Source organism: Nicotiana tabacum, chromosome 9 (assembly GCF_000715075.1).
Source record: "Nicotiana tabacum cultivar K326 chromosome 9, ASM71507v2, whole genome shotgun sequence".
Taxonomy (NCBI): Eukaryota; Viridiplantae; Streptophyta; class Magnoliopsida; order Solanales; family Solanaceae; genus Nicotiana; species Nicotiana tabacum.
In genome coordinates, this window is record NC_134088.1 from 2,025,143 (window position 1) to 2,097,231 (window position 72,089).

Below are 72,089 nucleotides of genomic sequence, written 5' to 3' on the forward strand. Positions count from 1 at the left end.
ACAATCAGGAGCGCACTTGAAGAACAAAGGAAAAGCATCTCAGAATGCAATTCAAGTCAGCAACAAAGGAATCTCACTCAGAGAGTACAAGTCAGCAGGGCAGCAGAAACTGCAAGTTCAAGATATAGATAGGATTCTTGTAATTCGTATATCATAGTTTAGTCTTGCTTCTTTTATTTTGTCACAGTGTAATAAGGAGTTCAGTAAGCAGAAACAACAACAATAGCAGCAAAATCACAGCTCTTCGGTAGTACCAGCTACCAAAACTTCTTGAACTACACGCAACCTGATTCCTCTATAACCCGAGATATGCAGGCTGTCCAAAACCAAGACTTGGTTGTACCCTTTCTCTTTTCTCTTATCCTTATTTCTTCCCTTTTGAATAAAAATATGTTCAAAAATTAGTCACATGGCTCACCTTATCTTTGCTTGAAAATTCATCATGTTTCCAAACAAAGAGGGGCAGCTGTGCGCACCTAATTTTTTATAATATTTAATTTTTTATAACTTCTTTTATGTAAATATTTTAGGGGTTTTAACCTATAATTTTTAGCTTTATTACACTTTTTATTATAGGGTAAAAATACAAAAATTAAAAATAATAATTATTTTTATTACTTTTTAAGAATTATTACTATTACTATTATTTTATTTTTATTTTTATTTTAAAATAATAAAAACTTCCGGAAAAATATTAATTTTTTTTTAATTTTCAGGAGTGATTTAAAAAATAAGAAAAAGAGAAGTATTGAACAAAAAAAATAAAAGTAAAAGTAGGTGGAATTCTCTTTTAAAAAGTAAAAGAAAGTAGAAAATTAAAAAAATAAAAGTAAAGTTTTTGGAAATTTTAAAAAAATAAAAAGTAAAAGAAAATTGGAATTAAAAAATAAATATAAAGGTATTTTAAAATTAAAAAAATTTAAAGTAAAAGAAAGTAGCATTTTTAAAAGAAAAGCAAAAGAAAGTGGATTGTTTTTTTAAGAAAAGTTAAATAAGTGAAATTCTCTTTTAAAAAGTAAAAAAAAGTGGGATTTTAAATAAGATAAAAGTAATTAAAATTGGAATTTAAAAAATAAAAGTAAAGAAAGGTGGGATTTCTTTTTATAAAAAAAATAAAAGCAATTTGTAAGTGGGATCTCTTTTAATTAAAAAATAATAAAATAATAAAACATTTTCAAAAGAAAATCTCAAAAATTTTGCTATAAATAGAAGGGAAAATTTGAGAGGAAAAAAAAAAGAGAGGGGGAGGAGAGAAATTTAGGTTGAAAATTTTCATTAAATTTTTCTTTCAATATTTCGGGCCTTGAATCTTGGGTTTGAAGAAGAGTTGATAGAGATTTTGTTGTTGCTGCTGTATTGACTCTACAACTTTCAGATTTTATTCATTTGAATTCACTCTCTTGTAGGTATGTAATTCAAGCTCTTGAGTTAAAAAATGTCGGAGCATCTTTATTGAAGCAGAAACAAATTGATTTGGTTCTTTTGATAAAGTTTCCTTCGTATTTAATCTGTTCGCATGAATGATATTTCTTTGATTGAGTGAATTGAGATTTGCAAATGTTAACGTTATTTTAGTATGTTCATGACTCTGTCTCGTATTTTTTTTCATTTTTCTTGGCTCGTGACTTGTAACCAGCAGGTATTGTTTTGTTTACATTTAGATTTCAAGCTCATGTAGCACCATGTTCATATTTTGAAATTCAAAGAAGTATGTGAAGTTGAACAATTTGTCAAAATTAAGATGTAAAAAAAAATAGATTGCGTTAGTGGAAGGATCTTATCTTCAGTTTATGTTATTGGCTGCATATTTTCTTAAATTAACCATGTGAAGATTCAACTTCCTCTGCTTCAAAATGGTACTGTAGAAGTTATAGTGGTGATACTACAACTTTCTCTTTAGTATATTGTTAAATAAATTAATTACTTTAAGTGTTTTTTGTTATAATCAAGTTTAAAATGCATTTTTGTATGTCCATGTTTGTTTTGTTCCTTCTGGTTCATCCGAATAGTTCTCAGCATGGTTTTTTTTTGTGCTCATATGGTCATTTAAGATTCATTATTCTGTTATAAAATTTTGTTAGTTTCTTTCTAGAATTTGAAAACGAAAGTCGGTCTTTTGAAGATGATATGGAGATGAACCCAAAGCTGGCACCTGTCTTTTGTTATTTTCACATAAATGCTAACTCCACCTTTCTGAATTGTAGTATGCTATAACAAAGGCTCCAGTGATATACATGTAGCTAACTCATTTCTTTAGGACTTTTGTACTTATCAATTTATACCAATCCATCCACAATAAAACATCAAAACTCATGGCCCTCATTTAATTAATTTTAAATCCTTTGAATTCGAGGCATGCCATTTAGCGAATTTTCTATGGCCCTCGCAAAGTTGAAAAATGCGTAGTTGCTTTAGGCGTGTAATTTGAAACTACCTTCCTAAACTCGGGTGTGCATTTCATGTGACCCAAATCCAAATCCCAACAACGTTAAATAAAATGTGTCGTGGACTGCGGGTGCATTTATGTGACGTGGTTCAAGACATATTTTAAATGACGTTGCAATCTTCCTAAAAATGAATAAGAGCAGTTAATAAGTTAAAATTGAACCATAGGCTAAAACATGTATTAAAATCAGATAATAGGCCAATTATAACAGTTGAGCGACCGTGCTAGAACCACGGAATCCGGGAATGCCTAACACCTTCTCCCGGGTTAACAGAATTCCTTACCCGGATTTATGTGTTCGCGGACTTTAAAATAGAGTCAATCTTTTCCTCGATTCGGGATTTGAACCGGTGACTTGGGGCACCATAAATTATCCCAAGTGGCGACTCTGAATTTTTAATAATAAATGAATCCCGTTTCGATTGTCACTTTAAGTTGGAAAAAATTCCCTTATACCCTTTCCGGGGTGTAGGAAAAAATGAGGTGTGATACCCTTATGGTCATGAATTTCGAGGTCGAATTCTTACAACAGTAGCACCCAACGAATTAGGCGCGGCTTAGACTCCTTTTTCTCAATTAGGTACTTGAGTGCTGCATGGTCAGTGTATACAATTACCTTTGAACCAATCAGATATGATCGGAACTTGTCAAACGCAAACACCACTGCCAACATCTCCTTCTCTGTCACTGTGTAATTGAGCTGTGCACCGCTTAGCGTTCTGCTTGCGTAGTAAATCGGGTGCATCAGCTTATCTTTTCGCGGCCCCAAAACTGCTCCTATAGCATAGTCGCTGGCATCACACATGAGCTCAAATGGTTGCTCCCAGTTGGGTGCAGTGATCAATCTCTTCTTCAGTTCCTCAAATGCCAACCTGCAATTATTAGAAAACACAAAGGGCTGATCCTTTTCAAGGAGTTTGCATAATGGGTTAGCAATTTTGGAAAAATCTTTTATGAAACGCCGGTAGAATCCAGTGTGTCCAAGAAAACTTCTCACCGCCTTGACTGAAGTGGGCGTTGGTAACTTCTCAATCACGTCAACCTTAGCATGGTCGACCTCAATTCCTTTACTGGACACTCGATGCCCCAGGACTATACCTTCTTGTACCATAAAATGGCATTTCTCCCAGTTTAGCACTAAGTTTGTCTCCACACATCTTTTAAGCACTCTCCTTAAGTTGTGAAGACAGTCTTCGAATGAATCTCCCACCACGGAGAAATCATCCATAAAGACCTCCATAATATCCTCCACCATGTTTGTGAAGATAGCTAACATGCACCGTTGAAAAGTCGCGGGTGCATTGCAAAGCCCAAAAGGCATTCTCCGAAAGGCAAAGTGCCATACGGACAGGTGAAGGACGTTTTCTCTCTATCTTCGGGGGCTATTGATATCTTATTGTACCCCGAATATCCATCCAAGAAACAGAAGTGTGATCGCCCAGCCAGCCTGTCCAACATTTGGTCAATGAAAGGTAGGGAAAATGGTCCTTCCGGGTGGCTGTGTTCAATTTCCTGTATTCCATGCAGATACGCCACCCTGTGATTGTACGAGTTGAGATCAACTCATTGTTCTCATTTTTTACAACAGTCATTCCCTCTTTTTTCGGCACACATTGGACAAGGCTGACCCAATTACTATCAGAGATGGGGAAGATGATTCCCGCATCTAACCATTTGATTATTTCTTTCTTTACAACCTCTTTCATGAACCCCTGGAAGGTCTTTGCCCCTCTTCCAGGAGAATCTTATGCATACAGAAGGCTGGGCTGATACCTTTTATGTCTGCCATGGTCCAGCCAATGGCAGTCTTGTTTTCCTGCAGTACTTGTACGAGCCGTTCCACCTGTACATCTAACAAACCGGATGATATGATAACAGGCAAGGTCGAATCAGGGCCTAAGAACACATACCTGAGGTGATCTGGGAGTGGCTTCAGTTCCAACTTGGGTGGTTCCTCTATTGATGGCTTTGTTGGAGGAGTGGCCCTTTTTTCTAGCTCAAGGGACTCGAACTGAGGTTCCGTTGACCAAAATCCTCGACCTTCCAGTGCCATGACCCATTCAGCTAACCCTTCACCATCCATTTCTTCTAAATTCGTCAAACATGCCTCCAATGGATCTTTTACAGTTAGGGTCATATCATCTTCTTGCAGGATTACATCCACTGCTTCCATTAGAGAGCAATTAGTGTATTTACTGGGTCTCCTCATAGATTGCTGAACATTGAATATGACTTCTTCATCATTCAATCTCATTTTTAATTCCCCAGTTTCATAGTCGATCAGTGCTCTCCTCGTGGCTAAAAATGGTCTCCCTAAAATAAGGGGTATCTCTTCATCCACCTGACAATCCAAGATAACAAAGTCTGCAGGGAACACGAATTTCCCCACTTGTACCAACACATCATCAAGAATACCAGTGGGCCTCTTCACTGTGCGGTCAGCCAGCTGTAGCAGCATCGAAGTTGGCCTAGCTCTACCAATGCCCAGTTTGGTGTACACAGCCAGCGGCATCAGATTTATGCTGGCTCCCAAATCACACAACGCCTTTGCAAAGGCATAACTTCCAATTGTGCATGGAATAGTAAAGCTACCTGGTTCTGACATCTTTTGAGCCATCGGTTTTGCCACCACTGCGCTGCACGTCTGTGTTAAAGTTACAGTGGATAGATCCTGAAAATCAAACTTCTATGACATTAGATCTTTCATCATCTTAGCATAACCGGGCATCTCCCTCAAGGCATCCATCAAAGGAATATTCAACTAAATTTGACGCAGCATCTCCATGAACTTCTTATATTGGTCTGCCTTCTTTTATTTGACCAGTCTCCGAGGGAAGGGTGCAGGTATCACCCTTTGTGCATTGCTTGCTGGCTTCTCTCTGTTAGAATTTTCTGGCACAAGAGGATCCACCTGTTCTGCAACTTGCTCATTCATCTTTTCTTTGCCTTTTTCCTGCTCAATCATCACTTCAGTAAGTTCTGTTGGTTTCTCTACCTCTAATTGAACTGGAGTAGCTGGTGTAGTGTCCTTGCTGTCTTGTGCAATTTCCTGCTCTCTATCTAAATCTCTCCCATTCCGGAGACTTACTGTCATCAGCTGATTCGGGTTTTGGTCCTTGGGGTTTATGTTTGTGTCTGCAGGCAAAGTTCCATGAGGACGGTTGTTCAAAGCCATGGACAACTGACCCAGCTGCGTTTCAATATTCTTTATGGCTGAGTCATGCACTGCCAATTTTTCCTGCACTTTATTATTTGTTCCAATGAGTTGCTGAAGCATACCCCTGATTTCCACCATGTTGTTATCTTGCTGCTGAGGGAGTGGTTGGTATGTCAATTGTTGCTGATTTTGCTGTGGATAGCCATGTGGTTTCTGATATGGTACTGGCACCAATTGATTTTGAGGGTGCATACCCCTAGGCTCCTGCATATTAGGCCTGTACTGCTGATTTTGCTGCAATCTCCACTGTTGTGCTCCTTGCCTCTGACCCCCATAGTTGTTGACATAATTCATATCTTCCCTTGCCCCTTAATTTTCACCTTCTCCGCTCCATGAACACACATAAGACTGATTAATACAAGGTGTACACAGTCCCCCATTTGTTGTATCAACAATGTGCACCTGTTTTGTACCCATCTCATCAATCTTCATTGTCAATATGCTCATCTGGGTCATGAGTGTGGCCATGTTCTCTGCATGTGAATTATTTGGGTCAAGAGGAACTGAATGCACTATGGGTGCCAGTGTTGTACCTCTAGTCATCCACCCCGAATTTTATGACATCTTATCGAGAAGGATTTTGCATTCAGTGAATGTTTTACTTAAAAATGCACCTCCAGCTGACGCATCCACATTTGCTTTCAAATTGTCAGCTAGCCCCATGTAGAATCTCTAGCCGAGCATCTAGTATGGAATGCCATGGTGAGGACACTTCACTAACATCCCTTTAAATCTTTCCCAAGTTTCTTGCAAGGACTCAGAGGGTTGCTGCCTATACTGCAATATGTCATCAATTTGTTTTGCAGTCTGGTTAGGCGGATAGAACTTGTTGAGGAACTGCTTGACTAATTCCTCCCAGGTGGTAATAGAGTTGATAGGGAGCGAATTTAGCCAAGTCTGAGCTTTCCCGGTTACCGAGAATGGAAATAGTAACAGCTTGATAGCTTCCAGAGTTGCATTTGGCTGCCTTTGGGTCATACAAATTGACAGAAAATTCTTCAAGTGTTGTTGCGGGTCTTCAATGTGTGACTCGGAGAACAGTCCTTTATTCTGCAGCAGATGCAGTATGTTGTTGGTGATCTGGAATGTCTCCGCTTGAATTGCGGGCACAGCTATGGCAGTGGCCAGATTATCAGTTGTGGGTTGTGCCCAGTCATAAAGTGCAGCTTCGGGCACAAGAGGTGCTACCCTTCTGACATTTAAGTCAGCTGGCTTATTCCTGACGTTTCCGTTGACGTTATCTACGTCACCCATGTCAAATTCGAGTTGGTGTGATTGTTGAGATTGTTGAAGTCTTTTGTTGGCACGGTTCAATGCCCTGAATGTTTTCTCGGGGTCTGAGAGTCCTTCTAGCAGTTCTCCAGTCCTCGAAAAACTTCTAGGCATACACCTGCTTTCCACAAGAGTTCAAACGTTAGAATTTCAATGAAAAGATTGGGTATAGAGAAAACTAACTACACTTAGAATTTTTGTACTTCTCTCAATTGTAATTGATAACACCGTTAATTCCCCGGCAACGGCGCCAAAATTTGATAACGCCAAACTATGCCTTATACAAAGACACACGCGGACGTAGCAAATATAATCTGAGTAATTCTGCCCAAAGTCGAACCATAGAGAATTAACCTATCAATTACTTTTGACTGATTTACTAAATTCACAGAATCAATTTCCCCAAACTTTGTAATTCACAATTGATGATATTTCTAACAACTAAAGTCTGAAAATAATTAACAACTGAAAATTAACTATGCTTGATGTGTAAACAGTTGGAATAAGGTCTAAGGTAATGGTTTCCCTCGTTGGTGATTTCCTTGATTGTACGTTTCTTATAGCGATGCCTTAGTTGTCTCTATCAATCAAGAACTCTCCGGCTATCATAAATCTCTCTCAAGCAATTATGATAATTTACTAGACGCACTCTCTCAAGCTACGCTAACTAGATTCACATTACCGTTCTTTTAGATTGCACTCGAGGTATCGTTATCTCTAATTCAATCTCTAAACCCTCGGTTATGACTCTCGTCTATACTCCGGGAGTGATGTTGTTCAAACAACTACCTAAATATGCACTCTCTCTCAAGAAGATACATAATAAATAGGAACGGATAATTGAGGGACCTTTCAACTAACCACAATCAAAACGTAGATGAACAAATAGAGATTAACAACCAATTCAAACTATATTAATATAACAACCAAGTCATCCCCAACGGGTTTCACCAAAACTTTAGATTAAAGCATTTAGCTACTCATGACAACGTAAGAATAAACTACGAAAATATTCATAATGGAAAATCGCAAAAAAAAAATAGAAGAGAATAAGAACTATGATGTTTTGGGTGATCTCTCACACTTGTTCTTCTTGCCAAAATAATCTCAAAATAAACTCTCTCCTCTCTTGGGCGAGTTTCCTACATCTTATAAGGGTTTTACAAAAGTTTTCCCGAATTGACACTTTGGCCCCTTAACTTTCTGGACTGTGAACCTGCCGCCGCGGCCGCCGCGTCGACCGCGGAGAACACTGACTCCAATCGCGGCGCGGACTGCGGTGAGTATGCTCGGCCTTTTTGTCTCCGCGTTCCTTCTCTTTTTGCTCTTTTGTGTTTGGGTACTTCTTGAGTGGGTGTTTTCTTCACGTTATTGCCTCTAAACACTTCATGTTGCTTCCTCGCATCTTATATTCCCTGCGAAACCAAATAGCATTAATTAAAGCATTTTATTGGCAACTTACATTATAAAACAACAACAAAGCATGGACAATTATGGTGTAAATAACAACTATATAGCCTATTATCACTTCACACGGTGCAAATTCAAGTTAGTCAAAACCTCAATACGAGTAACACTGGATGGAAAACAAAAAGAAATCACTATAGATGCTAAAATAATTCAAAAGGATTGATCTTCTCAAAATTATATTTAAGGTTTACAGTCCTGTTTTTGTTTCGCCCAAAAACGAGCAAGAGATGCATCAGCAACATTAACAAATCAACAATCTATAGTTGATTTGAAGTACCTAAACAACAACAGCAACCAAAAATTCCGTATAATCCCATAAGTGTGGTGAAGGTAGTAAGTACGCAGCCGTACCCTACCTTGTGCAGGCAGAGAGGGATTTGAAATACCTAAAATGGAAAAGAAAACTTTGCGACGTTCTTTTACATTGTAGTGCATTAAACAAACTAAAGATGTTACAAGTAGAACAAAGTTTCATATATCTCCAATGAGTATAGCACGTCGATAACCACTCATGTATGGAAATAATACAGCGTAAAACGGATCCCAAATTTAAATTTGATGGGTTCAACATTTAAGTTCTTATGGCGGAACCCATTACACTTTTGAATCTAATGGTTCAAAAATCAAACTCTTTTGAAATCTTAGTGATTTTTCACAAAAGATCTATATTCTCTGTTGAAAGTGTTGGATTCAGTAGAACCTGTTGATTGTATGCTCCATCCGCCACCGATGCAAAGGGCTGTGAACGTTCTCGGCTCTCATTTCAAAAGATTTGAGCTCCATTCTCTAGATTTATGGCCTCATTTATGTTCTTAGCCAAATCTGCAGCTGTTCCAATATAAGTATGAGGTGTTAAGCTCCATTCTCTAGATTTATGGCCTCATTTATGTTCTTAGCCAAATCTGCAGCTGTTCCAATATAAGTATGAGGTGTTAAGTTCAAGAGAGCTGTCTTCGCATCAGCCGGTATGTCCAATTTTTGTATAAAATCTCTACAAATTTCTTTGGTCACTGTTCTTCCTCGGGTTAACGCCTTCAGTTTCTCATACGGCTCTGGCACACCATACCTTCGCATCACCTAAACACCAAACAAAAACAGAACAAATAAACTCTGTAAATTTCATCAAGTTCTATTAAGCCGGGAACATTGGAGGGGCTCAAGAATAGTGGGCCGGGGCTCGAAGATTTCTTGAAACATATCCTAGCAAACACTATCAGCATTACTACTATAATATGTTTCATCGATCATAAGGGGAAACTCAAGTTTGGAATCTAAAACAATTGCATACACACAGCAGGTTGACTAATACTAACAATGAGTCCAGATAAAGCAAAAGCTGCATACCGTTTGTATTGGTTCAGCAAGAACCTCCCAACATTTATCTAAATCTTCACTCAGAGCAGCTTCATTCACCTAGATTAAAAACCGATAAGTCAGAACAAATTAATAAATTGATAATTCAGCATGAGTGCGTGGACATGTGCAACGCAGTACAGTAAGGGCAGCCCGGTGCACTAAGCTCACGCTATGCGCGGGGTCCGGGGAAGGGCCAGACCACAAGGGTCTATTGTACGCAGTCTTACCCTGCATTTGTGCAAGAGGCTGTTCCACGGCTCGAACCCGTGACCTCCTAGTCACATGGCAGCAACTTTACCAATACAGTAACTTCTCCAAATTATCTGCATCCATATTTTACTCATTGTCATGTGAGAAAATAGGAGATGTACATTTTATAGCAGTTGGCTGTCCAAGCATCTCGAGATATACAGGAGAAAGGATAAGAAAGGAACTTATACGACGTGCAGTTTCAACTTGTACTGCTTACCTGAAGCTTATGAATTCCCTGTAGTGCACTTCTGTAAGCAAGAAGAGAATGTCCTAGTCCTACTCCCATGTTTCTCAGAACAGTTGAATCTGTCAAATCCCGCTACAAAATGACAAAATTTGGATTAGAGAAAAATTACGAACAAGATAGATGGAACTGAAACAATCAGAATAGCAACAGAGCCTACAAACTATCATGCTCTAAATATGTCTTGCCTTCGCTACACTCAAGATAAAGATAAAGACAAATATGACCGGATTAGACATACCTGCCAACGCGAAATAGGTAGTTTAGTGCTCAAATGGGATAGATTTCCATTAGCTACTCCAAGATTGCCTTCACTATTTTCAAAGTCGATTGGATTTACTTTGTGAGGCATCGTCGAGGACCCAATTTCACCAGCTTTAGTTGTCTATGGAGCATAAAAGAATTATGAACTCCATTATCCGGCAAAAGAATAATAATAGAAGATATCCAAAATGTTGGACACTCACCTGCTTAAAGTAACCCAGAGAAATATACCCCCAAACGTCTCTATCAAAATCAACCAAAATGTTGTTAAACTGGACAATCGAGTGAAAAAGCTTGGCCATATAGTCATGAGTTTCGATCTGCATTACAAGGAAATCGAGTCAGAAGTTGAAGAACAGGTTCTAATTCGGTAATGCAAAATTATGCACTCATTCAGAAGGAATACAGAACTCTAATATATAGTTCCTCCATTCCATTATGTACGAACACAAAGTTTCCTTTATTGTCCATTTCCAAAAGATCAATGCATTTCTATATTTGGAAACTCTTTGATTTTAACATTCTCATTTTGCCTAAATGACATGGTTTTATTGTGCCATGTCGAAGACCACAAGATTTGTGGGTTATTTTAGTATGTTATATATATTTGGTTTAAGTCTTAAAAGTCTTTCTTTCTTAGTCTCTGTACCTAGTCAAATACTATCATATAAACTAAATCGGATGGAGTGCCTCAAAAACAGCTATAAACCTCCCTCTAACTAATGAACAAAGCTCAACTATGAAATGAATTATGCAGCATCCAACAGAAACAATTAAAGAAATGGCACAGTAAAACTAATGTAGTGCTGAAGAAACGAAAGGAACTTATCTGTAGAACAAACCTGAGGAACATATGGATTGAATTTTAATCCAAGTGACATTACAAACTCCTCGGCAATTTGTGGCCAGTTTACTTCAGGATATGCAGCTACATGCGCATTGTAATTTCCTACAGCACCAGCAAATTTCCCGAGCATCTCAATTTGAGAAATTTCCCTTCTTTCCCTGCTTAATCGATAAGCAAAAATTGCCATTTCCTTTCCAAGGGTTGTTGGTGAAGCTGGCTACAAGTTGCAAAAGAATGAGCAATGCTTTGAAAAGAAGTGTTCAAAAATTATTAAGAAGCAAACTACATTTTGCAGTCACTAAGCATATATATGAATGACCAAGGCCGGAGCTAGAAGCCCTTCTACGGGTTCGGCCGGACCCGGTAGCTTTTGTTCAAGTAGTGCATTTGTGTTAAGAAGTTTCATCAAAATATGTACAAATATTAAATTTAGAACCCAATTATTAGCACTTGAAGTCATCATTCTAAAATCCAAAACCTATAAAATTGAAATCCTGGCTACGCCTCTGTAGATGACCACCATTTTCTCAGAGGTTAAGCTTCTCGTATCAAAACCTATTCAAAGTACACCTAACTAGAGTATGTATGGGGGAAAAAATTATACCTGCCCGTGGGTGCGAGAAAGCATGGGAACAGAAGAATATTTTGTGGCCATGTCACAGATCGCTCTAGTCAATTCATCCATGACTGGCAAAATGACCGTGTTCAAAGCTCCTTTTAGCATCAATGCATGGGCAAGATTGTTGATGTCCTCAGATGTACAAGCAAAGTGAAAAAACTCGAGCACCTACCACAGAAACAAGATAAATTCAGAGTTAGTTACATCACATAAAGATTTTGGGTCGATAGTTTTCACATAAATCTCTTTAACTCTAATTTCCTACTTAGAAAGAAGATGAACGTGTAAAATATGCCAGAGATTTATCCATACCTTAACTATCTCTGGATGTGATTGACATCTTTGTTTCAAGAAGTATTCAACTGCTTTCACATCATGGTTCGTGACTCTCTCAATCTTCTTAACTTCCAAGGCGTCATTCATACTAAATTCATCGATCAAGTTTTGCAAAAATGTCTGAGCTCCTTCAGAGAAGTTTGGAACTTCAGAGATTTCATGTATTTGAGACATTTTTAACAACCATTTAATCTGACAAAACAGAGACATCAACAGATTAGTAGAACTTTGTATCTTTTTGAAAAATTCCAAACGCAAATGATCTTGAAATTAGACTTTAGTGACAGATGGTCAAGGGGGAAAAAGTAACAACCTCAACCAAAACGCGTAAACGAATTAAGCCAAACTCGCTCATAAAAGGAGCCAATTCTTTGACTTTACCCCAATAACGTCCATCCAATGGGCATAGAGCTGATAAACTTGAGAGTTCTAGATCTTGAGAATGATCAGAAGACATCCCTTTGACCTGAGAAGTTAAAAGGATATGATGTCAATAAATCATATAACAACAACCCCTGCAAGAAAAGAAAAGATCCATCGCTCCAGAAAACAATAATAAGAAAATGAGTTGAGTACTGATGCACCGTACACCAAATATGAACTTGTCAAAAGGCACTCATACAGCAGTCACGCACATACAAAGAGCAACCTTATGCCTTAGGTACCGTAATGAGTGTGCTTAACATTGCAGCATACTCGAGCAGGTGATACTACTCTTACATTATCAATTACCCGAGGTGTAGCCTAACTGCCAGTGAAGTGGGATGAAAACTATGAAAGGCCACAATTCAAATCCCAACAGAGAAAAAGAACTTTAGATGATTTCTTCCTCTCTGGCCACGCTTTGGTGGGCAAAGCTACTCGATACCTGTGTTGGTAAGAGTTAAGAGGTACCCAATGAAATAGTTGAGGTACACACAAACAGGCATGAACATCACCATTATAAAAAGAATTACCATAGAGCACATGCTACAAGATAGCCAAACAAAGTCTGTTGATATAAGTATCTACAAATATGCAATTCCCTTATAGACACCAAATTGACTAGTCTCTTCCATAAACTGCAGAAAGTTTAAGAGACATAGGTTTCCTAGAAGCACATGAAGAAAAACACAACAATGGTCAATGAACTGTGGGGATGCAAGAACACTAAGTGATTTCTTACCATCTGTCCAAGCTTTGGCGGACACACTTACCCAGTATCCGCGCCTGGTAAGAGGTAGCGGGTCGCCAGGTACCCGTAGAATGAGGTGCGAGCAAGCTAGCTTGGACACCAGGACACTCAGCCCAAGGAGGAAAAAAAAAAGGCCAAGCAAACATCCATAGAAAACTAATTTTCACCAAATCGAAATAACTATTTTACCCCACCAGTGCCTGAACTTAACAATTTGCTAAAAGCAGAAACGTACCCGTATACCAATATACCCATTGACATCGTAACTAACAAATATATACATGGGCATGGTTTTTTCGTCCAGATTCTTCAGTAAAAGCTTGCTAAACATAGAATCCAGCACAAAAACTAAAAGCATAAAAAGAATATTTTTTTGAAGAAAAAAAAATAGAAATGTCAAGTAGAGTAAATAGCATTGAAATTTCATCTAAAAAACAAGGAACCCAAAAAAAAAAAAAAAAAAAAAAACCTTTTCTTGAGTTTTCAAGGAGCTAACGATGGACCCTTTAGCAATTGCTCTGCAAGAACAGTTTTTTATAGTTGGGAAAGAAAAGTTAAAGGGATTGAGCAAAGAATTTGGAAGTAAATTGGATTTTTGGGTAATGGGGACTGATAAAAACATTGTTTGATTGATATTTGAAGAATTGAAACAAGTTCTTAGTTCCATTTTTTTGTTAAAGCTATAACTCCATAGCTGGAGTTAGGGGTGTTAATGGTTCGTTTGAGATCCCTTTTGTGGATTTTTCAAATATTAGAACCAAACCAAACCAATTAAGTCGGTTTTTTATCGATTCGGTTTATGTCGATTTTTCGATTTTTTCGGTTATTTGTCGGTTTTTTCTTAAATATAAGACATACATTACCAAACACACATTTTCAACGTAACACTATCAAATCAATTGCCTTTTGAGAAATCTATTATTTACCAAGATATATTGATGATAATTGAATTTAAGAACTCAATTAAAAATATATTATTTTTAACATGAATAGATTCTTACACTTAACAAAAAAAAACTACCAATCAAACTAGAATGTAAAGGTAAAGAACTGTTCTAAAAGTGCAAACGATTAACATTTACTATAAAATTTTTGAAATTTTGTATAAAAGTATACATATATATATAAGTGTAATAATAAATTTAAAATAGTTACTCCTATATTCGGTTTGGTTCGATTTTTTTTTTGATTAAAACCAAAACCAAACCAAACCAAATTTGATCGGTTTTTAAATTTCAAAACCAAAACCAAACCAAACCAAACCAAAAAATATCGGTTTTTTGGTCGGTTTGATTCGGTTTTTCGGATTTTTATGAACACCCCTAGCTGGAGTGGTCGGAATATGGCAAAATAGAGGAGTGGCGTCAAAGGTATAGGGTTTTAGCACTATGGTAGCGTGGTCTTAAACCACCAGTGAGAAAATGTCAAAACTAGTCCCTTATATTTAGGGGTTGATTTAAATAGTTCTTCAAAAATGTACCTTAACCAATTTTAGTCCTCTATGTTTTATCAAATATGTATTTTTAACAAATTTAAAGGACCAAAAATACTCAAAAAATTATTTTAAACTTACCCGCAAACAAAGAGACTATTTTGTCATCTTCTTTAAAATACGTGAGGTGAAAAAGAAAATCTTATTGCAAACAACCATTAACAGCTTGTTTGGATGGTTGTTACCAGCTGTATCGTATCGTATTATTACTTTAAATACAATGTTTGTTTTGATTGTTACTTAAATTTTAATGTATCGTATCATTAAATTCGTCGTTACATAACAATAAAATGTGTCACTTTATGTTACGACATTTGGTGTGGTCACGTCATTTTTTTGTGTTTTTCTCTCAATCTCACCCTTCATTATTATTAAATAATTTTATTTTATCATTTACCCTACCTTTTTATATATTATCTCATAATTTGTCTTTATAATATTGCAAGTTTATTCATCATATTACTGGTGCATGATTTCTAGCGATGTCAAAAAATATTTTGTGGAGCTAAGGGAGTTTGAACCAAAGACCTTTTACATCAAACTTGAAGATATCAACCGCTAGACTATTGAGCTATTTCGATACAAGTGGTGTTACTTTTAATGGTTTTATCTTATATATATGTATGTATGTAGTAAAGAATTTCGACGAAGCGATGTCCCGTGACACCGCTTGGGTCCATGTAAATCCGTCCATGGCACTCCATAATAGAAAGTTTATTATTTATTACTTTCATAAGGGAACCAAAAACTTTTAACTAACATCTTGTTTGGATTGTTGTTACATGTTGTTTCATGATATATCGTATTGTATTGTATTATATTGTACCGTATCAGCATTTGTCACACACTAACAATATGAAGAATAAACTTACAATATTATTTAAAAAATAGGATACAGAGTAGAATTATTATTATTAAAAAAAGTAGGATAAAATGTGATTATTTAATAACAAGGAAGAGGCAAGATAAGAGAAAAAAGTAAGGTAACAACGTCGTCATACCAAATTCATTATTATATTAAGTGACACTTTTAACGATATGTATAATAAAATTTAAATAACAATCAAAATAAAAATTATATTTAAAGTAACATTACAATACTACGGGTAACAACCATCCAAACAAGCTGTAAGGGGAGTAATGTCTTTCATTCACCATATCTCTAGAGGTGAGAGAAGAAAAGTTGTAGTAGCATTTAAGTTAGGAGGGTTTTGACATTTAAAACAACGTTTGAGGTGATCTTTAATTAGTTTAAAATAAGTATTGTAATCAATCAATAAAAGTTATATTTCAAATAACTTGATTTAAGATAATTTTTTGGAGAGTAAAAAACTGATGGGTGAATTCCAATTTTATCAAAACTAGATAAGCCTAAAACCAATATTTCTAAACTATAGGGACCTAAATGATCATCAACAAACTATATAACTAAGAAACAGCTGATAAAATAAAGTCGTACTACCCTTCAAACTACAACAGCTTCTAATATATCCATAAATATAATCCAAGATACAAGGTATAGAAAAAGAAAAGGAGTGTGTGTCTGTGTGAGGATAATAATGTTGATAACAGTCAGAGAAGTTGCTACTACTTCTTCTTCTTCTCTGCTCTTCAATTCTCTCATTTCTACTAATAATAATAATTCCAAGCAGCTACACTCTCTAAAGGTAAATAGGTTCACTCCAATTTGTAAAGTTAGCAGCCTCAGTTTCAATAGAAAATCCACTAATACCTCTCCCCCAACATGGAATCTTGGCCTTCTTCACTCCACAAATAGGTACAAATTCTTGAAATTAAAATATACCCTTTTGTTCTTTTTGCTTTTATATGCTTTGAATTTTACTCAATTTTGATAAATATTTCAATTTGATATATGGTTTGAAGATAAAGATTGGAACTTTCTCACTGGTTGCTGTAATGGGTCTTGTTTAGAACTTCTAATTTATTCGTAAAATATGTTGTCAAGATAAAGACTTGAACTTTCTCACTGTTTGTTGTAATGTGGTACGTGTGATGGTTGAAGGCAGCAGGTATACCATGTAATTAATTAGTTACGTGCAAGCTGGCCCGGACATCACGGTTATAGGAAACAACTATTGATTGTTTACTTACTTTATCTGGGGTTATAGTACTTAATTTCATTTAATTCATTTGTTTTTCGAAAAAAGTCCTGAACTTTCTGATTGTTTCTTGTGATAATTCCTGTTTAGAGCTTCTAATTTCATGGAATTTAAGACTTCCGTGTTGCTTTTTGTTTTTTCTAGGATTGTATTATTTAATTCATGTTGAGTTTGAAATACTGTCTTGAATTAGTTTTCCCTGAAAATAATTCCCAAATCTTGATGTTGGTTTGTTTTAGACAAATTGTACAATGGTGCTATTGCTAGGATGGAACTTGTAAGCCTGTTTATTTGCAGTAGAATAATGTGATTAAATAGTTTCTTTTATTTTACAATGGACGAAGTTCGCCTAATTCCTGACTTACTAAGTGCATTACATGCTTTCATTAATTTAATTATTTTTGCAACAATTTCCATAATCTTTAGTGTTTTCTTCTTTCTGACTGTTATCCTCTTTCTCCAGCTGTGATAGTTCAGTATTTGATCCGTTGGGTATCAATTCAGGTAAATCGTCATGGGATGATTTGGTGAGCTTTTTCTTTGAGACATTTGAAAGCTCCTCAAATACTAGGAAAGACAAAACTTCATCAGCTCGAGGGTTCGCAGGTAGGCTATCTATTTACGATATTGAGTTTTTATGTTGTTGATTACACTCGCATATCTTAGCCTTTGGTTAGGGTTTCTTGTCACTGACAGCTGCCATTGAAGATACTAGCATTGATTTTGGTGACTTCTTCAAAGGCCCACTACCAGGAAAATTTTTAAAGCTATTGGGCTTTTTGGCTTTGTCACGACTCGGAATCTATATACCGCTTGGTGGAGTAAATCGGGAGGCCTTTGTTGGCAATTTAGATGAGAATAGTATATTAAGCACTTTGGATTCCTTTTCTGGTGGAGGCATAGGTCGCCTTGGAATATGTTCGCTAGGTATTGTTCCCTTCATCAATGCACAAATTGTGTTTCAACTTCTTGCTCAAATCTACCCCAAGTTGCAAGACCTTCAGAAAAAAGAAGGTGAAGCTGGAAGAAAGAAAGTGCTTCAGTACACTCGCTATGCTTCCGTTGGATTTGCCGTAGTACAGGTAATATTGTTTTTCCTAGAAAAACTGATATTCTCCCTCAGTGTCGGATGCAACGCATCGGTACCGAATTTCATTTGAACACAGTACTTTGGACGCGAAGCATAAATTTATGTCTAAAAGTTCACTAAAATTGCAAGAAATAGTAGATATGAACCCATAGAGCTTAAATCCTGGATTCGCCTCTGCTTTCCATGTTCCATTTTATGTGACACTCTTTCCTTTTTAGCTTGTGACAAAAAGGATGACACTTATTTATATTTGAAAAGAAATTAACTTTAAAGTTTTATTTTACCCTTAATGACAATCTTTTATAGCCAATGAAATATCATGGCATGTTTAAGTCCACAAGTTATAAAAGTCGTACTTTCTTTCTTAAATTATGTACTTAGTCAAACACCGCCACATTAGATGAAACCTAGGAGTATTAATTGAATGAAGAAGCATTCTCTATATGAGATATTTCGTGCACAATTGAGTATTAGTAGTTTGCTTCAGTTTGATTCTCACTTGTACATTGTAATTGAGGAATTGTAGTTCATGCATAAATACAGAGTCAATTTGGCAAATTACGCTTATCTTTGATTTCTGCGGCAGGCAATTGGCCAAGTATTATTCCTTCGTCCTTATGTCAATGACTTCAGTACCCAGTGGGCAATTTCTTCTATTGTTCTCTTGAGTCTCGGCTCCGTATTTACGACATATATTGGGGAGCGAATCACTGATTGAAAACTTGGAAACGGTACATCCCTTTTGATCTTTACAAATATCATATCCTACTTGCCAGCATCCTTTGGTAGGACAGTTGCACAGGCATATCAAGATGGCAATTATGTTGGGCTCGTTGGCATCCTAGTCTCGTTCTTCTTGCTAGTCCTTAGCATTGTATATGTACAGGTATGTTCCTATGTCTAGGTTACTTAGCATTTAATTTCTTGTCATGCCGTTGAGGGAAAAATTGCTAACAGTGTTCTCAACCAAGGTTTTCAGGAAGCAGAGAGGAAAATTCCGCTAAATTATGCGTCAAGGTATAGTGGCAGAACAGGAGGAAGACTTCAAAAATCTGCATACTTACCATTTAAAGTTAGTATCCTTCTTTCTCTTGTTTCATTAGTTTGTTTTGAAGGCTTGTGCTGCTAAATAAGAGTGGGCCATCAACTCTTCTTTGGATGAGAAGAGTGAGGGTTGAAATCTGTTTCCCTGTGGAAGAAATTACTTAGCTATTGATTTTAAATTTCCTGCTGTTTCATGAGTGGTTAGTCATGCGATAAGTAGTGTTGAGTCTCCCACATCGGCTAAGGGATGGGGGACTTGGCCGCTTTATATGGCTTAAGCAATCTTCACCTCATAAACTAGCTTTTTCGGTTGAGTTAGGCCTAAGGTTCATTTCTTTATCAATCAGAGCAGGCAAAGGTCTTGGGTCCGAGTCTCACTGCCATCTATTACAAAAAAAAATGCAGCCAATGAAAAAAAATTAATGAAGCCTGCACGTGAGGGGCACGTTGAAGAGACTAAGTAAATAAAAGTGTGCTTTCTCTAACACCTTAAGCTTTTAGATAAGATGGTCACACAATTCAATATGGTATTGGTATTAGAGCCGGACTCATCCCAATTCTTTGTTTCACTGATGTTGGCCCCCATATTATATTGGTCACGCTCCAGTTGGCAAAATTAGGTGTGCGAAGGGGTGTTGAGTTTCCACATCGGCTTAGGGACAAGGGGACCCATTATTTCACATTAATCCTATATTTGTGATGGAAGCGTGCTGTGAAGTTCTTTTGCAATTAGTAAATTATGATCCTTCTTAGATACAACTTACGATTATAGTTACAATGAGCAGGTGAACAGTACAGGAGTAATGCCGATTATTTTCTCTACATCATCACTAGCCCTTCCTGGCACTCTGGCACGTTTCACTGGTGTCGGTTTCCTGAGGAAGGCTGCAGCAGGTTTAAACCCTGGAGGTAAGTAAAAGATAGTGCAGTTTCCTCACTTCACGTGCACTTTCACTGAATAAAGCTTGTGCCTTAAACTCGACTGCCTTTGAACTTATAGTGCATATTCAATTCATGTCCTGATGTACTAAAGTTTTGAAACAAATTGACGACTATCCTTAAACGAAGAGGTTTAATCTTGTAAAACCTGCAATACTTTTGAGTTAGTGGTACGTAGAAGATAGAGCAAATAGAGGCCGGAAAGTGACTTGCCTAAGATGGAATAGGTAGAGTATGCTTTTTAAAACCTTGCACAACGTAGGAATATTTAATTTTACGTGGGTTTATATTCCAACTCTTCTCTCCAAAGAGATTGTGGTGACCGTCATTTTGGATCGCAAGGTAAAAGATAAAAAAATGGTGGTTGTGTTTTCAGCATAAAAGATTGCTGACAGTGCATTTCTTTCTCTTTGTGCATGTGTGGACTTATTTTCACTTTATAATATTTTGACTTTTGAGGGCTTTTGACTAAATAGATATTCCTTTGTAGGTTCTTACTATCTCCCACAAACGTTTTATTGATTGCCTTCTTCAATTACTATTATACATTCCTGCAATTGGACCCCGATGATGTCAACGAACAATTGAAGCGACAAGGTGCATCAATCCCACTTGTTCGACCGGGTAAAAGCACAGTGGCATTCATCAAGACGGTATTATTGCCTTCTTTGGTTTCATTGATAATCACATTCTCTTTCTGCTTAATTTCACAAAAATCCCCCAAAAAAAACATATTCTCGTTCTGCTTAATGCCTATCTTGACTCTTGAATATAGCTCTTCGCCCATCATTTCATAACAGGGATAAATAAGTGACCTGGTACATGTAATGTGAAATTGTCCCTGCAACTTTTATATTACTCAGTTGTTATTGTACTAAGAAACTACAGACCTCTCTATTATTAGCCTTGCAGGACGTAGGCTCCTATTAGCCGAGGGTCTACCAGAAACAGCCTCTCTGCCCCCAGGGTAGGGGTCTGCGTACACACTGCCCTTCCCAGACCTCACTTGTGGGAAATCACTGGCTATGTTGTTTTTGTTTGCAGGATGTAGGCTCTTTCTTATAGTGACATTAGGCATGTTCAGTGTTTTAGTGGAGATATCAGAAAACCGTAAATTTATTTATATGTTTATATAAGATATACTTCATCCGTCCCATTTTATATGAATAGGTTTGGAGAGCAAGGGTCAAAGCACCTAATTTTCGGTGGGAATTCGGACATACATTTTTCAAAGTTTTGAAGTAAATATACGTATTTGCAAAACTACACAAAAGTACTAGAAATTGCAATAGTTAATAATTCACGATAGTTACAAAGATCTCTGGAAAATTCACAGCGATCAGCGAAGATAAGGAAAAACAATAAGAAAGAAAGAAAAAGCTCCAGGGAAAATTGAAGACCCATATGTTAACACATGTTGAAGTGGTATGACGTGGTAAATGAGTATTGTTATTTCACATAACTCTTTCGCCGTATAGTGAGACTTGGTGAAAGTTGAATGCGCCCATAAGGGGATATACATGAGTGCACGCGAGTTTATGCAACATGAGAGACCCTATCTCCTCAAGCCTGATATACTTCTGGGCTCAAATCATAAAATTTTGATACAAAAGGTTTGCGTGTCCCATTAATACCATAGATTTATTACTGCTTCTATGGAAAAATAATGATATATGAAATGAACGACAAAATCATAAACTTCTGTACTCTTTTGATCTGAAAATGAGCAAAACTTATTCTTTTTTGGGGGGAAGAGAATGAATTGACCGCTCAATATCATTACTTCAGTAAGGTGTATTGGAAAATCTATGGACTCAGTATAACGAAGTTACAAATATTTCAAATTAAGACCTCAGTCTACCGAAGGAATCGATTTAGCTATTTATCTGACTTAGAAACTATCTTATTTCCTCCAGAGAATCCCTGCCATTTTGATGTCAAAAGTACGTAAACAGTCACTTTATCAGGAAACATCAACAACCTGTATAAATTCCCTTAGTGACTGTATTGGGAAAGGTCAATAGCCTGTATAACTTCTCCTTGTTGCATCAGTAATACTTGTATGCAGATTTTTAATACTACAACCGCATGAGGTTCTATTGGAACAACCTCTCTACCTCACACAACGTAGGGGTAAGGTTTGTGTAGATACCACCCTCCCAAGACCTCACTTGTGGGATCACACTGGGTATGTTGTTTTAGTTGAATCGCATAATGGCAGATAAGGTATATCATCCACCTCTTCGTTAGTCACCTCCCACACTTATCCAGGTTAATTTGGAGATACAACTCAAATACCTTGTCTGAGGTTCACATATATTACCTTTAATAGTTAGATTAGCAACCCTATCTCCGTCTCTTGATTGGAGTCCGCCCATCCTGTTTCAGCAAGATGTATTTGACGAGATGATTTGGATTTACGGGTTCTTTTTTGGTTTAAACCATCCTTTGTTTGAAACCACTAATCCGATTAATCTGAATGTGTGCCGCATAACGCCCATTGAATGGGGAAGCGCTCTCTACCCGGAGTTTCTCCATTCTCAAAGCTCGAAGCAGAGATCTTTGGTTAAGGTGGAGGGATACTATCCATCCCACCAATCTCTTTGGTAGTGAGATTTCACTTACTTCTCCCTTTCTTTTCTAGTAAAGGATAGCGTCCCTTTTCCTGTACGTAATCCTCTAGAATAGGTAAGTAATTGATGTGCATATATACCATATGAATGGCTGCACCTGTTAATCTTATTAAAGGTTTAAAGAGGAAAGTGTTTTGTCATTTGATTTATGCCTTGAAATGGGGATCTATTTACAGGTGCTCAGTCGGATATCAGTTCTTGGTTCTGCATTCTTGGCGGTTCTTGCTGCTGGCCCTGCTGTGATTGAACAAGCAACACACCTCACTGCTTTCCGGGGCTTTGCAGGGACGTCAGTGCTCATTCTCGTTGGTTGTGCTACAGACACTGCAAGGAAAGTGCAAGCAGAGATTATATCTCAAAAGTACAAGAACATAGAGTTTTACGACATTGATAATAAATATTGATTCGCGGCATCTGGTTAAAGCTGGAGAAATAAGCTTGTAATACATAAAGAAAACATAAAAGCCGGAATACAAACTAGTTCATTATGTTTGATTCGGACGCGAGAGCATCTACTTTTGGTTCACCTGCCTCCTACTTTTCTTAATCAATGTATTCTAGTAGTCTCTGTATTAACAACTTAGATGTACATGTTTCTTAGATCTGTGTAAAATGCAGGCACAAAACTGCCATCTTTTTTGTGTTTTACTTTTTGTTTTAGTTAATTTCCCTTTTCAAATTATCTCACTTGAAAGTTCAGCTTTGATTCTTTCACCAAGTTTCTCTTTTATTTGTAATAATAAAGTTACCTGGATTATACATGGGAGCTCATCATTTTTCTGAAAAATAAATTGAGGGAAATTGTGAAACCTAAGGGCTCGTTTGGTATGAGGGATAAAGGATAATTAACTCCGGGATTAAATTTGTGATGAGTTTATCCCATGTTTGGTTGGGATAAAATCGTGGTATAGCTAATTCCAGGATTGTAATGTTATTTTTATCCCTATGAGAGGGTGATATAACAATCCCGGGATAATCCTGAGATAACTTGTTTCTCAACCAAATGACCCCTTAGTCTCAAAAAAGTTTATATTGGAGTATGTGACAACTGATAAATGATTTGTTAAGTTCAGGTGCACATTTTTTCTCTAAACCTTTCAAGAAAATAAGTAGTTGCTTATGCATCTGAGATGAGCAGTGTAAAGAGATAGTAAAGGAATTGTGATTCACGCCTTTCGGTATTTGAAATTTATTGTTCCATCTAATTCAAATTCGCGCTGCATAAGCTGACTTAAGATAGAGCCTTGTGGTCCGACCTTTTTCTGGATTCTGCGCATAGCGGGAATTTAGTGCACCGAGCTGCCCTAATAAGCTGACTTAAGAGGAAAGCAAATTGATTACTAAGGGATAGGGAATAGTAAAGTGACTAAGTAAGCTTGTTGATTGGTATAAGGTTTAGTCAGGGGCAAACTTAGGATTCTTAGAGGATGGGTTCACCACTAGTTTGAAGTATAAAAAATATAGAATAAATGAGCTCAATAAGGATCAATCAATGGTCCTTAGGGAAAAATTGCAACTACTTAACTAGTGAACCAACAGAACAATTCTAACCATGGGTTCACAAATGTAGTATTTAGACAAATTATACAAATTATACATATAATATACACAATTTTTGTCGAAGAACACGGGTTCACGTGAACCCATCAGTACAATGTAAATCCGCCCCTGGGTTTAGTAGGTATTATGAATAAATAGGATATAGTTATGAGTCATTGATGAACTAATAGAACCTTGATCAACTCTTTTGGTCATGGTTTTGTTTCCATTGGCAAAGGTGGTAACTATGGGTGGTAACAAAATATTGAAAAAGGAAAAAAAATAGATATATGTCATACATCACGAAAAAGTAAAAAAAAAAAAAAAAAAAATCTTGGTCACCTTAAATTTGCTATTATATTTGACACTAGAAATTAAAGGAGAGTTTTGATGCAACGATAAAAATTGCCGCGAAAACAGCCTCTGGTAGAAATTCAAGATAAGGAGCTTAGTACCCGGGGCTGTCCTTGTTGACGCTAAATTGTAATTAACTATCTCATGAAGGTGCTTTCTAGTTTTTGTTTTCCACTGCCATTATCAATAGCAAAAGAAGAGAGAACTTGTCTTCAATTTACATTGTAGGGATGGATTTTGACAAATGCAACTGCAAAAATAGATCTAAGACAACTCAAGTAAGGACATAATTATTCTTTCAAAACTGCCATTCCTAGCCTGAAACAAAAAGAAACTTGATTTTCAAGGCTTATTTGGCTTGGATTAATTAAAGGTTGATAATAGTGGATCGTTTGGTTGAAGGATTAGGAAAAGACATTTCTTACATAACTAATGCATCATTTGGTTGGTCATATAAGAAAAAAATAATCCTCGCATAGCTAATGCAACATTCCGTATTGAATTATGCAGAAGTTTATAATATTATTTTATGCGGAATGAAATTTGAAATACGAATACATGTATTAACAATATGGTAGGTAATCCTTGCATAATATTCTATGTATTATTATTCACTTCATAACAAACTTGGGCGATTGTATACCAAAAACAGAAGTCTCCACAAAGTTGTAAAGCCATGTATTGGGACTGACGCCTGCCCAGTGCCGGAAGGTCAAGGAAGTTGGCACCTGATGATAGGGGAGCAGGTGACCGCAACCCCCCTAAACAACAGTTGTAACTATGACGGTCCTATGGTAGCGAAATTTCTTGTCAGGTAAGTTCCAACCCTCACGAAAAGCGTAACGATCTGGGCATTGTCTTTGAAAGTATTCGATAGCAAATCTTTTAGAGTTAGCAGCTTAAATCCTCTTGTTAGAGGGTTTCTTTCACTCCTCCAGTTCTATTATTATTGACTTGACTTATAAAAACTATTCACTCTCCAAATAAAAGACGATCGATTATCTACCATGAGAAGATAGAGAATCCCATAGTTTTACCTACCAATGGGTTTCATATTTCAAGCATATGCAGTAGCTGAACCAGCATAATGAAAAAGCTAGCAAAAAGGCCAGCCCAATCGGATTCGTCCAAATAACCAAAATGGCAAGCTTCATTATCATTCGAATCCATACATTATTATTAATCCCATAAAATGACCCCGACATTATAACCCCAACATAACTAGTTAGTATAAATAATTGGAATAATTGTATAAGCATAACACAGAGTAGCCTGAGACAAAGGACCACCAAAAAAAAAAGGACGACAAGCTAAGGTCTGTAAGTTTAAGCACAGTAAAATTTGAATAAAATGCTTATTTACTGGTAGTATGGAACTAGCAACTCTTAAAAAGAGAGCTTTTACAGATAACTCAAGAAGTTATTTAGTTTATATTGTACAGAAGAGCATCCTGCTACTGAAAAACCTACTACTATTAAATACAATTACATTAACACCCAAAAAAAAAAAAAAAGGCCCCGCGTTCCCTTGCCAAAACTTCCCCGCTTATAGCATTCGATGATTCTAGAATCATGTTTTCCACACGTACAAATATGATCCTCGTGTAAGAAAACTTCAAGTTCAGGATTGGTCATCGTATCGATATCTGAGTGAAACTATTAGTTGTATGATATATCTACCTGATGCAAGTTACTAGTCATCAGGCTCAGCTGAAAAGTCGGGCTCTTCAGGTTTTTGTAATTTTGGCAAACGTACATCTTTAAGCTTTTGAGCTCCTCTTCTTGTGTTTGCGGCAAATCTTGAAGCCAATATTGTGACTCCAAGGTGGGATATTCTCGGGGATTGATTTGAGCTAGCGTTACCTTGATCTTGCTCTTCACTTTGCTCTGTCTCATTGACTGTTCTGTCGTCCAGAGCAAATGATTCCAATGCTACAAGATCTTTCGCCATTGTCCTCCGCTTATGTCGCCTCCATGCAGCCTGTATGAAACATGCTGCCCATGTACGCCAATGGTGAGAGTAGAACCGGAATGTATGCTGGAGCTTCTTGCTATGAAGACGTCTAAACTGGTTAGCGACAAACTTGAGATCTTCCGCTCTCAACGCGAATGCTTCCACTTCAACAAGAGCCCTGACTGTTCTGGTTGAAGAAGGCAAGTTCACAGTTGATTTTGGAAGCAAAGCCCAAGCGAGTAGCTCCTCTCCGCAAAAATCTCCAGGCCTCAATGTGATGGAATTGAAGAAACCAGTCCTACCACCATTTGTAGTAGAACTCTCGAGCCTACCTCTGATGATAAATAACATCTCTGTAACTGGATCTCCTTCACGGACGATATAGGTACCTTCGGTGCTTAAGGACGAGATTAGACGTTCGCATATTGCATCAAGTAATTGATCATCCATTTGGGAGAAAAATGGAACCTAAACAGTTATAACAAAATAAGTGAAATGAGCTTAACAAGCAAATGCCTCTACAACAAATGCTTATATACTTGCACTGAATCAACAAACATCTGTCCTACACTGATCGAAAAAGTGACGACATAAAAATGTGTTTATATGAAGTGGTAAGCCCTTTAATGCAAGAAACCAGCGCCAAAAAGGATGGTGCCATAGTGATTCATACTGAGAACAGACTCGAGAAGTTGAAAATAAACCAACAATACAAGTGTCTTTATCTTTTTAGAAGCTACCATTTGGGCACATGCTTTTTTGATGAATATATGAATACTTGGGAAAGAATCAGTTCTGATGGAGGAAAATCATACCCGTCGGACAAGGTCCAGGCAAAGATGACGTTGGATGTCACGACGAAGATCAGTAGGCAGACCATGCAAAATTGTCTCTTCATCTACTCCTCTAGTAGCAACCCATTTATATTGATCAAAACGCCTAACCCGCTTTCTCAAATCTTCTGGAAGTTGACGATGCTCCATCCACTCTTCAGTATCTCTTCTCTTGAGTCTCCATTCCTCGAGCCTCACCGTCAAAGACTGCAGGTATGTCTACATGCAAGAAAAAATGAAGGGTTATACCCAAATAGAATCATATGAGAATGGTAAAATTGTCTCCGTGTGACCTATAGGTCATGGGTTCGAGCCGTAGAATCAGCTATAACACCCCCTTGGGTTGCGGCCCTTCCCCCACCATGCGTGAATGCGGGATGCTTTTTGCACCGAGTTGCCCCTTTTTTCAGATATGAGAAGTTAATTACAAAGTTGTAAGGTTATATACAACTTGCACCACATTGGACCTCCCTCAAGGAAAACAAGCCAGGATCCCATGGATATTTGTACAAATGGGATTCAGGGGGCTGTGAGCCGTTACCTACCAAGGGAAGACGGGACTTGTCCAGTTCACACCCAACTAGAGTTAAAACATTATTTATCATATAATAAACCAAAAATCATTAAATGACAACAACAACAACAAACCCAGTAGTTTCCCACAAGAGGGGTCTAGGGAGGGTAAGATGTACGCAGCCTTACCCCTACCCCTGGAAGGGCAAAGAGGTTGTTTCCGATAGAACTTTCACGGTCTTCTTTCTCCCGCCCCCCCCCCCCCCCCCCACACACACACACACAAAACCTCCAAATAAAAAACAAAAGAAATAGAAAACAAGGAAGAAACTTGATGTAAAAGGAGCAATGGCCTCAAAAAAGAAAAGAAAGAAAAGAAGAATGGCAAGAGAACACACTATATGAAGTTAGTTAACTCCTATCATGTATAAATCAGCTACTTCAATAAAAAGATATGCAAGTAAAACTGCTAATACTAATGTTACAAATAGAGAAGAATGGTTAATATTATTCATTTAATCACAAGATTTGGGTTATACCCAAATAGAATGATATGAGAATGGAAAAGTAATCTCCGTGTGACCTATAGGTCATGGTTTCGAGTCATAGAATAAGCCATAACACCCCCTTGGGTTACGGCCCTTCTCCCGACCCTGCGCTTCCCCCCACCCCACCCCCGCTTCCTCCTCCACCACCTCCAAACAACTAACAGAAGTTCAAACATTTCTTGATTGTTTTAACTAAACAACTTGAGAATGTTTAAACATTTCCTGGTTGTTTGAACTAAACAACCTTGTTAAAACAACTCTTGGGCTATTTGAAATAAACAACTTGATGTTGTTTAAACAATTCTCAGATGTTTTTTAACGGACTTCAGAATTTCCTCCATTGTTTCGAAAATCTATGTTCGCAAAATTTCTCCAGAAATCCTCACAACAAACACAAAAAGAAGAATAAAAAATTGCAGAGACGATAAGGAAGGAGAAGAGAAGGGAGAAAAGGAAGGAGAAGAGAAGAAAGAAGAAGATGAAGAAGGAGAGAAGGAAGGAGAAGAAAGAAGAAGATGAAGAGAGAGAGAGAGAGAGAAGAGAAGGAACCAAAAAATTAAAATTTGAAAATATAAAAGGGGGATATTTTCAAATGTTAATACGTTCCCCCAACATTTTAGAAATTTATCAGGCCCCCAATTCACCTAATTATCTTTGACCGATGCCGAATTCGAAAAAAAGTTTAAAATTAAGCTGGGTTGAGCATCCAGCATAAAAACAATGCCGTAAAAAATGATTTAACACATGCTATTTGTTGAAATCTTCTGCTCAATTTTTGGTATTTTTACCTCCCACAACATTAAGGTCCCCAACATGGGAGAACAAGCTTATAGCATACGTAGTAACAACTGAAGAACAACTCAAGGTTTACCATTTGGGACATAAGAAGTAGAAGATGTTTTGAAGAATATACTACACTATTAAGAAGATAACAACAACTACGTTCATTCCAAGCAAGTTGAGGTCGCTATATGAACCCTCACCGTCTATGTCGTAAGCCGGTATGAATCAAACATTATATTTATAAAATAACAATAGTTTCTCTAACTCTAGAAGTTCTCTACATTTTCTACTGGCATATAAATCTATAAAGAGGAATAGCATGCAGAAAATTCACCAATCAATCAGAATCTTGCACATATTAAATCAAGAACAGAAATTATAATTGTCTAAAAGTGTTAGCCAAGATCATGCTGTTAATAAACAGTCAAGAGAACAAATTACAAGGTCTACCAAAACAAGCTTGTATAGAGGGAGAATGAAAAGCAGCAGAGCCTTTGATTTACCTGCATATTCCCAATAAGGTGTGCGAACAAAACCAGACCCAAAATAGCAATAAGTATAGCAAAGGATGTCTCCCCGATAAATGTACTCGTTGACAAATTCTGCCCATAAGAACTGTAACACAAGAAAAGGAAAGATTTGAAATTCAGATCTTCCTTCAAATGGCTCGTTAAAGGTGGGATTAGAAGGGCGATGACACATTTACTCTCTCAATGTAATTGCATCCTTAAGAGCTATCTTGTCAAGCTCAGAGTAATTAAACAAGTATTAGTTGTTGAAGTATCGGCTCAAGTTCAAAACAATCGAAATAGAATTAGTTTATGGAATTTTTGGACTGTTAGAGATAACATAGTTATCCATCTTATAAAATAGGTCTCATAAACTGGATAGACTATACAGATAAATGGTCAAGCAAGTTAGAGCTGAGGTAATATATGATATGCTACTGGTTTGCATACTTCTATCTTTTCTCTTTTTAAAAGCCAAAACACTAGATAAGAACCATGTGCTTTCGAATTCGGAAATGTCTAACTGGGGTACAGTTTCAATAAATTACAACCGAAAACACTTAGATATGAACATTATAAATGTAAATGACACTGTTATTTTGTCCAACCACATAGGAAAATTACCTCAGTTGTTGTAAGCCCCACCACAAGCAATAGAAGTACTTTGCCATAAACCTTGAGGATACAACATCTTTTTTAACTGCATTTTCAAATATTCCATATTTGAAAGTACTATCCCCATCGGGATCACAACTTTCAAATACCTTAGTGATATTTGCCCAACTCTTACGAGCATTTTGGTCAAAAGTATCACAATCCAAGTAGCGCAGCACACACTGCGTAGAGCTGTTTTCATTTTGGCATATTGATTTCCAGCAAGAAGTATATCGATCAACTGACAGCAAATACCATGCTGCGCCAATAACCTAAATAAAAACAAATAGTCTGTCGTTACATCAAACTCTCAAGAAAGGAAAAAAAAAACCAGCAAAACCCTTGCATAACAACAGCGGTTTTAAACCAATATTTTGAAAATAAGGTTGTTGGAGCTACATACATGACTGGCCAACATGTAGAGAAGTAGATTATATGCAGCCCCTGCCCAAGCAGTTTTTGTCACAACTCCAGTTGCTTTGATAATCTGTGAACTTAATGGGAATATAAGATACAATCTGGGAACATACTGAAGTAGGACAATCAGCGCAAGGGCATTATTGTTATGATTAGCATGTTGGCTTCTTGTCGCGGGTATAATAAACCAGATAACCATCTGCGTGAAAGATTACTTTTTCGTCATATACCCTGCTCCACCCCAGTAAAAAGAGAAAAAATTGAAAGCAATGATGACTAATGAGATAAAACTAGAAGAACGGGTTATCATTTCCTTGACATGTAAAACTACCACATTTAACAAACAAATGCATCAAATACTCTGCTACCAAATAGAATCAAGAAATTGGAAATATGTGGCACAATCACTAGTCCAAAATCAGGGGTACACTTGCCCGAAATCAGGCTATCTTTATGATCATGTAGTGGTATAGTAGAATCGGAAGAAACAACTGGCTTATAGATGAAGAATTTTAAAGCCACTTACAGATTATGTTGAGACATAATATAATTAATTAAAAATATGCTCTCTCTAAAAGATGATAACATACTTTTAGTTAATTTATAATATTATGTCTCAATACGCCCCCTCATGTGACTTGTGAGCCACATTTATTGCATGTCAAGGACGATCATTATTACATAGAGGCCGGCCATAAAGAGACCAACAAACATCTCTTGTATGTCCTCCCTTTTCTAGTACTCCGAATCTATCTAGTTTATCATCGTTAGAATATGAGTCGTGTCAACTTAGAAAACACACTCGTGCTTCTTTCTCAAAACACGCCAATAATAGGGCTTCCTCCAGGTTTGAAGTTGTTCACTCGAACATATAGGGTCCAAGTCGTGTCAGTACTTCATTAGGCTTACATTATGTTATTACATTTATTGATTGAATATTCTCGCTGTCTGGTTATTTTTAATGAAAATAAGGTATAAATTGTTCTCTACTTCTTAGAATTTTTGTACTGAAATTAACAATCAATATGGTGTTTCCATAAAGAAATTAATCAGTGATAATGCCCAAGAATATTTATCTTCTCTTTCTTCCTTTATTTCATCACAAGGTTTATGAAACTTGTCTACTTGTGCACATACTCCATAACAAAATGGAATTGTTAAACGGAAGAACAAACATCTCATCAAAAAGCTTGGACATTACTCATTCACAACTATGTAGCTTTTTCGTGTTTGGGGTGATTCCGTTAGTACTGCTTGTTATTTTATCAATCGTACGCCTTCTGTTTTGTAGAGCAAGAGTCCATTCTCGGTTTTTATCCGGACCATTCCCACTTCCTCCACATGTGTTTGGTTGTACCTCTTTTGTTCATGATCTTACCCCTAGAAAAGACATACTTCAGCAAAAGGCTATCAAATGTGTCTTCTTAGGTATTCTAGTCAATAAAAAAGGTTGTAAATGCTTTAATCCCTCGACAAATGGTTGCTTGATCTCAGCAAGTGTTACCTTTTTTGAGATTTCGCAGTACTTCTCACCTAATCCATTAAATCAAAAAGCCATTGCAATGTAATTGCACTATTTTCTTACGTCAGTTAAAGCAAGGAAGTACCGGAAATGTAGATATTGAGATGGATGCGTGGGCATATTAATAAAGATATGATTATGAATGAAGATATTCGGGACAAGGTGGGAGTAGCTCCCGTGGTGGATAAGATGTGGGAAGCGAGGTGAGATGGTTTGGGCATGTGATGAGGAGAGACACAGATGCCCCGGTGAGGAGGTGCGAGAGGTGGGCTATGATGTGGCGTAGGAGAGGTAGAAGTAGGCTAAAGAAGTATTGAGCAGAGGTAATTAGGCAAGACATGGCACATCTTTAGCTTGCCGAGGGTATGACCCTTGATCGGAGGGAATGGAGGGCGAGGAATAAGGTAGTAGGTTAGTGAGTAGTGTTACTCTTCTACCTGTAGTAATAGTGTATTCTTGTATTCTCTATCATTAGATTTCTATTACAACTTGTTGTTTATTTTTACTTCGCCTATTTTATTTTGTTGACTATCGTTATTGCTTCTCTTTACATGGATTCTTCTCTTTGCATATGTTTCTTGAGTCGAGGGTCCATCGAAAACAGTCTCTCTAACTTCACAGCGTAGAGATAAGGTCTGCGTATACACTACCCTCCCCAGTGGGACCACACTAGGTTTGTTGTTGTTGTTGTATAAAATAAAGCAAGGAAGCCCAGATATATTGGCACTTCAAATGAGGCTTTGACCCAACATAGACAATTCTTTATTATGTAGGAGTTGTGCTTGAAAGTGCCATGACCTATTCCTCTACAGATTAGTAGTTTCACTTGCCATGACTAAATGGTTTCACAAAAACAGCCTCTTCTTCTCAATTGTCCATCATACAGTAACAGCACAAGCTACAGACCTTTTATATCATCGTATCTCATTCCGGTATTTGGGAAGAAATCCCACACACTAGTGGCAAAAAGAAGTGGAGAATCTAGATGGTTAACATCCACGTCTCTTTCAAGTGAAACCAAATTAAACATATTAACTTAACGTTACACCATCAGTTACACATTTCTACAATAGATGTTAGGCATAAGCCATGTAAGATGGATGACTTGTCTGCTGGACAGAAGACATGGTAATTACTTGAGGCAAATGACACTGGAGGTCCTTGAACTATTTGAAAAAAGTACATTTTGATTCCTTAACCAACCAAAAGCGACCTGTATTGTTACTTTCCATAAGGGACAAAAACAACTAAACCCACAACAGTTTCCAATTATCAGAGCCTTAGCCCTGTCCTGTCCCATAGCCCCTTGTCAAACCATTTCAAGCACATCCGAAAGAAGATATCTTATCACTCTAAAAAGAGTCTTACTCATACATGATTTGTTCTACAGACAGTTTATGAAACTAAATCAAAAGCCAATAAAACTCATGGAAATGAATTCATAAAATGAACATAATACAAACAAAAAAGAAAGCCATGTTTGGGCGCTTTATATCTAAAAATAGACATGCCACTAATCACAAAACATTAAATGATAAGTGCATAAAAAAGCCAAAGAATAAGAAAATGAAACGTCAAAAGTTACTACCACTTTAGACCTCCTCGCACAAGACGTTACGCACATTGTTTACATAAGACAGAGGAGCATAGCAAGACAGCAGCAATTCAATTACTGGGTTAGTATTGCAACATTATCAATTTTAAGCAGGGCGAAAGACCTTCAGTACCTATTATTTGCTATCGATAAATTCTTAAAAAAATCCCTGTAATTACAGAAGCTGGCGAAATGGTTCAAGGTAAAACACTTCATGTTGCTCTAAAACTAGGCTCGGGGATCTTTTTTTTTTCCTATCGATAAAACACTTATAATAGCAAGAGAGTCAAGAGCAAGACAAATAAGAAAGGAGTATCTCTAAGCATTTGTACTTATATTTTACAATTTACAGATGGGGCTGCAATCAGAGTCTAGAGAAAAGAAGTGGAATTGCAAATAGCGAGTTTGTCCTAACTAAGGATGCTGCTAAATCAAAACAGAGGGTGGGTTGGGTGGTGTTGAGGGGGTCTTCCGTAATGGGGATATGTTTGAGGGAAGCGGAAAAGGAGAAATGGAGAATATCTGTCTTTTTCTTTATTCTATTCTACAGTGAGGATAAGAAAACACCATATTTTTTCATATAATAGTGCATACCATTTTCGATTACAAATTTGGCCAATATTAGCAAGTTACAAGGAGTACAGTCTATTGGGACATAGAAGCTGAAGGAACTAAATATTGAACATTATGTTCCTCATAAACCAAAATTTTGACCACCTTGACTCCAAGACAAGTATAACAAAGGGCCGAAAAATGCAGCAAATTTAGCACATAAAACCCAGTACACAAAAACAATACATAATATTCACACTAATATCTGGACATATGGACATGAAAGAAAATGTATTGATTTGAATGTCATGAAGTGGAACGACATACCTGAGGTAGAGGAAGGGTTGCAATCAGATCAACAAAAAAGTCTGATCTTAAATATCTGAGAGCAATCTTTTTAGGATCCATGACAAGCTCACCCTTCCCGAATACCCTTGTATTTGGGGCAATATAAGCAGTCCGGAACTTAATGAACACATGTAATAGATAGAAAAAATCGGCTATAGTTCGGGAAATGGTGACAACAATTCGCAAATTCAAATCTGATTTCACACAACTCGACTCTTTAGTTCCGTGTATGATGGGCAAAAAGAAATACAGCGGGTCCACAAACAAAGCGAGCAAGCAAGATATAATGAAAATCCTATTCCACTGGATTACAATGTCACTCCCCGGATCAAGTATTCGCTTCCTCCACGACCTGTTGTGGTCCTCAGGATACACCTTAGACCTCCCAAACATAAGGGTATCGGTAACTTTATATCTGCCATCAGAGTTCAATAAAGGAGACGAATATCTATATCCCGAAGATGACTTCTCTAGGTTTGAACTGTCTGCTTTTCCTCCCAAAAAACCACCGTGTTGTTCTTCACCAGAGTAGAACCTAACAAATGCATAAATCAACTATTAGTAAAAAAGGAAAATCCATCTTATAATAAAATTCCAGTAAAAGAAATTAATGTACAAAATGTCCAGCCCATCTTATGTTCCAAGTCTATTTGCTAAAACCTAAATAAAGTAGCAGCGGGTACATTAAAAAGGGCAGCCCGAGCACTAAGCTCCCGCTATACACGAGGTCCGGGGAAGGCCCGGACCACAAGGGTCTACTGTAAGCAGCCTTATCCTGCATTTAGCAAGATGTTGTTTCCACGACTCGAACCCGTGACCTCCTAGTCACATGGCAACAACTTTAACAATTACGCCAAGGCTCCCCTTCAGCGAGTACATAAACTTTCTAACATTTAGTTAGAATTATCTCAATATCTTGCATAAAAAATAAGAAAAACATACTCCTAAAAGCAATACAATAACATAAAAATCAAGTCTTTAAATACCCAAAGTCCTTAATTCTTCAACATATTACAAAAAGATCACTTTTTTTCAAATTATTACACTACAATTTACCAAATCACATAAAACTAAACCAAAGAACAACAAAAAACAGAAAGAAAGAAAAAAAACTTAAAATCTCACATACCTTACAAACCTCTCCTTACTCCTAAAAGCAATACAATAACATAAAAATCCAATCTTTAAATACCCGAAGTCCTTAATTCTTCAACATATTACAAAAAGAATCTCTATTTCCAAATTATTACACCAAAATTTATCAAAGTACAAAATGTGCAACCCATCTTAATTCAAAGTCATATTAATACAATAACATAAAAATCCAATCTTTAACTATAATTCTTCAACATATTACAAAAAAAGATCGCTTTTTTTTTCAGAATTATAGCACAAGAATTTACCAAATCACAGAAACTAAACCAAAGAACAAAAAACAGAAAAATACAAAATCCCCAAAACTAAAAATATCACATACCTTACAAACCTCTCCTTCTTTAGCTCCATACCAAGAAGGGTAACAATAAATCAAGAAAAGGGTTTTGAACTCTTTTAACTCTTCCAGTGTTTTCCCCCTTCTAATGTGAACACAAACACAAGTCTTAAGAAAAAAGGGGCAAAGCACAACAGTGAACTACAACTGAAAAATATCCAAAAGCCCTTAAATCAAGAATTTAATTTAAATGAGAAAAATAAAACATTCTTGTAAGTTCTTTGTAGTGTCTGTTTTAAGATTTGCAGAGTTCTGACAAATGAAGAGGAAGTGAATGGAGGAAGTTAGTGATTGGTTTTCTTTAGATTTGGAAAATTTATTTTAATATTTAAGAGTTGTTAGTATTAAATTTTGGAGTTAATTAAGGGTGCAGATGCAATTAGTCAAGAAATGTTGACCAGAACTAGCTAGGACTTAATAATGAAATGTATTTTTTTAAAATTGTTTTTTTTTCGTGTGATGTCATATTCATCTGTGGGACCGGTAGAATTGTTTTATAGCAAAAATTATCCAATGAGAGACATGGCTGCTAGTGGACTTATTTACTTATTTTAATTTTCCTCATAATGAAAGAAAAACAAATTAGGATTCATGTCTTCTAGATATTTTAGGCCTCATTTGGAAAAAATGGGGAAAAAAGATAATTTTGATTTTTCTTTTTAATTTTAATTTTTCTAATTGATAATTTTACTACCAGAGGACTATACCTTTGTGTTAAAATAGAAACTTTTTGCCTCCTTATTTGTAAATTTGTGGACAAAAAATATTTTCTAAGAAATTTGTTAACCCTGTAATTTTTGTTAAGATTCTGTATTTGTATTAAGAAATTTATTAAATATATAAAAATATTTAGTTTGAAACTCAGTCCTTTGATCATATTATTGTTGTATATTAACTTAAGATCGTCGTAGGAACTCATCTATCTATACTATATTTAAAGCACGAAGACCCTTAGCGAAATGTCGTTTGTCTTTTTTATCCTTTTAAAATAGAGCTCACACTAGACAAAATAGTCATTTAATTATTATCTTAATATTTAGGACTTTAAAAGAAACTAAAATTTGATTATTAGATTTTTCCTTATTGAATTAAATAAGAAACCCCAATATTAAGGACTTTAAAATAGATATTATTTAAGAGAATTAATTAAGAGTATTACGTTTCTTTTCCTTGTATACTCACGTGATTTCCATAGAAATATGTTTACATTGATTCCTCTTATTAGGGAACCTATAATTCTAACATTACCTAATTAAATATTTGTTCTAATTATTAAATGTAGTTTTCAATATTACATAAAATGGATAAAGAGAATAATATTATGCTCGAGTAGGAGAATAGTTTGAAAATAATTTGTATCTTCTATACTATCAAAAAAGCATAAAATCTCAACAAATAATTAAGTCTTTGAATTAATAAAGCAACGGAAAAGTCAATTCAATTTTGTTTTAAAATTATTATGTAAGTAAACTTATTTGTCAAGTTGATAAAACTCTTAAGGTACACAAATTATTTTACACAATAAGAGCAATTGCCGTGAAAGAAATAAGAAAATAGAGAAAAATTTATTATAATATAGTATTAAAAGTTAAATTGCTAAAATGTTAAGTTGAAGCAATAAGGATATAACCCAAGACAAAAAAAAATCACAAAAATTACCCTTATCATTTTTCTTTCTTTTTATATTTATTTTAATAAATGTAGCTCCCTATATTTTTCATATTGTATTACATCATTTTTTATAATTCAATATTAGCTATTTCATACTTTATATTGTTATTTATCTATGGGTTTCTAGGAGCTATAGTTCTATCTCTACGCTCACAAATTTCTAAAAGACCCAAAGATTCAAATTCTTCAATTTATTTTATTATCTTTGAATAATTATTTTAAAGTATTTTTTGTTATTTGTTTATAGTATTTGGTAATAAAGATAACAATAATTTTCATAAGATATATATTATCTCATAAATCATAATAAGATATATAAAGACTTATGTGGCGTAGCATTTCTTTGTTTAATGAGCTAGCTTAGTGAGATTAACATTCATTATATTTAGAAACTTACATTTTCTTTCTTTGATATTTTTTCAATAACTAAAACACATTATTGAATAATATATATATAATTTTTAAAAATTATATATTTATTGATATAGGTACACGCGCAAAGCGCATACCCTAATACTAGTTAGAATAAAAAAGCACGAAGACCCTTAGCGAAATATCATTCGCCTTTTTTACCCTTTGAAAATAAAGTATACAATAGACAAAATAGTCATTTAACTATTTTCCTAATATCTATGACTTTAAAATTACCTAAATTTCAATATTATCTTTTTCCTTATTTCAACTATATAATATACCATATTTATAAAAGACATATCAGCATAATCAATGGAAGAAACTAGCGTGTACTAGAACTCATTCAAGGTTTCGGAGTGTTGTCTTTGTTTTAGAATTATTGCCGGTTAATTCTTTAGAATTTTACTATTTTAGTAAAAAATAAAAGAAAATTAATTGAAAGAGAATAAATATAAATTATTACTCTTTTAGTGTGAATATTTTAAAGGTTATTCACTATCCTCTTTACAACAAATAACTTAAAGTAATGAAAGGGTACATGTGCATTAAAATTTACCAATAAGTAATAGATTTAATTTTAAGTCCATAATTGTTGAAGTTTTCTATACATCGTAAATCAAACCTATAAACCTAACATGATGAGTAAAAACAATATATCTATAAATAAGTTTACCAAAGACAACAATGCAATTATTAAAATAATTACAATTATATTATAGTAATAATAAACTATAATGCTAATCTTACTATATTTTTTTATATTAAACTATTTATAGTAGTTATTAACTCAATCGTAATTACTTTTATAACTTTATAATATCAAGTTTATACATATTGAAGTCTCATGTACATCGCAAACCAAACCTATAAACATATTAGGAACTATCTATAACTAAGTTTAAAAATGACAAGACTATATTTGAAAATAATATAATTATAGTAATAATAACTATAATGTACTTTAATATTTTTGTCGAACGTATACATGTTAAAGCTCAAACGCAATCAGATAAGTGAAACATAAATAAGATACTAAAACTTATATACGGAAATTATACTAATAAATGGTATGTATTTTTGTAAGAAATTTAAGGATAAAACAGTAGGAAAAAATATATTTTAAATAACTTGTCATTTTTTTCCTTGCATTTAGTCCAACAAATGACAATGCCTAGCTCTATTTTTTTATTAAATTATTTATTATAAGATATTAATTCAATCACATTCATTTTTTAGACTTTGCATTGTCCATATTAATTTTTGGAGCTATAAGACTAACCTTTTATTCTCTTTTGTGTTTTGTTTTTAGTACTAAGTCATTAAAATAATAATAATTTTCATGAGACCTCACACATACTCATAAATCACAATAAATCATCTAAAACTTTTCTCGGCCAAGATTTATTCATTTATTGAGTTAACTAAATAGGAACAACATTCATCAGTTCCAAGAATATTTCTTTAACTATTATTATATAATTTAAAATTAGTCAAATATATAGTCGAATAATTATTTTTTTAAAATTGTGTACTCATTAATATAGGCACACGCGTAACGCACGTACCATAAGGCTAGTTTACTTCAAATCCTAGACCCGTCCTAATATCCATCGGATTTCACTTTGACTACAGTTCATAAGCTATACTTCTTACTTTATTTTAGCTCTTAGCTCAACTATTCTCACTTCTTGTAATCCATGTTTTAACTTTTAAGTTAGGGGTGTTAAATGGGCGGGTTGGACTGAATTTGGGCGAGTCAAGATAGTTAGGTCAATAAATAGGTTATTGTCCAACCCAGCCCAAGTACAAGATGAGTTGGGTCAAGATGAGCTAAACAATAGGTCATAGCCCAACTTGACCCATGTTTTAGAATCACACTCATCTTGCATAAACAAAACCTTTTACCTTTTATACATGTGTAAAAGATAAATAAATACTATATTAGTATTTTGAGAATCAAATATATTTTCGTAAATAACAAATTAGTATTTAAAATGTGTAAATTGAAAAAAAAATTTGTGGGTAGGGGGTTTGGGGTGGGTGGTGTAGAAAATTGAAAATACAAAAAAAAAAAAAAAAGTAAAAAAAGGGGGGTTGCGAAGGGAGGGGAGGGGATGCAAGAAAACGGGAAAACAGAAAATTGAAAATACAAAAAAAAAGTAAAAAGAAATTGAAGGGGTTTGCGGGAGGTTTAGGGTGGGTGGGTGGTGCAAAAAACGAAAAAACAGAAAATTAAAAATACAAAATAAAATAAAATTGAGGCAACTAAGTAAATATCTAGATAAGTTGGGTTGAGATCCCTTTGTTTTGGGTGAACTTCATGGGATGAGATGTATTTGGGATACTTCATGGGTCAGAATGGACTATAAAAAATAATAAGTTAACTTGGGCTCAACTCAAATAAATCCATGAGCTAAAATATTTATAGCTCAACCCATTAATCTCTGAACGGGTTGGACGAGTTGAATGAGTTTGAGCTCAAATTGTCACCCCCTATTGACACATAATGTTTGTTTTATTTTGTACCTCTACAATGAGAATGTCAACTTTACGTGGTACAAAAGATCAAAACTGTACCACGTAAAGTTGACATTCTCATTATAGAGGTACAAAATAAAACAAACATAACGAAACCAACAAGCGTAGTGGTGGAGTAGTAAGTGTTCATTCATCATTAATAAGAGATTTTAACTTTATCCACCCCACCCCCACTCCCAATATGGGACTTTCCGATATCGATATGAATTTGAATTTAGTCAGACCTCAATATAAATACCGAACTCCAAGCGGGAACCAAAAAACAAAAACAAACGAAAGAAATCATCGAATACTAATACAAGCCCTTGATCCTTGAAATTTTCTCTTTTTTTTAAAAAAAAAAATAATAGCTAGATTCTTTAAGTCATGGAGTATAATTCTCGACTTTCAAAAGATTTTTTGTTGGAATTAGCAATATAGTTTTTTGACCTTTGAGCCAATTGTTGCAGGCAAAAGTCCTCAATTCAGTGTACTGTATCTTCATCTTAAATTAATTAATTAAATTCTTCTGAATAAGCTTAATTCAAGGATTTGAATCAAGCTTTGTGATTGATGCTATGAAGGAAAAGACCCTATTTCAGTAAGCACATAGACGAGGCAGTAAATTTCGAATACCAAATAGTTGCACTAAATAAAAATACCACCTAGAGATGAAGGGTATGAGACATGATTAAGAGTTTAAACATAATATTATTTGTTCATGAGATTTGATAAGTTTTTTTAAAAAAAAATGAAGAAAAATTTAGTTTTTGGGTGAAAAGTTTTCTTCCACTCACAAAATCTTAATTTTTTGTCAAGTAAAATGCATATTTAAATAAAACTTCAAATTCCAAAAATTATTTTTCAACATAACTTAAAAAAAATATTTTTTTTAAGTTTTTGCCAAATCTATTCGGAAGGCCTTCTTAATTTTTGGAAAATATCATGATCTATCAAGAAGGGTTAGATGCTCCATTATCTTCCTTCCCTAGGAAAATCTAAATGTGAAAATAGCATGTGCTAGCTAATTTTGGGGTGATAATCAAAAGCTAGCCAGTATTTATAAAGTTATTGAAAAATAATCACTATTTTATGCGGTAATAAAATCAGGGCAAAAATATCCTAACTGAAACACGAAAAGTTCCAACGTAATATGCTGGATTATGGAGCTCCCGCGTAAAGCTTCCAGCATATTATGCTGGAATCTCATATCTAAAAAAATCAAACTCCAGCATATTATACCGAAATATTTTCGAATTTTTAAGGATGTTTTTGTTCAGATTTTATTTTTACATAAAAAAGTGGTTAGATTTCAATTACTTTTAAAATTGTGGCTATTTTCTAATTATCAGTGGTAAATTATGCTATTTTTGATTATTTTTTTTTACCAAATGTGATAGTGATGAATGTACATAAGAGTGTATATTAAACATAATAGCATTTATATATATATATATATATATATATATATATATATATATATATATATATATATTTGACTAGCCATTGTATTTTTATTATCCGACAGTCAAATGTGTTAAAAGCCGTATCTTCTATTCGACCATGGGACTTCTTTTTAGACAATGAAGCCCATTAAAATTTGGGTTTACCATCCAATAGTTGTTGGGTTTCTAGGATCAGCACTATGGCCGAGTAAATGGCAAATGGATTTCTCAACAGGTCCATTTCACTCGAGGCATTTGCATCTATATCTAATTTTTGGGTCAACTTTTAAATTATATCCATTTTGTAAAAAAAATTACAAGCATACCTACTTTTCGAATAACTTCAGACATACGAGCCTGAAGTAGCAAAAATTTATGTCTGAAGTTTGAACTTCAAAATGTTTTGCCTGAAGGGTAGCACTTCACATATTTTTGCCTGAAATTTGGCCTAACTTGCAAAGGCAATTACGCAAACTTCAGTTCATAGTGCAATGGCAAACTTCAGTTCAATAAAACTACAACATATTTTGGCTGAAGTTTTTATTTTGTAATTGATGAACTTCAGCATTCTAGGAGCTGAAGTTTTCGTTTATATTTGTTGAACTTCAGCATTGTAGGAGCTGAAGTTATCGTTTATATTTGCTGAACTTAAGTATTTTTAGAGATGAAGTTCTGTTATGGCTTTCTTTGAACTTAGATGGTTTTAAGAAGAGGAATAACTTTCTCATCTTCCAGTAATTTATTTAGGCTAAATCAATGTCAATATTCAACTGTGGAAGATTAAAATATAGTAAATTTCATTTCGTGATTTATGTTCCGTCTTACTTTGCACTCTCGTTTACTTTTTGGAGCTTTCACCTTCATATAATCTCTAAAGTTAGAACCCTCCTTACTTTATTATCTGCCATCCAATTAACCCGAAAAAGAAAAAGAAGAATGAGAAGAAGAAAATGAAGGAAGAGAAAGAGGTTTGAAATTGTTTAAAAGGTGGGTACAAATTAAAATTTTTTTAAAAAGTGGATATAGGTTAAATGGGGGCGACCAAATAGAGCGACCCGTGCAATTTTTACATTTCACTCCCATTATGGATCATGACTAATAAAGTAAGCTTTATGATTTTTTTTCACATAGTTAATGAAGAGTATTTCTCGATTTGTGTATGTTATTCATACATAGGAAACCCTAATTTTCTTTGTATCCTTCCAATTTTATTGAAATATGGAGAGTATAAAAGTTCTATGATATTTGTTTTCTCTTCCATCGACCTTCATTCACATCTTACAACCAAAAAGATAGTGGTTATTCCATCCATTATTTGTGCTTGCGTTTAATAGTTGGTGAAAAGATCGCTCGTAAAATTTTATTGTTCGTGACAATTTCATGTTTAGAAAAGCTATACAAATGAAAAGAGCGGCTAATATAATTAGTGAGGGTGAATTTTCTCACATTCTCGAGAAAAAACAAACGTTGAAAGACCATGTAAGCACGTAAATATGGAAGGAAACTTTACTCGCGAAGCAAAGAAAATTATATTGTTTCACAATTATTGATTGTTCTGTCACAACGAACCTATCAATTTTGGATAACTTAATTCTGAATCTCAATCATGCACTTGTTGCATGCGATTTTGGATATTGCTTTCCCTTTATTTGACGATAACACCTAGCAGGTCCTACATCCATAAAAGCGATTTCGAGTTAGAAGCCTAAGATGATAATAGAAACCAACATTGTCTCACAATATTCATGACATATAGAATCCAAATTAGTACTATTGTTAACCAGTTGAAAATCCATGAAAAGGCATCAAGTATTTAAGTTGAGATTATTTGCCTAAATATAAAGTGAATTATTTCCAATTTTTATCATATCGAAGGGCAAAGTATACATTTCTAGCTAAAAATAGGGAATTTATTGCCTTATTAATCTCTCTTAGTCTAATCCATAAAAAGTAAATATTTGCATAATATAATATGCATGTAATGTACTGGTCATGGAGTACTTGAGCAGATTACTAAAGACATCGCAGCACAACACTGAGTTCAAGTATCATCCTAAATGTGCCAAATTACAGATAGTTTAACTTAGCTTTGCGGACGACCTATTACTATTCTGTAGAGGGGATCTGAAGTCAGCTCGAGCATTATTTGGGTGCTTCCAGCAGTTCTCATAAGCATCAAGCCTTGTTGCAAACCTAAATAAAAGCTCAATATACTTTGGAGGGGTGAACCCCAATGTGCAACAACAAATTCTGGACCTGCTGGGATTCGACAAAGGGAAGCAACCCATAAGATATATTGGAGTTCCATTAAGCACTAAAAGGCTTTCAGTAATTCGGTGTCAACCCTTACTAGAGAAAATTCTAAGCAAGATAAATTGTTCGATTTCGAAAATGCTATCATATGCAGGCATGTCCAGTTGCTGAAAAGTGCCCTATTCTCTATCTAGATCTTTTGGTCGCAAATCTTTGTGCTGCCAAAGAAAATTGTGCTGCTAATTGAACAAATATGTAGGAGATTCCTATGGACACGGGGAAATGAGATCTCCAGGAAAGTAGTGCTGGCTTGGGAGAAATTATGCATGCCATATTCTGCAGGAGGACTAAACATCTTGAATATATCACTGTGGAACAAGGCAGCTATATGTAAGCTAATATGGAGCTTATGTAGGAAGAAAGACAAACTATGTGTACAATGGATTCACGAGTACTATGGAAAAATGGGACCTCTATGGGAGCTTCTCCATAAAGGCAATGTACCTGAAGCTACTTGGAGAGTTTCCTAAAGTACACTGGAGAAGATTGGTGTGCAACAACCTCGTCTCCCCCAAATGGATCTTCATTATGAGATTGATAACACACGGGAGATTATACACTAGAGATAGATTGGCACTTTGGGGGTATAACACATGATCAGACTTGCCCATTATGCAATACAGAACAGGAAAGCATATCTTACTTATTCTTTCAATGTCAGTTTTCAGCTGCTATATGGAGTAGATTACTACAGTGGCGGGGTATCAACAGACAAGCTTTAGCTTGGGAGAATGAGTTGGCCTAAGCAGTGAGTCATTTCAAGAGGAAAAATAGTACAACTGATATCTACAGAATAACTCTAGCGGGAGTATGTACTATGTTTGGCAAGAGAGGAATGGAAGAGTTTTCTAGAAGAAGTCAAGATCGACCACAGTCATAGTGAAGAAGATGATACAAGAGGTATTTTGTAGGGGTAATATTAGGCCTAAAGTAGCTAGGAAGTTGCAAGAGCTAAATTTCTATCCAATCTGAGTAGTAGTTTGGGTGGTAGTGAGGAAGTAGATTGTAGGTATGTTATAGCACTGAGACTATAGTCCAGTGCAACGATTTTGTTTCTCTCTATTTGTGAGCTGTAAATATTTCTCAATGGTAATAAAGTCTTTTAATTACCAAAAAATATACTACTCAATAGATTCTCAGTTATAACATTCTTGACTAGAGTTTTTCAAAATCTCGGAGATAATATCAAGAAGAAAAGCCAAACTTGACAGTAAAGTAAGAACACAGAAAATACCAAAAGAAATTCAAAAAAGAGGAAAACAACGTTCATCTTTTTTAACATAGGAAATGCAAATCTCCCACCCAAAGGAAAAAATTCAGAAGAATTCCATGCTAATATATTTTTTCCAACTTTAAAAATCCAAACCTGACTACTAGAAGAAAAACAAACACGGTAAAATTCCTCATCCCAATTGTGATCCAAGAAAAAATATATAAGTCACATTTGCTGATTGAGATTAATAAGTATCTAATGGCGATTTATAAGTCGCATTGCTAAATTGTGATTTATAAGTCACATTTTTAAATTGCGATTTATAAATAGTATTCCTAAATTGCGAGTTATAAATCACATTCGAGGATTGCGATTTATAAGCCATTTTCGATTTATGCATCTGTGGAATTTATGAGTGACATACCTAATAATAGTCAGATGATGTCTACTCATCAGTAAAGATATTCTTGAGTACAATTATTCGATCATGGGACATGGATAAGACCTTCGTTCAAGTGTTGAGATGAATAAAATCCCTTCATTTTTAATCATAGATTTCGAGTTCGACGGCCAAAAATGAGAGCACTTGTACTTTTAATTGGTCTTACGCAGCAACGTTGAATCTAATTTAATTGGTACCCCAATATGGATACGGATATCGTGTGACCCAAAAAAACACATAGACAAAGGAACATTACATGATCAAGAATTTTAATTTTTGAGAAATTTCACGATCTACCAATTAGAAGTGTTAGTTCATCTCTATAACTTGTAAAAATAGCACGGGCTAACTAGTTTTCGGACTGGTCATTCAAAAATAGCCAACGTTTGCAAAGTCATTGAAAAATAGCCATTATTTTGCTGCAACACGGAAAGTTCCAGCATAATATACTGGAGATCGGTGCACCTGTGTATGAATTTCCAGCACATTATGCTGGAACTCCAACACGCGGAAAGTTCCAGTATAATACACTGGAGATTGGAGCACCAGTGCTCTAATCTTCAGTATATTATGCTGAACCGGTATATTATACTGGAACCAGCATAAGTATACTAAAACTCTAGTATATTATACTGGAGTATTTTTCCGGATTTTGAACAGTGTTTTCGTTCAGATTTATCTTTACATGAAAAGTGGCTAAATTTTGATTACTTTTGAAACCGTGGCTATTTTTGAATGATCACTTGTAAATCTGGCTATTTTTGAATTTCTCCCCTATATCTTCTATTCGATCATGGGACTTCTTTTTGGACACTGAAGCCCATTAAAATTTGAGTTTTCTTTCGAGAGAAATTCACTTTTAGCCGGTCGGAGAAAACAAATATCATCCAGTAGCCATAAATATTAGTCAGACAACTCATAACCCCAAACTAACTATACCGGCTAACCCAAACTTACCGTATTTTATTTCTCTTTCTTTTTTTCACGGTTCAAATTTTCCATAAGTACACGATTTGTTAGGTGCAGAAGAATTAGATGAGCAAATTAAAGAGTTGTAGTTGTTGGACGAGAGCAAGTGATTACTAACACCTAAGAATTGTCACGTACCAATTTGGACAACAAATGTACACAGTACAGTGTGCCAACTGTACTGTCCCCAAAACAAATAGGAATTTTTCTCTTCCTATACCATATATGAAACTTTATTACCAAATATGTGTATAGTATCTAAATTACTCGCCTAGTCCACATTTTTCCTACAATTTCTGTACCGTTCGTTTATTAGGAATTAATAGGGCATAATCTTCCCTTAATAACACGCGAAAAATCAGGAAAGAATCTTGGGATTGATTGGTTCTACATTAAATTCAAGTTTTGAAACGGAAAGGTAAAACCCATTAATTTGGCGTAAATCAGATCAAATCATATTCTTCCAGATATTCCTTTTTAGGCGCGCTACAATTATGGAAGTAAACATTCTTCCAGATATTTTCCACCATTGATAGCCATTAAAAAGCTTGAAAGTTTGAATTCAAATTTGGGTTTTCAAAAATCATTATTTTTTTGGATTGGGTATTGTTGAAAATAATCGGGAATATGGTTTGGAGTTTATATCTCAATTTTGAGGGGTTTCTGTGAAGATTAGACTTGGTTTTGACTGAATTTCAGATTGAAACTCGAAGAAGAAGAAGACATATTGTAGAAGTTGTAGGTAAATTGTAGATTATTTGTATTCTGATTGTAGATGCTTTATTTTCTGTTTTCACAAATAAAAAGCGGCTAAAACTCCTACAAATCTTCTGAAAAAACGCAATTATATCAAAAATTACAATTATGCTACAATTGGATGGGAATTGGGATATAAAAATTCAATGTATCCAGTTTGTAGATATTTTGTACATAAATTGTAGATTATTTGTATTCTGATTGTAGATGCTTTGTTTTCTGTTTTCACAAATCAAAAACGACTAAAACTTCTACAAATCTTCTGCAAAAAACAGTCTACAATTTATCTACAATTTTTCTACAATTTATCTACAATGTCTTCTTCTTCTTCTTCTTCTTCTTCTTCTTCTTCTTCTTCTTCTTCTTCTTCTTCTTCTTCTTCTTCTTCGAGTTTCAATCTGAAATTCAGCCAAAACCAAGTCTAAATCTTCACCAAAACCTCTCAAAATTGAGATATAAACTCAAAATATATTCCCAATTATTTACAACAACACCCAATCAAAACAAATAATGATTTTTGAAAACCCAAATTTGAATTCAAAGCTTCAAAGTTTTTTAATGGCTGTCAATGGTGGAATTGCTGCTCTTTTGTCTCTTTGAAGGTTTGTTCTTCTTCATTGAAAAAATTTGAAGCTGAAGGTAAATGTGTGTATGAACTTCGAAGATTTGACTTCAATTTTGATGAACTTTGTTGTTCTTCATTGATGAACTTCAACTGCAGTAAAATGGGGAACCAATTTTGTTGAAGGGTTTCTTCAATTTTCTGTGAATTTAGAGGGAGAATTTGGTTTCATAAGATGAAAAATGGTAAAAAGAATGTGGGTATGGGTAAAATGTGGGTGGGACTAAGGGGTTAGGAGAGAGAAACGTGCAAATTCTTTTAATTAAGGAGTAAAAAATGTATAATTAATTATACCCTTAATTAATTATGGTATAGAATTGATAATTTGGTATACTAAGTGTAATTAAGTCAAACCTTAAATATTGAGGGTAATAAGGTTTCCTATGTGACATAGGAATGTAAAAATTCCAAACAAATACCTATCCAACTAATAGGGCTACACGTTGCAGAGACTGCAATATTGTGGTATCATGTATGACTTTTTCTACCCGGCATATGTAAGCTCAATTTTCTTTATTCTTATTTTTTTCCCCCAGTTTCGAAGCTTGAAAGAGAAAAGAAGATCTATATATATATATATATATATATATATATATATATATATATATATATATATATATATATATATATATATATATATATATATATATATATATATATATATATATATATATATATATATATATATATATATATATATATATATATACATTAGGATTTAGGGGTACACTGAAAAGAATATAGGATACACTTTATATAAAAAATTTATACAATGCAATAGTGTATATACAATTCCATCTCGTATTTACAATTGTATAACAAGTGTATATATATTGTATAATTAGTGTATACTGTATAAAAACTCAAAGTGTATACAGATACATAGATATTATAAATAATAAGATACAATAAATATACATTTATTGTACATGATATACACACATTATACATCTCATATTCAAGAAGAAGAAGAAGACAACAACAATAACGACCTCCGCAAATACACTTCACCTTTTACTTCTTCTTCGGATGTGCACATAAATTCATCCAAAAGAATCATGAAGCCCAACCTCCAAATGGCTCACAAAGCACCAACAACCTACCAGCGACATTATATATTGTATAAACAATGTATATAAATTGTACAATAGTACATATACACTATTATACAACATATATACATTATATATACATTTGTAAGGTAGCTGCAAAAAAGTCGGAGCCGAAAAGGAAAGCAAAAAGGAAGGTCACTGGAGTCTTTATCTGATCGCAGCCATGGCCGATAGATATCACTAGCCAAGTATTTGCTATAATTCCTTAAAGATCGAGAATTGCATGACTTTTATAGAAGAGGAAGGAAGCAACACGGAAGATAATAAAATTATCATTGGTTAGAGGTAGTGGTGGAGATTGTTTAGGCAAAGAAAAATTATTTCTATAAATTTCGATTCACAGTGGATGGTTGTTGGTCTCGATTTGATTTTGGGGTTGAGATTTGAGAGTGTTTTGAGAAGGAGATGAAGATTTACTTATGGAAATATGGTGAATCGGTGGTAGTGAGGAAAGGCGGTGGAGATAAGCTGGAGATTATATCGATGATGGAAGTGGGAGGAGAATAACAAACAACTAGAGGAGTAGGAAATACGAATGAATTGGGAAGAGAAGTGCATTGGAAATTGTGGCTACAACTTGCAAAAGAATTGGGCCTAAAGGCCATTTCGGGTCAAAGATGAAAACATGGGCTATTAAAATATTTGGAGGGCCATACAGCGTCATTTGTAAAAATAGCGTGGGCTGAAAATTTTTGAATTGGTAATTAAAAAATAATCAATATTTGTAAAGTAGTAAAGGCAATCACACAAAACTTCAGTATTCTAGTAGCCGGGCCTGAAGTTCAGCTCTAGAGCTGAAGTTTTTGTTTTGTAACTGGCGAATTTCAGTTCTAGAGCTGAAGTTTTTGTTTAGTAACTAGCGAACTTCAGCTCTAGAGCTGAAGTTTTTGTTTTTGTAACTAGCAAAGTTTTTGTTTTTGTCACTGGCGAATTCAGCTCTAGAGCTGAAGTTATTTAGTTCTCTTTCCTTTCTAGTGCTTGTGCTAGAGCTAAAGTTATTTAGTTCTCTTTTCTTTCTAGTCCTTGTGTGTTTGTTTTTCTTCTTCTTAATTGTGTATTCTGAGAGACAAACAACTATTCTTTCAAAGAATTCTCTTCGACAGATCGGCATTTGGAAACATATGTCTGTTATATCCTTTGGCACAAGCAAATTGTTATACATGGATTGCTTTTCAAAATTTATTTTTATATAAAAATACTATTAAAGTCCCAACCTTCAATGACACGTGCCTTTCTGCGATACAAAAGTTCACACTGCTATTGATTCTCGACATGAACAAGCAAGCGAATGTTACCACCACACATTCTAGTGCAACACCAACAGCAGCAGAAGAAAGAAGAAGAAGAAGAAGAAGAAGAAGAAGAAGAAGAAGAAGAAGAAGAAGAAGAAGAAGAAGAAGAAGAAGAAGAAGAGAAAAGGGGCTGAAATTATTTAAAAAGTGGGTACAAGTTAAAAAATGGGTATAGGTTAAATGGTGGCGACCAAATAGGACGCCCCATGCAATTTTTACTGAACATATTTGGTAATATAGTTTCTTATATGGTATAGAAACGAAAATTTCCCATTAAAATATTTGGACGGCCATACAACGTCATTTACTCTTTTCTTTCCAATAGTTGTTTGGTTTTTAGGATCATGGCCGTAGTAGATGGCAAATGGATTTCTCAACAGGCCCATTTTCTATATTGCTCGATTTGTACGTGTTATCTTTCCACCGGCAATACTAATCCTCTTTGTATCCTTCCAATTTTATCGAAATATGGATAGTATAAAGGTTCCCCAATATTCCTTTCCTGTTACATCGACCTTCATTATCATCTTACAACCATAATGATATTGAATCGTTGATTATTCTATCCATTGTGTGTTTGCTTTCAATAATTGGTGAAAAAATCGGTCATAAAAATTCGTTGTTCATGATAATTTCACTTTTATAAAACTATACAAATGAAAAGAGTGATTAACACAATTAGTGAGGGTGAATTGTCTTACATTCTCGAGGAAAAATAAATGGTGAAAGACCTAGTAAGTACATAAGCTCGATTGAACTTTACTCGCTTAGTACGGAAAAAAACTTCACTCGCAAAAGAAAAAAATTTATGAATGTCTATCTCTATAAGTTTGTTTTGACAGTTTAACCAGCCTAATAAAGGCTTATCCAGATAATACATGATGATTAAATTCTTTTAATTAAGGCATAATTATATTGTTTCATAATCATTGATGGTTCTATCATAAAGTGTCCTATCAATTTTGGATAACTTAACTTTAAGTGGGCGTTTGGACATAAGAATGGTAAAATTTCGAAAAAAAAAGTGAAAAATAAAATTCAACTGAAATTGGTATTTGAAAATTATAGTTGTTTTTGGATATGAATATAATTTTGAACTATTTTTGAATTTTGTGAGTGATCTGAAGTGAAAATTTTGAAAAATAGCATTTTGGAAATTTTCAAATATTCAAAAAATTCTGAAATTCATTTTCAAGTGAAAATAAAAAATTTCACGATCAAACGTTGATTTCGAAAAGAAATAAAAAAAAAATCGAAATAAGGAAATCTTCCAAACAGGCCCTAAGTCTCAATCACTAGTTTTTTCTTTTTCTTGTTTTATGTATTCCTACCACAATTGTTTAAACTATCTTTTCACTGATAAGAAACCAAACTCTAATCCTCAGTACTATCAACTTATTTGAATAATTCCTTATCTTTTCGAGTTTTGTCCTATATGGCAAATTGTCATATCAAAAGTGTTTTTCTTTGTACTTTAATATTTTTTTAACTTGATCACAGTACATTACAGCTTTTTTCTATAAGTAAGAAGTTTCCTACTAAAATAAATTAATTTTTTTTTGAACCGTGACAAACAAACACCAAAAGATAGTCTCAAAAGATTGGATTCTTATCTTCCAAAGCAAACAAATATAAACAAGGTCTTCATGGCACGTTATGAATAAATTACAACAAAAAATGTCGGGCTTATTGTCTCCTTTCTTATTTTAAAAAAAGGGAAAATAAGAGAGGGATGACTCCTCGAGCAGTCGCTAACCGTTACGCCTTTTCTTCTGCTAGGGGTGCTCAAATCGAACCGGAAAATCGCACCAAACCGAAAAACCAAATCAAACCGATTAAAAAACCCGACTAGGTTTGGTTTGACTTGATTTGGTATTGAGTAAAAAGACCCGAACCAAACCGACGTATAAATATATAAATTTATTTATATTTTTAAGACTTTATAGTGATTTTTCTTTAGAAAATGTAAAAATATTTGGGATCCTCTCATGTATTAACCTTGAAAGCGTAAATTAACGAAAATTATTGTTAGACAACTAAGAAAATAATTATCATGTGTTACTAAAAAAATTCTCCAATTATAATATTTTAATAGATCATATGTTTGTCAATTTTTTCCAAATTTACTAAATATATATTCACTTATCAAAGCTTTATCTATAATTTTAACAAAGTAAGATTGAAATAATATTCATGTAACAAAAAAAACCCGAAAACCCGAAAAACCCGACAAAACCGAACCAATCCAAACCGATATAGTTGGTTTGGTTCGGTTTTGACAAAAACCGGAGCAACCCGGTCCATGTACACCCCTACCTTCTGCTTACACTATTTCTTTGTGAATGCTCTGCTTTGCTCTTTGTCGCGCTGGTTAGCTTGGGCGCTAATGGTATTTTATGTTTAGAATATCTAGACTAATGACAATCTTCCTTACTTGAATTGGAATCTTAAGCGGCTCAATTCCGATCTTCACTGGTCTGAGACGACCCTCTGTTCAAGAAAAGTGTTGAAATAGATTTTATAAAATAAATAATTGCATGGGTACTGCTAAAATTGATAATAACAGTTGATGTGTAAAAAGGTGTGTTGATAAGCAATTTTCGAGAAGTCATGGCCCTAGCTGCTCAAATTCTCGACATTGCACGTTTCCCATTTGGCTAAACCACCACCTCAGGCTAATCCCTTTGCCTGTGGTCAGAGGCGGACCAAGAAATTTAATGCGACGGGGTACATTATTCTGTTCAATCAGTGCCCCCTAAAGACTTTTAGGGTTAAGGGTGCCAAGTAATTTAAATTAACCATTTTCAAGGTATACACATATATACAAAATTTCTGCCGAAATTTACGGGGTCCGGTGACCCCTCAACCTAAGCCGTAGGTCCGCCTCTGCCTGTAGCACTTACTCAAGTTAGAGTTTTGCCCCAGTAATTCCTTTAAGTTTTATTCTTGCGAACGTACTCCCCAGACGGGATACTTAATGCATGAGCTATAGTACAACACAGGTTGATACGCACAACGCCTAGTATTCATTGTTCACGGCTAGGATTACTGGGGTATCTAATCCAATCAATTTTTCGAAAATATATTATATTATACTTCATTGATAATAGTCAAAAATCTTGGGGCATATGTTATTCTTGCAATTTTGGTGAATACTGTCGTACGAATATCAGACACTGAATATCTCACTTCGGTCGAACGGATTGATTATTGACATGCGTTTAAAACTATTTACAAAACGTGTAAACTAAAAAGTATATTTACAAGGAGAAGACAAACGACTAAAATGGAAAGAGAGGGAGTTTAGAATTTTGTTTTGGTAAGGTTATTAGGGGATAACATAAAACACTAAGGATTAAATAGTAAAAAATTGTTGAAATAAAAATGCTCATTAGTTTAAAAATTTATAAAAGCTAAGATGGGAGATTTATAAGAGGTTTTCTATGGTAGATTTAGTTTTGTAATTCATTACTGTTGTTATTTTGATTATATGATCTTTTTTCGCATGAGATTAATATAAATATAACTTAAGAAGTCTGTAAATAAAAAATAAAAGATCTTTATAGGGTCGTGCCAAATAATAAAAAGTTGTGAACCGTGACAAACAATATAAAAAAAGGACAGTTCGGTGTACAACACATTTCACGTTCACATAGAGTTTGGTAAGGGATCGCACCTTAACAGGGTATGATATAGATAACCTATCCTAATGCAGGCATCAATGACTAATTCCACATCTCAAATTCGTAACCAATAGATTATACGGGGACAACTTGACCGTCACAGAAAAGCATGCACCAAAAAGATAGTCTAAAAGCTTAGGGACTCATCTTCCAAACCAAACAAATATAAACAAAATCTATATAGATTTTGAACCTTTTTCATTATACCAAGACTTTTGGCATGTCATGTATAAAATATAACAAAAGGATAAGAAATTACTAGCAACTAAGCACGCCATATGAACAATCTATTTTTAATTTTATCTTTACCAACAGCTTCTGTTTTGTCCATATTAGAAAAAACCTCTCTATCTTATTAGAAAATTCAAAAAATGAGAAGAATTTAGCATATTTAATTATGATCACGAGTTCAAGTCATAGAAGCCAGAGGCGGAAGCACATGATGAGTTAAGGGGTCACAAGCACCCGAAAATTTCGGCTAAAAGTCCATATATACTTGCAAATATTTTCAAAAAATAATAAGATATTATCATAGGCCACAATGTTTTCAAAAAATAATAGTAAGATAATATCATTGGCCACCGTGCCATTCTTTATGAGCAGTGATAAATTTATATTGAATGTGATAATATCCCACGACCACCGAATCCTGGATCCGCCTCTAACAAAGGCAATCACTAATACTTACACTAGAAAAACTGTTTACATCACACCTCTTATAGTACGATCCTTCTCCGAATGTTATGTGAATGCAAAATATCTTATGCATCGGACTGTCTTTTTATATGGTATAAAATACTGTGTTGAAACTTAGAGACATAACATCCAAAAGTGGTTCATAAGAAGAAGCAAAATCTTGGAACATTGTTGAAATAGTCCTGTATTCTCTATTTGAATATGCTTTAGTATGCCCCATTTTGAATTGTTTTCAAGAAAATGGATAAGATTTGGGATTTATCCAATTGAGGACTTCTTGTAATTCTATATATTCCAAATTTTGTAATTAGATATGTCACATTTCAAGTCCAAGTTCACTAAATGCAAAATGTTAGGTTCCGACCCTAGCGAAAGCTCAGACAAGCAAAGTGATCGGAAAAATCATTACTAACATCAAGATTGTTACAATCTATATCGATCTCTAAAAAAACTTCGATGATTATATAATTAATACATAAACTTAATCGCTTTCAGCGTCAACTTAACCACTTAATCGCTTTCAGCGTCAACTTTAGTTGACCACTTAATCGCTTTTAGTGTCAACTTGACCACTTATTCGCTTTTAGCGTCAACTTTGGTTGACCTATGACAACGCAACTCCAACAGAAGATCAAGTCATCTATATACAGCCAAACTTCTCTATAACAACCTTGTTTGTTTCGACAATTTTTCGTTGCTATTGTGAAATGTTGTTAGACAAAACATATATTATACATAACATGAAAAATGGTCCCAATAAGAACTTGACCGTTATAGTGAAATGTTATTATAGAGACTTTTATAGAAAGGTCTGATAGAGTATGATCTGTTGAATTAAGATGATTATGCCAAAGATCCAAATGACCGTGTATAAAATTTACCAAAAAATGTACTACTTTCACCTTTAAGAACCTTTAACTACACCGAGTATAACTACCCAAGCAAGTCATAGAGTAAACTATGAACCAAGAAAATGGCTAAATTTGCAATTCCTAAAAGGTGTCATGAAATGCAAATTTTGCTGAAAACTATCTATGTTTCCTTCAACTGACTTCTATGAAAGTTTCTATACAAAAGCTGTATGACTAACTATGGAGTAATGACTTCAGTAGAGGATTGATGTACCGGAGATTTAGGCGGTAGCTGCACTGCGGCGGTAGCGGCTGAAAGGCCTTGAAGCATTTTTATAACTTCAGTTGGATCATCAAGATAGTACTTCGCCATACTCGGCTTCTGCCCAACGGTGCAAGCAAAGACTTCTGCTTTATCAGGCAGAGAGTTATTAGCTAAAGAACTTGCAATGCTCTCGAACATGTCCTCGTCCGATCTGTCATCGCCTACGCACAACACGAAGTCGGGTGCCTTTCCCCTGCTTTGCATTGATGCCAATAGATTCTCAAAAACTAGACCTTTGCTTACATCCTGCAATATATAATATATATACATACACACAGGATCAGCAACATGTGAATTAATATAGTTTGAAATACGATTGGAATTAGGCATCCGTTTTGTACGTACCTGTGGTTTCACCTCAACAATGTGTTGGCCTCTTTTAACAACCACTGGCTCGTTAGCAAGCACGCTCTCGAGGTGATCGAGGAGCTCTTTCGCTTGCCAAGCGCCAAAGTCGGGGCCAGCATGTTGATGATGCCACACGAGGGCACTTTCCTTCTGCTCGATCGACGAACCATCTGTTGCCTCCGTGTAGCGCTCCATAATAGGCAACACTATTTTTTTCCAGTCAAGATCTGCAGCTACCGGACGAGATTCCCACTCGGAATCCTTACTCCACCTTAATGAAATATAAAGCAATTGAAACATGAATATTAGTAGATAATGATAAAAACTCTAATCTTGAATTACAAATTGAAGTGTTAGAGCAATTGTTACCTAGTGAAATATCCATGTTCTGCTGATAGGCCGAGTCTCGGACACGGAGAGAACCACTTGCTAAGTGTATCCTTTCCTCTGCCACTCACGATAAACACTACGTTCTTTGGATCACTGCATAAACCATTCAGAATTGAGATGTCATCTTCACTCGGGGTTTTGTCCACACTCTCCTCCGACAGCATAGTACCGTCATAATCGAGCAGGATAAGCCTGTTGTTTGTCCTGTTATAAGCAGAGACAATGTGCTCTACCGATAGCTTCCTGAAGTTAGGCCCGAGGGCGACAACTCTGAAGCCAAGACCAAGGCCAATACCCCAACATCTCTTGTGAAAATGCTCGGAACAAGCTCTCTTGAGGTCCTGATCGAAACTCCTCGCCCAATACGCAACATCATGAGAAGAAACATACTTGTAATGCTTCTCGTGGCGCAATTCTTTCTCCGAATCATTCATTGTGGCTGCTGAAAACATAGCATTTGATACACTTTCAATGTCCCACGGATTAACCCTGATCGCCCCACTAAGAGACGGGGAGCAGCCAATGAATTCAGAAACAATAATCACACTCTTTCGTGACGCTGCAGAACTATCGATCCCCAACGCCTTATCCAAATTATCGCTGCTCTGCCTAGAAACCGTATACTCATAAGGCACCAAATTCATCCCATCTCTAACAGCATTAACAACAACACACTCAGAAATCGCATAGTGTGCAATCTTATCCTGCGTTGAAACCGGACCATTAACACAAACAATCGGCTCATACCCCGGTTTCCCATATTTCTTATTAATTTCACTAGCAATTCTCTTAACCTCTTCTTCAACCTCTTGAATATCACTCCCTCTACTTCTCGGAGGGTTCGTAATCTGAACCAAAACCACTTTCCCTCTCAACCGAGGCGTTTGATCCAATAGATGTCCCATCGCTAAAAACTTCAAACCAATCCCTTTAAACATATCCATATCATCAATACCTAACATCAAAATTTTCCCCTCATACTTCTCTTTCAATTCCTTCGCCTTCTTCCCCGTATCCGCCAACGACATAACATTTTGGATCTGTCCCATATGAATACCAACCGGAAGTATTTTAATCGTAACCGTTCTACCAAAATACTCAATACCAATATAACCCCTTTTGGATTGATAATCCAAACCCAACATCCTACTACAACATGACAAAAAATGCCTAGCATAATCAAAAGTCTGAAATCCAACAAGATCACAATTCAACAAAGCTCTTAATATCTCATCTCTAACAGGCAAAGTTCTGTATATTTCAGATGATGGAAATGGACTATGTAGGAAAAATCCAACCTTAATTCTATTATATTTTTTCCTTAACATAGTTGGTAAAATCATAAGATGATAATCTTGAATCCAAACATAATCTTCATCTGGATTAATTACCTCATAAACTTTATCAGCAAAAATTTTATTTGCTGATACATAAGCCAACCAACATTTCCTATCAAATCTAACACCTTGACTTGATGTTATAGGCAACATATAATGAAATAAAGGCCATAAATAATGCTTACAAAAACCATGATAATACTTATTAATTAATTCCAATGATAAAAAAGTTGGTACACACCTAAATTTATCCCATAAAAATTGCGCCACTTCTTCTTGATCAACAACTTCAACTTCAGCTTTCAAACATCCAACATAAATAATCTCCAAATCTTGTGATAAACCATCTTTTAGCTGCAAAATTAATGTATCTAAAGCAAATTTATCCCATTCAAAACACCATTTTTTCCCATCTTTATAAGCTTTTATTGGTAACTGATTTGCTACAATAATTCTCCTCTCATTTTTTTTCACTTCTTTATTTTCTTCTTCAAAATCTGATATAATTCCTGGAACATTCATTACTTTTGGAATTCTTGCTCTATCAATAACAGAATAATCATCAAGATTTAGCAAATTGAAACAAGATCTTGACAACATAATTACAACAACAAAAACTTGGGTATGAAAGATTTTAAGATAAAGTTGAGAACTTTATACCATAAAAAAACCAAGAAAAATAGCAAACTCCAAGAATTCTTGAATTTCAAATGGAGAAAGAAAAAGGGGGAGAAAAGGGTGTTATGAATATGATTTTACTGTGTGTGTGTGTGTGTTTTGGGCTATTTATCGGAGGGTGTTACAAATGAAAAGTGTGTAGTTAATGAAAAAACAAGAAGTATATAAGAGTTTCATGAAGATACAAATATGGAAACCTAATTAAAACTTAAAAGTCTTATATATATTAGTGTGTGTGTGTGTAATTTTTCTACACAAGGAAGGTGGTGGTGATGAGGATAAGAACGAAAGGGAACAAGACCGACTTTACACCAATATGGGTACTACGTAAATGGGTTTAAGAAGGTTTGAGATTTTGTGGGGTGGGGGGGGATGGGGGGTGGGGTTGGGTGGAGGGGGTGGTGGGGTAGGTGGTGTATTTATGGAAGGCTAAGATTTGACTAGCTATATTTTTGGATGGTCAAGATTTGACTAGATTATATATTTTTATTCCTCATATATATCTTGAATGAGATCTTTTCCTTTTCTTTCTTCTTAATCTATTTGTGTAGTTGTAACGTTTCTCTTTCTATAAAATCTTTGTATTCTCTCTCTCTATATCTAATGTTGTGTGTATAATATGTGGGTCAATATTTTTATGTAAATAATTATTAATGGGAGGGGCTAATTTATTACGATTATTAGGTCACATGTTAGATAACGTGGTCTTTTTTTACACGAAATTTTTCTAGTGGTGCTTATTGATTTTAATGAGTTTAAATACTACCATCCGTCCTAATTTATGTATAGGTATTTGAATTTCGAGAATCAAATAAATTATTATTTAATTATATTTTTATATATTTTAAATTATTAATTATTGTGAATTATAATATTTTTTACGTAATTTTTAAATATCTAAACTTTATTTCAAAAAATTAAAAAAAATTATATTCTAATGCACGATCAAAATTAATAAATTTGAATATCGAAAATAAAAAATATCACAAAAATTGAGATGGAGGATCTATAATATACTTCTTGGAAAATTACATCTAATTTGTTGTCTTTTCCACTTTTTGATTTAATTTTAGTATGGATAAAACCAACATCATTATCAATATTTGACTAAATAAGGAAAAAGAAATTTTAAAAAAACGGGGAAAATAATTTGTTTGAGAAAATTATAATGGTGACACACAAATCACAATCATAATATTTGAGTAAGTTGTCAGAGGTTGTTTTGAGGAAAGTAAATATATTGCAATCTTATTCACAGATCTAATTTTATAAAGTTATGTAATGACTAAAAAATTTAACTTAGACAATTATGTTGCTGTGTTGTATCCGATTGTCTATTTTATAAAGATATGTAATGACTAAAAAACTTAACTTAGACAATTATGTTTCTTTGTTGTATCTGATCTGTCTGTTTTGACTGTATTTTTTTCAAAATATAATATTATGATTGCGTGCCAACATTATCTTTAATTTTTTAAAAAATTTAAAATACAAATTTCAAATTTCAAATTATGAATAAAGATAATGTTGGCTCGCAATCATAATATGTTTGAGTAAGTTGTTAGAGATAAGGGAAATAAAGTTATGTAATGACTAACAAAACTTAACTTAGACAATTATGTAGCTACCAAATAACAATTGGTTGCTTTGTTGTATCCGATCTGTTTGTTTTGACGGTATTTTTTTTCAAAATATAATATTATGATTGAGCAGCCAACATTATTTTTATTTATAGAATCTAAAAAACAAATTTCAAATTTCAAATTATGAATAAAAATAATATTGGCGTGCAATCATAATATATTTGAGTAAGTTGTTAGAGATTAGGGAAATAAAGTTATGTAAAGACTAAAAAAAAACGTAGACAATTATGTAGCTACCAAATAACAATTGGTTGCTTTGTTGTATCCGACCTGTCTGTTTTGATCGTATTTTTTTCAAAATATAATGTTATGATTGCGCGTCAAAATTATCTTTATTTTTTAAAAAGTTTAAAAAATAAATTTTGAATTTTAAATTATGAATAAAGATAATGTTGGCGCGCAATCATATTATGTTTGAGTAAGTTATTAGAGATTAGGGGAAAAATATTATTATGATCTTACTTATAGATATTGTTTTGTAAAATTATATAATGACCAAAAAGAAAACAGATTAGCAAATTATGTAGCTACAAAATAACAGTTGGTTGCTTTGTTGTATCCGCCTGTCTGTTTTGATAGTATATTTTTCAAAATATAATATTATGATTGCATGTCAACGTTATCTTTATTTTTTTAAAATTTGAAAAACAAACTTTGAAATTCAAATTATGAATAAAGATAATGTTGACGCACAATCATGATATGTTTGAGTAAGTTGTTAGAGATTAGAGAAAAATTTATATTATGATCATACTTATAGATATTATTTTGCAAAGTTATATAATGACCAAAAGAAAATAGAGCAAATTATGTAGCTAACAAATACCAATTGGTTGTTGTATCTGATCTATTTGTTTTGACTGTATTTTTTCAAAATATACTACTTCTATTATGATTCGCGCCCACATTATCTTTATTAAAACAAATTTTGAATTTCAAATTATAAATACAGATAATTTTGGCTCGCAAAACATGTTTGAGTAAGTTGTTAGAAATTAGGAAAAAAATATATTATGATCTTACTTATAGATATCATATAAAGTTATATAATGACCAAAAAGAAAATATATTAGCAAATTATGTAGCTAACAAATAACAATTGGTTGCTTTATCGAATCCGATCTGTTTGTTCAGTAGTTTAAATAAATTTTTCATTTCAAATTATGAACAAAGTTTTCAAAAACCACCCCATGAAATGAATTGTTGAAATTGAGAGAAATTTAGATTAATTCATCGAATATTTTTTTTCTAAATCTAATTGCAAAAGAAATTACGCATGCAATGGCTTACGACATTTGGCTTATTATATACAGCTAAAACAATTCCATATTTGTAACTTGAAATAATTTAAAAAAAGGTGATCAAATGTACTACCTTTTTTGCTTATTATCAAAAAATATCATTAATAAGTATTAAGATATTTCAGTGGTTTCTTATCCATTTGAAATTCAATGTTTAAGGAAAAGAATTTTCTTTTTTCACGTTTTTGTTTATTTATATGGATAAAACCGATATCATTTTCAACATTTGACAAAAGAAGAAAAAAGAAAAATATATAAAAATAATTGTTTTAAGAAAAATGAAAATGACGGCGCACATTAATAATGTTTGAGTAAGTTGTTATTTGGGGAAGGTAAATATATCCTTATCTTACTCACAATTTCGTGGAGTTTTATAATGATAAAAAATTAAAAAATAAATAGTAATGATGTAGCACACAAAACTAAATTGCTTTGATTGATCTCTTATCATATTTGTGATTGAATTTATTTGCAAAGCAATTACAATTTAACTTAAGATATTTGTCTTACTATCTATTGTTAGAAAAATACATATTTGTAAGTTGTAACATGATAATAGGATTATAGCAATAGAGTTTTATATCATATCATAATCGGAGATTTATCTACCGATTATTCCAAATATTTTAATCTTAACATCCGTTATACTTTAGGTCCATTATATATCTTTCATGTTAATAAATCGTCTCATACTTTCTCTTAATCTTAATAGAGCTCCAACTTTAAATATAACATATGATAATTTTAAATTGTGGTACAAGATAAAAGGGTAAATTTTAACATTTTTTTCCTGAAGTATTTAAACACTTGGAATCTACTTACCTGGTCTATGATGGAATTTCGTTAAATTAAGAAAAATATGCGACAATTTAATTTGCTATCGGCTAGGGTATGAATCACTCTAAATTAAAGTGTAACAAAGGATATAATTAAGATTTTCTTTTTTTTTAATCGATAAGGATCACTTAATTTATCTTACAAAGATTACAACTTCTTAACATTTTATTTTTGCACTCGGAAGATACACCAACTAAATAAATACATAATATGCATATGTGTCATCACATACACATGTATCACTAGACCATAATTAATTAATTCATATTTAATATTTATTTAACACTTAATTGCAATAAATTAAAACAATTTAATATAAATACTTGGCGTAAGTGCTTATTTTTTTCCCGTATAATACCTACCAAGAGGTATAGTACTATTTTAAAAGGATTTTCTTGTATAATTAATTGGTCTCAACAACTTCACCTTGATCTATTAAACCAATTAAGTCTTTAGCAACGGGAAGAATTAAATAGAGAAGCTATTAATTAAATGTGAAAAATGTGATAATGAATAGGAAAATAACGGATGATGATAATTTAAAAGGAAAGAATAGGTTTTAACAAAGATAAAATAGTACACAATGTTGTGGCCAATACAAAACGTAGTCAATGAAGTAGGCGAAAAACCATGAAATATTCAGTTCAAATCTTATCTGACACAAAAAAAAGGTAAATGCTTCTCATCTGTCCAAGCCTTTTAGATCATGGGTTCGAGCCGTAAAAATAACTACTCATACTTGCATTAGGTTAGATTGTCTACATCACATCCCTTGAGGTGTAACTCTTCCCCGACCCTACATGCAGTGATATAGCCACATACATTGAAGTTAGGGAGGTCAATAGAACACCCTTCATCGAAATATTATACTGCTTATATAAAAACTTATATTGTGTGTATAGGCTAAAAATTATTTTTTATACGTGTATATTAAAATACCCTTTGCAAATTTTTTGACTTTGTGAATGTAGGATAGTTTGTGCACCGGGCTGTCCTTTGCCCAAATTTTAATAAATAAAACAATTGATACATGTATAGTCAAAGATATCAGACATATAAAATAATTGAGCTGCGCAAAAACTAATCCGGACACTATCATCAGATAAAGAATGGGAAAATAATACTGTAACACGTTATGGATGCATATCTACTATTTTTTACTTCCTCCGATCCACGATAAGTGACCATTTTATCATTGGCACACCCATTAAGAAAATACGAACTCCTAGAGAAAAAAAAAGATGTATTTTCTAAATTAACCTTAGTTATTTGTTACCTTGACATATTGGAATATGTAAATAAGAGCAAATTTTGAAAAAATAAAATTAATGCCATCTTAATTTTGAACCAAAATAAAAAGGTAAAATGGTCACTTATAGTGGACGGAGGGAGTATAATTTTAATAGATTTTCACATATAAATGTATGTTCCGCGTCAAAAGTACTGAGTTCAGTTGAACTCAACACTCGTTTGCTGCATCTGTCCCTGAATTTCGTCTCATTTGTTCAAGCCTTATAGGTCACAAGTTCGAACTGTGGAAGCAACCACTAACGCTTGCATTAGGTTAGGCTGTTTGTATCACACCTCTTGAGATGCGACCCTTCCTCGACTATACATGAATACGAAATACCTGTAATGATCGGAGATAATAGACATTCGATGAAATAATCGAAATACGCATAAACTGATCCGGATACTACCATCACATAAAGAAGGGAAACTAATACTGTAACACGTTTTTAGAAGGGGGCCTTTTCTCTGTTTTTGGTTTTTAACAGCTGTGACGAGTCGACGCTGCATAATTGGATAAAGAGAAATACAGCTGGGTGCGTAGAGTCAAAGATACCAGTTACAGCAGCGTGTTTGCCTCCTCCCTTCAATGTCGACCAAATTATGACAAGAAGAAAAATAATGTAAAAAGAAAAATATTTTTATTACTTTACTAATTTCATATATATATATATATATATATGTATGAGTCGAGGATCTTTCGAAAACAGCCTCTCTATTCCCTCGGGGTAAGGGTAAGGTTTGCGTACTCACTATCCTCCCCAGACCTCACTTGTGAGATTGCACTCGATTATATATATATATATATATGATCGTGTTTCGCTTGAGATAGAGTGTAAGATATTATTATTTCCAATCTATCTTCAAATATAGTTTAGGATTTTAACACATTAATAAAAATACACTAATTATATGAGAAATTTTCTAAATTAAATTTTACCTCTCTTTAAAATAAGTAATAAGTCTTTCGAAAACAGTCTCTTTACCTCTTCGGAATATGAGTAAGGTCTGCGTACACACTACCCTCTCCAGACCTCAATAGTGGGATTTCACTGGGTTGTTGTTATTATTATTGTTGTTATTGTTTATAATAAGTAATAACTGTTGAGAGGCTTCTTGGTAAATTTTAATTAATAATTTATTTGAGTATGAGTAGGATTCGACAGAAAATAATTAAGCCTTCTTGTTTTTTTTTTTTGTTTTGAAACGACGCTTATTTTAGATCAAATTTATTTGATCAAAGCGATTTTTTTTTTTAATTTCCTAGCCGATATTCAGTATCCATTTTGAGGTCCGACTAATCAGAATTCTTGCTCGGAAGTTCCACGTTGGGTTAATTAAAATGACATTTAAAATAGACCGAATGAAATAATTTAACTTATATAATATGTAATTTAACTTCTATACATTGATATGTATACTAAGTTTTTACAGTAATTAATCACTTCTTCATTGGCTTTAATAATATGTTCTATATCTGTGGATTTTTTAAGTTAACATAGTCAAAAGAGAATTTAACAGTTTCTTTTTTGTTTTTATATGTCCTTCCGTTTTTTTCTAAATTTTGGGACTGATTATTCTGTCTTTTTGCTTCTCCCTCCTAGAAATAATGCCAAACAATCCAAAAGAAAAAAAGTGATCAACGTGAAAATTTTCCACAAGGTCTAAACTGGAATAAAAAAGAATTTTGACGTATAATTTGGAAAAATAATAATTAATGACTTCTTAATTTCTAATGCGACTCCTATTTTCTTAAACTAAACTAATTTGAACAAAACGACAATTATCTTGGACATGAGGTAGTATATTGTTTATCACGTGTTTCATATCTGAAAAGCCTATAATATATATAATAAAAACCCTATATAGTATAATTGCTTGTAGTTTATTACTTTAGATATAGAATTTATGGGTTTTTCGTGGAAGAGTTACTACCTTATAAATTAGATAAGCGATATTTATTTACTAAAAAAATAATATGAATTAGCGACGGACAAAATATGTAGCTAAATAGAAAAATTTATTGCTAATTTTATTTAGCGACAGATTTGCAAGAAATTATATTGGCTACAAGCAATTTAACCACAGATTAGCGACGAATTTCGTCTATATATACACACACACACACACACACAACAACAACAACAACAACAACCACCCAGTAGAATCCCACTAATAGGGTCTGGGGAAGGAAGGATGTACGCAGACCTTACCCTTACCCCGAAGGGATAGAGAGGCTGTTTCCGGGAGACCCTCGGATCAGAGACAATAGATCCCTAACCACAACAGAAACCAGAAAAATAATATCAGCATCGTAAAATACAACAAATAAATGGAAAGGCCAAAATATGAAATACAACAAAAATAAAAATCGCTATCAGACTAATAAAATAATAAAATAAAAATTATGAAACACAACAAAAACCGCTAGCAATCCTAGACAAACACTATCAGACTAGCTGGTGCAACGCGGAGAAACGCTCGACTATCTTCTAACCTACAACCCTAATGCTCGACCTCCACACCTTCCTATCAAAGGCTATGTCCTCGAAAATTTGAAGATGCACGATGTCCTGCCTGATCACCTCGCCCCAGTACTTCTTAGGCCGCCCTCTACCTCTTCTCGTGACTGCCAGAACCAAACGCTCACACCTTCTGACGGGAGCCTTTGGGCTCCTCCTCCGCACGTGCCTGAACCACCTAAGCCTCGCTTCACACATCTTGTCATCCACGGGGGCCACGCCCAACCTCTCCCAAATAACCCCATTCCTAATCTTATACATCCGAGTGTGCCCGACATCCATCTCAACATCCTCATTTCTGCTACTTTCATCTTCTGGATATATGAAATCTTAACTGGCCAACACTCAGCCCCTATATATATTGTTCACTATATTCTTCATTTCACTCCCGATGTAACGGCCATCCCCACCGTTCCAAGAAAATTGCAACTTTAATATACGCTAATTAATGATTATCCAGTAGTTTTGACCGTTAATTAGTAAAATTTTGACTAATTTAATTAGAGAGATTTAAAGTAAAAGATTGGGGGAGGGGAAAAGGATAGGTTATAAAAGGATGAAGTTTTAGACTATGGTATTAACGTTAATGCGGTAAATAAGCGTTTCAATTAATACGTTCCACTTGATTATGTTTAATTGATTTTCATATTAAGGTCAAATTGTATTAATTTATCATAGTTAAAAAAAATATTGTTGACGGTTCAATCTATGTAAAAAAAATTATATTAACACTAGCATGAAAAAAAGGAAAAATAAAATGAAATATAACACTAGGCTGGTGGATGAAAATAGCCAACATAAACTCTAAGAAGAACTCACACTTTTACTTGATTGAACTCTTATTAAATGAAATCTTTATCGTGAAAATTAAGATATTTTAGTTTAAGTACAAAAGTACAATTAGTCTTTTTTTTTTCTTTGTTCAAAAATTTATTATTATAGTTTAAAAACTTTATGTTATCAAATACTCATTACAAATGGATGATGTTTTTGGACCATTTCAAGCTAATTATCTCTCTGTTATTTTGACACAAATTTAATTACTTAGGCACCTATATATATATATATATATATGGTTGATGAAAGCTGGATAAGATCAATTTGACAACTTTTGACAATTTAAAGCTTTTTTCTAGCTTTAGCAGTAATTTTTGACTTTAATGTACTGTTTATTAGATTTGATATTATTATATAAGATCTTCAAGAATCAAGAACAATTAATTTTGACTGTAGCTGTCTCTTTTGGATTTTCATTTTAGTTATGCTTATTTACCAATATGGATAACCAAGAACCACTCCACTCCAACAATAAAGTAAGAAAAAAGAAAGAAAACAAGAAAAATGGACAACCTGCTCCTTATCCAAAAGGAAATATGGCCAATAATGTATTTATAAATTTCATAATATAATCTAAATATATTTTATTATGATTTTGCATAATACTCACCTCACGAAGTAGCTTATGAGTTGAGTTAAATTCAAGATTCATTCTCTTAACGCGGTGACGTGTCATACTCGTGAAAATAACATGGGTTAGCCAGTTTGCTGACAAATAGCCATTTGTAAAGTTATTAAGAAATAGCCATTATTTTAGAAAGTTCCAGCATAATATACTAGATTATGGAGCTCATGCGTATAAACTTCTACAATATTATGTTGGAACTCCAGCACATTATGAAGTTCCAGCACAATATGCTAGAATCTCAAATGTAAAAAATTTGAGCTCCAGCATATTATGCTGAAATTTTTCCGGATGTTTAAGGGTATGTTTGTTTACATTTTATCTTTATATGAAAAAGTGACTAAATTTCGATTACTTTTAAAATTTTAATTATTTTTCAAACCAATTTTAAATTAGGCTATTTCTGTTTTTTTTTCTCGTCCCCATGACCTATACGTATTCTTGGGTTAGCCAGTATCACGCCCCCTTGCTATACGACAATAATTAGTGCACTATATTTTAATATAATATATTCATTAATTAATGAATTTCTCTAATTTTCAAACGACAATGTCCGATATTGACTAGGTCGTTTCTTTTTCTCACAGTACTTCAATAACAAAATAAATAAATAAAAGAAGTCAATATTCCCTACCTAAAAGCATTTTCGAACACAAACATAAGTCCTCCAAGAAAAGAGCACAAACACGCAAAATTATGCTTTTTTCTACAAACACAAAACCTTTTTTTGTTTTTTTTTTCTTTATTAATTTTATTCTCTGGTCGTTCAACCTTGGACGTGTCAAATGTTAATACTATTTCATGAAAATTGGTTTTGTGTTTCATATTGAGCTCCAAATAGGATTTCGTATTGAGCTCCAAATATACGCTATTGGGATGGGATGACTCCTACTAGCTCTCCTCCCCTAAGAACCGCACGTGCGAGTTCCCCCGCATACAGCTCAAGTGGCAAAGGCCCTTTCCTTCGCGCTTGGTAAGCGCTTCGCTGTAGCCAAGCTTACTGCTAGCCTATCGGCTAGAGCCAAGCTTCGACCGTGACTGCTCGTCGCTTCTGGCCGCCTTATTCCGTCACCCGAGATCCAAGTCAGCACCGGCAAAGATCTCTTGATTCCTCGCGGCCGGGCCGGCTTGGAAGCAAGCTACCTCTTGCCTATCTCACCTCCTTCCTTCAGCTGGGTGAGCCTTCGCTTTTTGGATCGTTTTTTGCCCAATGTGGTACCCCCCGTTTTTTGGTTCCCATTGGGTTTACCTTGTTCACAGGTCGACCCTATGGCAGCAAGAAAAGGCGGTCTTGTGCTATACTCCGGTGATCTCTTTCCTACCGAGACACGCAAACTCCCATCGTGTCCCAGATCACATTCCGTGAATCGAAAGGGGAAGCCTACTCATCTATCAGCTCCTCTCGTAGATCGGTGCGGTTTTACGAAGCGTCTAAGCACAGTTCACTCGCGTTGATCAATCAAGAGGGTTGCCGCCACTCCTTAATAAGGTTATCTGTTGTATCACTTCTTGCATTCTGTCCCACGCTTCATACCTCCTCTTTCTTCTTAAGGTAAGATAAAGGGCCAGACATGGTGGGGTAAGAGCATCCAGTCGACAATCTTTTTGGCTTGACCAAGAAGTCTTATGTCCTCCGAGTCGCACGTTTGGACATAAGAAATTTTTCTTTTTTGTTTCCAAAATTTGTTTACTTTTTTTTCGAAATCAGTGTTTATTGATAAAATTTTCAATTTTCACTTGAAGATGCATTTTGGAAATTTTCGAATATTTGAAAAACTCTAAAAAACTATTTTCCAAAATTTTCACTCAAATCACTCACAAAACTTTAAAAACAAGCCAAAATTATATTCATGTCCAAATACAACTCTAATTTTTAAATATCATTTTCACTTAATTTTTTTTCACTTTTTTTTCCCGAAATTTTGCAATTCTTATGTTCAAACGTCCACTAAAAATTAAACCGATTAAGGTTGAACTTAGAATCCGTCTTCTACCAAGTCAACACCACCGCAATGATACTTCCTATATCTCATTTCATGTTCATGCTTTCTTTTTCTTAGCTTGTCCAAAGAAATTTTAAACTTCTCAATTTATTTTTAGTGAGATGGTTTACAATTAATTATTATACAAATTTCAATGGCTTATGTGAAACTACAAATTTTCAAATCCTTAATTCTTTTTAAAACTTCTTATCCGATCAATACATCGACATACACTAGGATAAATAGGTACTATTCTCGAAAATATTTGTGACGCCTAAATAGAGGGTGGAGCGGATGTTGGTGAACAAAGAAAGTTGAGTTCAAATTTTGAGCATATGGCATATTCCAAAGATCCGGGATCGGATGACTCTAAAAGCTAACGGGATGATTATGGTTTATTAGCCTTCTTTCTACTTCAACATCAACTTCGTCGAGACATGATGTGCAACTGGTGATGATCACCCCGAAGCAAGCGCTAGCACTCTTGACAGGCACTTTAGAACCAGCCATCCACCATGGGAAGAGCCGCTTCCCTCTTGCTTGATAGGGGGCATCCATTTACCAGCGCCGAGAACAAGTCAAGCAGGATTAACAGGTCTTTATGATGGCAAATTTATGAAAAAAAGGTACATATGTCACCTTAGACAAATTTCGCATTGGAATATGAGATGAAAGTGAAAAACTTTATATGACATAACACAAATTCACAAGGTTTGAGCTCGATGATAACAAAGAGGAACAAATCCATGAGATTTGTTGTGCCAAAGAAGACAATACTGCAAACTCATAGGTTGAATCAAGATTCTAACTTTATGGATTCTGAATTTTTGAGACCATGACTTCAAGTGCTAATGATTGAGTTCTAGATTAATATTTATACATATTTCATAAATTTCAAAACACCAAAAATATTATTTGAGCAAAAGTTATTGCGTTCAGCTGAACTCATAGTTCGACTTGTGTCTCCGCCCCGACTACAATGGACTTGAAATATCTTCCTAGTCCATGCAGGCACGAGAACCCCACACTTACAACTGGACACGTGTCATGCATAGAAGCCAAACGCGGCAAAGTCCAGTTCGGTCGGGAGAGATGTATAATGTAAATATAATATCACTTCCACTTTTTCGTTTTTGGCGTTGACTCTCTTTTTTTTAGTTTTAAATCCAACACTTCACGCTTTGACGTGTTCAATTACGACATGAGTTTCGGTAACCAAACACGTCACCTAACTAAAATCCTCTATCCCTCACAGGTTCGTTAGTTGAACACGTGGCTATTTTTCGTTGGTTTGTAATGACAGTTGTGTGACAGTAAAGATCTCCGTACTGTTTAGATATTTATTTACTTTTTTATGTCATCTCCTATCCTAAGGTTTCGTTTGGTACGAGGGATAAGGTGGACTATTAAATTTATATTATGTTTGATTGATGGTATAACTTTATCTTGGATAAATTTAGACCTCCAACCAAACACAATATAAATTTAATCTCAAACTTAATCTAAGATATTTTACCTTATCCCATCAAATATGAGATTATTTTATCCCATC

General features: G+C 34.4%; 3 protein-coding genes and 1 pseudogene across 6 annotated transcripts; 1 reads left to right on the forward strand and 3 right to left on the reverse strand.

Moving 5' to 3' along the window:
* Nucleotides 1–7,827: 7,827 nt before the first annotated feature.
* LOC107797212 (adenylosuccinate lyase-like) lies at nt 7,828–14,223 on the reverse strand. Of its 4 annotated transcripts, XR_012694683.1 has the most exons (12): nt 13,967–14,222; nt 12,637–12,789; nt 12,300–12,515; nt 11,973–12,155; nt 11,364–11,585; nt 10,725–10,841; nt 10,499–10,642; nt 10,231–10,332; nt 9,989–10,084; nt 9,750–9,818; nt 9,106–9,482; nt 7,828–8,350 (listed from the first exon to the last, which is right to left on the reverse strand). XR_012694683.1 is itself a non-coding variant. In NM_001325629.1 (11 exons), the coding sequence occupies exons 1-10, from the start codon at nt 14,162–14,164 to the stop codon at nt 9,258–9,260; spliced, it is 1,629 nt and encodes a 542-aa protein (NP_001312558.1). In that variant the 5' UTR covers nt 14,165–14,200; the 3' UTR covers nt 7,838–8,350; nt 9,106–9,257. The 4 variants fall into 4 exon arrangements, 2 of the variants coding, with proteins under 2 accessions (NP_001312558.1, XP_075077001.1); XR_012694682.1 differs by lacking the exons at nt 9,989–10,084; nt 13,967–14,222 and adding an exon at nt 13,489–13,603; NM_001325629.1 differs by lacking the exon at nt 9,989–10,084 and having other exon boundaries at nt 7,838–8,350; nt 13,967–14,200.
* Nucleotides 14,224–16,468: 2,245 nt separating this feature from the next.
* LOC107797210 (preprotein translocase subunit SECY, chloroplastic-like) lies at nt 16,469–23,494 on the forward strand (annotated as a pseudogene).
* Nucleotides 23,495–26,032: 2,538 nt separating this feature from the next.
* On the reverse strand, nt 26,033–36,729 carry LOC107816560 (cyclic nucleotide-gated ion channel 17-like). Its single transcript, XM_075221355.1, has 7 exons — nt 36,412–36,729; nt 34,914–35,469; nt 30,905–31,117; nt 30,472–30,773; nt 29,842–29,953; nt 27,477–27,713; nt 26,033–27,129 (listed from the first exon to the last, which is right to left on the reverse strand). The coding sequence occupies exons 1-7, from the start codon at nt 36,438–36,440 to the stop codon at nt 26,401–26,403; spliced, it is 2,178 nt and encodes a 725-aa protein (XP_075077456.1). The 5' UTR covers nt 36,441–36,729; the 3' UTR covers nt 26,033–26,400.
* Nucleotides 36,730–56,447: 19,718 nt separating this feature from the next.
* On the reverse strand, nt 56,448–59,814 carry LOC107805376 (putative alpha,alpha-trehalose-phosphate synthase [UDP-forming] 11). Its single transcript, XM_016629405.2, has 3 exons — nt 57,465–59,814; nt 57,093–57,366; nt 56,448–56,993 (listed from the first exon to the last, which is right to left on the reverse strand). Exons 1-3 carry the CDS (start codon nt 59,420–59,422, stop codon nt 56,661–56,663), a joined length of 2,565 nt encoding a protein of 854 aa, XP_016484891.1. The 5' UTR covers nt 59,423–59,814; the 3' UTR covers nt 56,448–56,660.
* Between the last annotated feature and the right edge of the window lie 12,275 nt (nt 59,815–72,089).

Coding starts and splice junctions, on each gene's coding strand:
- LOC107797212 (NM_001325629.1), bottom strand. CDS start 14,164: ATGGAACTAAGAACTTGTTTCAATTCTTCAAATATCAATCAAACAATG. Junction 12,156..12,299: donor CACATCCAGAGATAGTTAAG/GTATGGATAAAT, acceptor TTTCTGTGGTAG/GTGCTCGAGTTTTTTCACTT. Junction 9,483..9,749: donor TTGCTGAACCAATACAAACG/GTATGCAGCTTT, acceptor TTTGGTGTTTAG/GTGATGCGAAGGTATGGTGT.
- LOC107816560 (XM_075221355.1), bottom strand. CDS start 36,440: ATGGAGCTAAAGAAGGAGAGGTTTGTAAG. Junction 31,118..34,913: donor CAACCCTTCCTCTACCTCAG/GTATGTCGTTCC, acceptor TCTTTCACGCAG/ATGGTTATCTGGTTTATTAT. Junction 27,714..29,841: donor ACCTTATTGGGAATATGCAG/GTAAATCAAAGG, acceptor TCTTGCATGTAG/ACATACCTGCAGTCTTTGAC.
- LOC107805376 (XM_016629405.2), bottom strand. CDS start 59,422: ATGTTGTCAAGATCTTGTTTCAATTTGCTAAATCTTGATGATTATTCT. Junction 57,367..57,464: donor GAACATGGATATTTCACTAG/GTAACAATTGCT, acceptor TATTTCATTAAG/GTGGAGTAAGGATTCCGAGT. Junction 56,994..57,092: donor TTGTTGAGGTGAAACCACAG/GTACGTACAAAA, acceptor TATATATTGCAG/GATGTAAGCAAAGGTCTAGT.